A 60,948-nucleotide genomic window follows, 5' to 3' on the forward strand; every position below is an offset into this window, starting at 1 on the left:
TCCCCATTTATTTGCCATGAAGTGATGAGACTGAACACCATGATCTTTGTTTTCTGAATGTTGAGCTTTAGGCCAACTTTTTCACTTTCCTCTTTCACCTTCATCAAGAGGCTCTTCAGTTCTTCACTTTCTGCCATTAGGGTGGTGTCATTCATTGGTTTACTCAATAGTTAATCAAACCATAAAAACAATAACATCCGTAACTGCATAAAAGTATTTGGAAACAAGTATACTTCTGGGAAGGATCAAACTCACTAGATAGAAGAAGTGTTGATTTTTATGAAGAAGAACTGCAATAACCAAGAATATCTATCAGTAGGACTTATAGAGTGAATAGCAAACCTTTTTAAATCAAGAATCAAGGTGAAGTTGAGGTTGGTTATCTAAAAGAGCTTAACTTTCAAAATAAATAAACAAATTCAGCATAGAGTGTAGTAGGGAAAAAGTAACTCCAAAATGAATCAAGACCTTAAATGCCATCATAAATAGATATGCATGCAGGAAATTTCTTAACATTATATGTTTTTCTTAGCTTTTACCATCTTGATTACCTAGCTCAGAGCTTTGTACACAATATGTACTGTTGCTGCACTGCATTTAAGTAAGGTACCATCAAGAAAAGGGAACTTGAACAGAAGACAAGTGCCTTTAAGAGACTTAAATTATACTAAGTAACCTTGAGTGCTTTGTAAAGTTAAAAACAGCAGGTGCTATTTGTTATAACTCACTAATTTGTGAACTATTTTTATCCTCTCAGATTCTCATGTTATTAAAATAATAACTCCTCAAGTGAAAGAAGAAATGGCGTGAAATCCATAAATTCCACAACCTCTAATGCAATTAAAAGAACAAATCCTTTTCTAGAAGTGAATCCTAAAACTATCTAAATCATATTCTCTCCTGTTGATCTAACCTGATTAGATCCATAGCCCTGAAATTGCACTCAGTCTTTGGCTTACACTGGCAGAATACCATATCCACTTCTCACGAACAAAAGTGAGGCAAGAGAAAGCCACATGTTGTCTGTTTTGGAGTCAATGAGGCTGCAGGGGTATAATGAAAGATATTCCCTAAAATACTTTCTAAGAAGAGATCTGTTGGCAAAGGTTTTCTTTTATATTAAGACAAAATGTAAATCTTTGTAGCTTAAAAACGGGCAGTGCTTTGCATCTCATGTGAAGCCTCACTGTTATATGAAAAGAAAGTAAATACAGGTATGTCACTGACATATTGGAGAGAAGACGGGAGAAGGAACAGAGAAAAATGAACAAAGAACAAATCTAAATGACTTCAGGCTAGGTGAGGTTTTTAATTTAGTCAGGGTGTTATCTCATTAGCAAAGTGTCTTTATGCCCTAAAGGTGTCTTTATTCTTTTTTCCTTAGAAACAAATTACTCAACTAGTCTTCTTGTTTTACAGCTGCATCTTGCAGTAGTCAATTCATAAATTTCTTGAGGTTTGTAGCCTGAGGACAGGAGGGCAGAAGGATGAGCTCAAATTCATCATGGATAGTATTCCACAACAGATTAGACATTGCATGTCTAGGAATGTTGCTCTCTCAGTGCCTGGTGGAAAATTTTCTCATTTCAGTTAAATTTTTTCATCAAAATAACTTAAAAATATTTTATGTAGAGTTCATTTCAAGCATGATCTTGGAAGTAAATTACTGCTGATCATTTAAAGCCAAGTATATAGTCAGAAATCTTCTGTCCCTGTGAATGTCACTGTTTTGCAGTGCTGGTACAGTAATGATTAGAATATTTGTGAAGGAATATTTGTTGTAAAAGAATAGAATACTAGCTGTGTTAATGCTCTGCTAGTTTTTATATTTTTAATTGCATGTAAGGCTTCAGACATATTTAAATAGCACCACAGTGTTTTAAATATTTCTAGTGTTGGAATAGGCAGAGAACTTTCCTTTCTAATATCACACAGATTCCTTTGTGTACAATCCCACAGAATGTTGATCTCCAATTAAATGTCATAAAAGCTCTTGGCTGGGAGCATTGCAGTTTGCCAAAAATTTCCCCCTGAACTTGCAGCTGGTTGTACCACAAGACATACAAACCATCCAGTTACACAGAACTTTAAAAAATGGTTTTATATCAGAGATTGCCCTCTATTTTCTTTCCAAATAATAGCATTTCTCAGACTCCACTTCTCTGTACATTCTAAGCATAATTTATATGCAAATAACCTTATTATAAACCTCGATCCTCCGCAGATGAAGCTTAGAGAAGATTCTAAACGTATTTTTGGCTTGCTGACAACAAACATATTTAGGAAAGAAAGACTGCAACTTACAAAAGCCTTCTTTCAAAAGCTAAACTGATTTCAAGGCCTCTGAACTAATCAGATAGAATTAGCAGGGAGGAGTGGAAGATGACTAGGGAGGAATGTGTTAAGTGTTAAGAATATCATGGTGGTTTGCTTCCTCTCATGGCCTGACAGCCTTGATCAGCTAATTAGGAAACCTTTACCCAAACTAGTGTCAATTTGTTATTTAACCCCCATGGGAAATTTTCACAGCTAGAAGTCACTTGTGTGAGAACATGTAGAGATATTGCATTTGAAAACAGGAGAATCTAAAAAAGATAAAGGGAGGCCATTCTTCACAGATTATCTTTTTTTGCTATTTTATGCTATCTAAACGATGATCTTCAGAATGAGAAGAGGCATTTGTGTGCCCTGTGTCAACTTTTGATCACTTGACATATAATGTGAATCATATGGCTGATTAAATCCATCTCTTATGCTAAGCATGAAGCTTAATTATATCAAGATAGCCAAAGCCTCAGTGGCTGGTTGGGTCTGACTGACAGGAACAGCATTTACTGTCAGATTCCATCTAAGCCTGGCCCTTTCACGTCTTAGACCTTTCATTCATCAGACTGTGAATGTTAGACCCATCTCTTGAGATGGGATCTCTCAAATAATAATAGTGAAGCATTCTGTCTAGTGATGTACTTAGGCTTTTGCAAGTGTTTTGCAAGTGAACTATAATGGGTACCAGCACAGGAATTAAAGCAATAGCCTGCCTAGAAGCTTGATCTTTATTTCATTGAGAATCACAGTTTTTTAAGGTGGTGTTATTTCTCTGAATTGTGCATTATTTATTTATTTATTTTATTTCTGAGGAGGGAAAAAGGATTTTCACAAAATCTAAACATTTAGAGAACTCCAGCGTATTAGTTTCAGAAATAAAATACTAGATTCAAATATACTTAAATCTTGCAGATTTTATTTCCCTTAAATTTAAAAGGGAAATCTTTAGGCAAATAAATCTTAAAATTAATTTTTAATCTTTCAAGCTGCTAAAGATGAAGATAAATTGAAGAAAAAGAACAAAGATATTAGGTTGGTGCAAAAATAATTGCGGTTTTTACATTGTTGAAATTTGCCTTTGATAATGGAATACATTCTTAAATAAATATGGTTATGTTATACCTCATTTTAATGTACATTTATCATCTTATTTTTTTTGCTAAGGTTTATTACTTGTTTATTTTTTAATTTTAAACTATGTAAATGATGTTAGACAAAAGCAAATTTGAGCAATTTTCTTATTTCAGTTCAAAATGGGCCATAGAGCATCAGAGACTTGCAAGATCAATAATGCATTTGGCCTAGGAACTGCTGCTGAAAGTATAGTGCAGTGGTGGGTCAAGTTTTGAAAAGGAGACAAGAGCCTTGAAGATGAGGAGCATAGTGGCCAGCCATCAGAAGTTGAAAACGACCAATTGAGTCATCATTGAAACTGATGCTCTTAAATTACACAAGAAGTTGCTGAAGAACTCAACACTGATCATTCTGACTGACAGGAACAGCATTTACTGTCGGATTCCATCTGAGCCTGGCCCTTTCACGTCTTAGAACTTTCGTTCATCAGACAGTGTGAATGTTAGACCCATCTCTTGAGATGGGATCTCAAGATCCCATTTGAAGAAAATGGGACTTGCTTCCCATTTGGCATTTGAAGCAAATTGGAAAGGTGAAAAAGTTTGATAAATGGGTGCCTCAGGAGCTGACCTAAAATCAAAAAATCATCTTTTTGAAATGCCATCTTCTCTTATTCTATGCAACAACAATAAACTATTTCTTGATCAGATTGTGATGTGCAGTGAAAAGTGGGTACGACAACTGGCAATGACCGACTCACTGGTTGGATTGAGAAGAAGCTCCAAAGCACTTCCCAAAGCCAAACTTGCACCCGAAAAAGGTCATGGTCACTGTCTGGTGGTCCACTGATCCACTACAGATTTCTGAACCCCAACGAACCCAATATATCTAAGAAGTATACTCAACAAATCAATGATATGCACAGAAAACTGCAATGCCTGCAGATGGCATTGGTCAACAGAATGGGCCTAATTCTTTTCCATGACAACACCCAACTGCACATCACACAACCAATACTTCAATTGAACGAACTGGGCTACAAAGTTTTGCCTCATTCACCATATTCATCTGACTTGTCACCAACTGACTACCACTACTTTTAAGCATCTCAACAACTTTTTACAAGGAAAATTCTTCTACAACCAGCAGGAGGAAGAAAGTGTTTTCCAAGTGTTTGTTGAATCCCAAAGCATAGATTTTTTTATGCTACAGGAATAAACATATTTTTCAGCAAAAATGTATTGATTGTAATGGTTCCTATTTTGACTAATAAAGATGTGCTTGAGCCTAGTTATAATGATGTAATATAATGGTTTGAAACCAAAGTATGTTTACACCAACCTCATTATTCATGTTGCTAACTTATTATATACTAGATGAAGGAAACCAGAATATGTTGCCCCCAAATATGCCTTTTTATTGTAAAAATTCTTTTAAGCATAATGAGCAAGGAGTAAACACAGAAAAAGTCCCCCTTTTCTGTCTAAAGGCAAGAAATAAATTTTCCTTTTATCGGAGATATCCCCTATTATCCAGAGATGGCTCCAGAGGAATCTTCAAGCAAATTTTTTAAACTAACATATTTCTTCCTACTTAAGGAAGATAAGGACTACCTAACCCTAATTTCTCCATCCCTAGCCCAAACCCCTTTGTCTTGTTAATTATTCACAAATTTATTTATTTATTGTCTCCTCCAGTCACTTTTTGAACCATAAAGAAAGGTGAACACTGAAGAATTGATGCTTTTGAACTGTGGTATTGAAGAAGAGTCTTGAGAGCCCCTTGGATTGTAAAATCAATCCAGTCAATCCTAAAGGAAATCAGTCCTGAATATTCATTGGCAGGACTGATGATAAAGCTGAAGCTCCAATACTTTGGCCACCTGATGTGAAGAACTGACTCATTTGAAAAGACCGTGATGCTGGGAAAGATTGAAGGCAAGAGGAGAAGGGGATGACAGAAGATGAGATGGTTGGATGACATCACTGACTCAATGGACATTAGTTTAAGCAAGCTCTGAGAGATGGTGAAGGACAGGGAAGCCTGGTGTGCTGCAGTCCATGGGGTCACAAAGTGTTGGACAGGACTGAGTGACTGAGCAACTAGTCACTGCTTAAGGTTTTCATTCTCTTGTGAAGGCCTCCATGTACATGTAAAAACTCAATGAAATTTGTCTGCTTTTCTCATATTAATGCTTTTGTCAATTTAATTTTCAGACCCAGCCAGGAACCCTTAAGAAGGTTGAAAGAAACTTTTTCTTCCCCTACATAAATGCTGTTCAAAGTATTTTATATGTATTAAGTCATTTATTCCTCACAACAACCAAGTGAAGTAGGCTTGTTACCATCACCATTGTGCAAATTAGGAAATATAAGCTCATAAATTTTTAGTAATTTGCCCAAAGTCATAGGTAAGTAGGGGTTAGAAGTTCATCTCAAGTTTTCAAATGCCTCTATGGTAATATACTCAAGTTAATACAATAAATGTATATAATTATCATGATCATTCTTCCACATGTTCATTGTATTTCCAAGCTCTTTGAATCCACTTATTAGCCATTTATGGAGTTCTTTCAGTTACTGCTGTAAGCATGGAATATGTCAAAAAATAATCAATTTTAGTGGACACTCTAATGTTGAACACCATGCCCTTCATCTTATAGCCTGAGGTCATTAGTGGCTAGGGGATCTTTTCTAATAGCCCTTGGCATTTCTTTCATTCTGTTTGTTTGGAATGAACTTCAGAATCTAGGTGAGTGTTTATTTTCTCTGTAGGTGAGTCTGAAATTATCATATATCTAAAAATTTAAAGGCTGAGAAAATGTTAAAAATTTTTCATAAAATGTTCTTAATTCAGACTTTGATTTCACAGGTCTTTATCAAATAAGAAAAATCCATTTCTTATCAGTTTAAGAATTAGAAGGCAAAGAGGATTTGCTGGTTAATTAACAAGCTTAAATGAATAAAGATAAATTTTAAACACAAGAAGATTAAACAATTATTAATTTAGATTATTCTTTTCATTTGATAAGTCTTTGTGGAAACTATCATGTTGAGGTAGCCTGTTGGGCTACACCTTGAAGGCCTGCAAGACTTGTACTTGCACAGCCTCGAGTTCAAAGAAAAGCCTGGAGTCAGCAATAGAGATAAATGTTAATAGTTTAAAGGATGACAAGGGGGGATCTTACATGTCTGAAGCAAGACCCTACAGTGACACCCCACTATCTGCAGCAGACAGTGGGCAAGACAAGGTGACAGAAGGGGGAGCTTGGCAATTAGAGTGGGAATTGACATTAGATTTGCTCATCAGTTATCAGGGAAACCAGCAGGGGGGCATCCCCACACCCATCCCTTTGATAAGCACTGTGGAGAGTTTCTGATCTAAAGTTATAACAGTCATTATCTGGGGCCTGGGGCAAATATGTAGGAAGATCAGTCATGTGAATAGGGTGTAGGTAAAGCAGGCACTGATCAGCAGGGTATGGACAGAGAGCAAGAACATAGACATCTTGAGGGGCCTAACCATACAGTACCCCCTTACCCAAACAGGGCATTCATTCTAAAGAAAGAAAGGGCTAATGAACAAATAAGTATTAATAAATACAAAAAAGGTCAAATAATTACAAGGACATACAAAACCCAAATCAGAGGACTAGAAAGGATTACTGCTTTTTTTATCTAGAGTGATTGAGGAATGATTCTCTATCAAAGTGACATAACCAACCATAGAGAACATCCTCTGGATAGAAGGGTAGTGGCCTACTAAGCTGCTACTGGAGATGAGTGAAGAAATAACTTCAGAAAGAATGAAGAGAGGGAGCCAAAGCAAAAACAACACCCAGTTGTGGATGTGACTGGTGATGGAAGTAAAGTCTGATGATATAAAGAGCAATATTGCACAGGAACCTGGAATTTTAAGTCCATGAATCAAGGCAAATTGGAAGTGGTCAAACAGGATCTGGCAAGAGTGAATGTTGACATTTTAAGAATCAGCAAGCTAAAATGGATTGGAATGGGTGAATTTAACTCAGATGACCATTGTACCTACTACTGTGAGCAAGAATCCCTTAGAAGAAATGGATTAGACATCATAGTCAACAAAAGAGTCTGAAGTGCAGTACTTGGAAGCAATCACATGAGTAACAGAATGATCTCTGTTGGTTTCCAAGGCAAACCATTCAATATCATGGTAATCCAAGTCTATGTCCTTACCAGTAATGCTGAAGAAGTTGAAGTTGCAGAATCCTATGGAAAGCTACAAGGCTTTCTAGAACTAACACCCCTTTGCATTATAAGGGACTGGAATGCAAAAGTAAGAAGTCAAGAAATACCTGGAGTAACAGGCAAATTTGGCCTTGGAGTATAGAACGAAGCAGGGCAAAGGCTAATAGAGTTTTGCCAAGAGAACACACTGGTTATAGCAAACACCCTCTTCTAACAACAAAAGAGAAGACTCTACGCATGGACATCACAAGATGGTCAATACTGATATCAGAATGAGTATATTCTTTGTGGCCAAAAATGAAGAAGCTCTATATAGTCAGCAAAAACACGACAAGGAGCTGACTGTGGCTCAGATCATGAAATTCTTATTGCCAAATTCAGACTTAAATTGAAGAAAGTAGGGAAAACCACTACATCATTCAGGTATGACCTAAATCAAATCCTTTACAATTATACAGAGGAGGTGAGAAACAGATTCAAGGGATTAGATCTGATAGACAGGGAGCCTGAAGAATTATAGATGGAGGTTCATGAAATTGTACAGGAATGTCAAGACCATCTCCAAGAAAAAGATACAAAAAGGCAAAAATGGTTGTCTGAAGAGGCCTAACAAATACCTGTGAAAAGAAGAGAAGCAAAAAGCAAAGGAGAAAAGGAAAGATATACCCATTTGAATGCAGAGTTCCAAAGAATAGCAAGGAGAGATAAGAAAGCCTTCCTCAGTGATCAAAGCAAAGAAGTAGAGAAAAGCAATAGAATAGAAAAGACAAGAGATCTCTTCAAGAAAATCAGAGATACCAGGGGAACATTTCATACAAAGATGGGCATAATAAAGGACAGAAATGGTAATAGTATGGACCTAACAAAGAAGAAGATAGTAGAAACAGATGGCAAGAATACACAGAACTATACAAAAAAGATCTTCATGATCTAGATAACCATGATGGTGTATCACTCACCTAGAGCCAGACATCCTGGAATGTGATGTTAAGTGGACCTTCAGTTCAGTTCAGTTAAGTTCAGTTCAGTTGCTCAGTCGTGTCTGACTCTGCGATCCCATGAATCGCAGCCTGCCAGGACTCCCTGTCCATCACCAACTCCCGGAGTTTACTCAAACTCATGTGCATCGAGTCAGTGATGCCATCCAGCCATCTCATCCTCTGTCATCCCCTTCTCCTCCTGCCCCTAATCCCTCCCAGTATCAGGTCTTTTCCTATGAGTCAACTCTTCGCATGAAGTGGCCAAAGTATTGGAGTTTCAGCTTTAGTATCAGTCCTTTCAATAAACACCTAAGACTGATCTCCTTTAGAATGGACTGGTTGGACTTCCTTGCTGTCCAAGGGATTCTCAAAAGTCTTCTCCAACACCACAGTTCAAAAGCATCAATTCTTCAGAGCTGAGCTTTCTTCACAGTCCAACTCTCACATCCATAGGTGACTACTAGAGAAACCATAGCCTTGACTAGACAGACTTTGGTGGCAAAGTATTGTTTCTGCCCTTTAATATGCTATCTAAGTTGGTCATAACTTTCCTTCCAAGGAGTAAGTGTCTTTTAATTTCATGGCTGCAATCACAATCTGCAGTGATTTTGGAGCTCAAAAAAATAAAGTCTGACACTGTTTCCACTGTTTCCCCATCTATTTGCCATGAAGTGATGGGACCAGATGCCATGATTTTCATTTTCTGAATGTTGAGCTTTAAGCCAACTTGTTCACTCTCTTCTTTTACTTTTATCAAGCGGCTTTTTAGTTCCTCTTCACTTTCTGCCATAAGGGTGGTGTCATCTGCATATCTGAGGTTATTGATATTTCTCCTGGCAATCTTGATTCCAGCTTGTACTTCTTCCAGTCCAGCGTTTCTCATGATGTACTCTGCATATAAGTTAAATAAGCAGCTTGACAATATACAGTCTTGATTTACTCTTTTTCCAATTTGGAACCAATCTGTTGTTCCATGTTCAGTTCTAACTGTTGCTTCCTGACCTGCATATAGGTTTTTCAAGAGGCAGGTCAGGTGGTCTGGTTTGCCCATCTCTCTCAGAATTTTCCACAGTTTATTGTGATCCACTCAGTCAAAAGCTTTGCCATAACTAATAAAGCAGAAATAGATGTTTTTCTTCAAATCTCTTGCTTTTTCCATGATCCAGCAGATGTTGGCAATTTGATCTCTGGTTCCTCTGCCTTTCTAAAACCAACTTGAACATCTGGAAGTTCACGGTTCACATACTGCTGAAGCCTGGCTTGGAGAATTTTGAGCATTACTTTACTAGCATGTGAGATGAGTGCAATTGTGCAGTAGTTTGAGCATTCTTTGGCATTGCCTTTCTTTGGGATTGAAATGAAAATTGACCTTTTCCAGTCCTGTGGCCACTGCTGAGTTTTCCAAATGTGCTGGCATACTGATTGCAACACTTCCACAGCATCATCTTTCATGATTTGAAATAGCTCAACTGGAATTCCATCACCTCCACTAGCTTTGTTTGTAGTGATGCTTTCTAAGGCCCACTTGACTTCACATTCCAGGATGTCTTGCTCTAGGTGAGTGATCACACCATGCTGATTATCTGGGTCATGAAGAACTTTTTTGTAGTTCTTCTTGTGTATTCTCTTCTTAATATCTTCTGCTTCTGTTAGGTCCATACCATTTCAGTTTTTATTGAGCCCATTTTTGCATGAAATGTTCCCTTGGTATCTCTAATTTTCATGAAGTGATTTCTTGTCTTTCCCATTTTGTTGTTTTCCTCTATTTCTTTGCATTGATCTCTGAGGAAGGCTTTCTTATCTCTCCTTGCTATTCTTTGGAACACTGCATTCAAATGCTTATATCTTTCCTTTTCTCCTTTGCTAGTGGGCCTTAGGAAACATTACTATGAACAAATCTACTGGAGGTGATGGAATTCCAGTTGAGCTATTTCAAATCCTTAAAGATGATGCTGTGAAACTGTTGCACTCAACATGCCAGCAAATTTGGAAAGCTCAGCAGTGGCCACAGGACTGGAAAAGGTCAGTTTTCATTTCATTCCGTAAAAAAGTCAATACCAAAGAAAGCTCCATCTACCGCACAATGGCACTCATCTCACATGCTAGTAAAGCTCAAATTTTCCAAGTCAGGCTTTAACAGTACATGAAAGATGAACCTCCAGATAGTCAAGCTGGATTTAGCAAAGGCAGAGGAACCAGAGATCAAATTGCCCACATATGTTGGATCATCAAAAGAGCCAGAAAGTTCCAGAAAAACATCTATTTCTGCTTTACTGACTATGCTAAAACTTTTGACTGTATGGATTACAACAAACTGTGGAAAATTCATAAAGAGATACAAGTACCATACCACCTTACCTGCCTCCTGATAATTGTGTATGAAGGTCAAGAAGCAACAGTTAGAACTGTACATGGAACAATAGACTGGTTCCAAATAGGTAAAGGAGTATATCAAGGCTGTATATTGTCACCCTGCTTATTTAACTTATATGCAGAGCACAGCATGTGAATTGGTGGATTGGATGAAGCACAAGCTGGAATCCAGATTGTCAGGAGAAATATCAATAACCTCAGATATGCAGATGACACCACCCTTCTGGCAGAAAGTGAAGAAGAACTAAAAAGCCTCTTGATGAAAGTGGAAAAGGAGAGTGAAAAAGTTGACTTAAAGCTCAATATTCAGAAAACTAAGATCATGGCATCTGGTCCCATCACTTCATGGCAAATAGATGTGGAAACAATGGAAACAATGACAGACTTTATATTTTCCAGCTCCAAAATCACTGCAGATGGTGACTGCAGCCATGAAATTAAAAGAGGTTGCTCCTTGGAAGAAAAGCTATGACGAACCTCGATAGCATATTAAAAGTGCTAGTTGCTAAGTTGTGTCTGACTCTTTGCGACTCCACGGACTGCATCCCACCGGACTCCTCTGTCCATGAGATTTTCCAGGCAAGGATACTGGAGTGGGTTGCCATTTCCTTCTCCAGGGGATCTTCCCAACTCAGGGATCAATCCCATGTCTCCTGCACTGCAGGCAGATTCTTTACCTTGTAGTTTCACTGGTGGCTTCCCTGGTGGCTCAGAGGTTACAGTGTCTGCTTGTAATGTGGGAGACCTGGGTTCTGTCCCTGGGTCGGGAAGATCCCCTGGAGAAGGAAATGGCAGCCCACTCCAGTATTCTTGCCTGCAGAATCCCATGGACAGAGGAGCCTGCTGGGTTACAGTCCACGGGGTCGCAAAGAGTTGGACACGACTGAGCAAGCATATTAAAAAGCAGAGACATCACTTTGCCACCAAAGGTCCATCTAGTCAAAGCTTTGGTTTTTCCAGTACTCATGTATATATGTGAGAGTTGGATTATAAAGAAAACTAAGCCCATATTTTTGATGCTTTTAAACTGTGATGTTGGAGAAGACTCTTGAGAGTCCCTTGAACTTCAAGGAGATCAAACCAGTCAATCCTAACTGAAATCTTTCCTAAATATTAGTATTTTTTGGAAGGACTGATGCTGAAGCTAAAACTGCAGTACTTTGCCACCTGATGCAAAGAACTGACTCATTTGAAAAGACTCTGATCCTGGGAAAGATTGAAGACAGGGGTAGAAGGGAACAACAGAGGATGAGATGGTTGGATGGCATCACCGACTCAGTGGACATGAGTTCGAGTAAGTTCTGGCAGTTGGTGGTGGAAGGGAATCCTGGAATACTGCAAGCAATGTGGTTGCGAAGAGTAGGATATGACTAAGTGACTTAACTGAAGTGAACTGGCCTACTAAGCAGAGAACACTATGCATAAATGCCCTGAAACAAGGTCATGCTTGAGGAACTCAGGGAGATTCAAAGAAGTCAGCTGGGCTGAAGCAATGATAAGCGAGAAGGCAGTGGATATAGATTATTTTAGGTTGTAAGCAGAGGGATAGTTCATGCAAGCTTTGTAACAACCTTGAAATTTACTCTCAGTGAGATTGAAAGGATATGAAATGACAGAATCTGAACTACTTTCTGGTGTGTGAAAAATAGACAAAAGAGTACAAAGTTGGAAAGAGAAAGACCAGTTAGGAGTCTTTAGTTATGTGAAGCCAAATCCAAGGAAAGAATGGCTTAGGTGAAAAAGTCATTGGACTCTGGGTATATTTTGAACATAGATTTCAAAGATTTCTATTGATTCCATCAATAGAAAATACCAATGGAATCAATATAGAAAGCGAGAGAAAGGGGTTAAGGATGACCCCAGGTGCTTATCCTGAATGGGAGGAAAGAGTTGCAATTATTTGACATGAAGAAGAGTAGATGAGGGACAGATTTGGGGTATGAATTAAAAGTTCTGACTTGGATACATATCAATGTTTGGGGTGCCTGTTTAGACTTCAAATATAGGTATCTAATAATTGGTTGGACAGCAAGTCTTCAGGTGAGGGAAAAGGCCCAGGTGGAAACAATGATGGTAACATATGCATTTTAGTGTTGTTCAGATGCTAAGTTGTGTCCAAGTCTCTTCATCCCCATGGACTTCAGCATGCTGGACCCCCCTGTCCAAGTCATCTCCATTGAATTGGTGATGCTATCTAGCCATCTCAACCTCTGCCAATCATATTCATAGAGATCATAATTAAGATTATAAGATTGAATAAAATTACTATGAGAAGATAAGATGTCTGAGGAATGATCCCTAGGGCACTACAACATGTAGCAGTTTAAAAACAAACAAACAACAAAACAACAAAAGCCTACACAATTAAATAAAGTTAAAATCTGTGATGGTCTTGTAAAAAGAAAAGAAAAGGCAAAATCCCTGGATTTAGCAGTGAAAAGGTGCTGTTGTTCTTAACAAGAGATATTTGGGCGTAGTAGGGGCAGAAATGCCCAAATGAACAGGATTCAAGAGGGGAAAAGATGAAAAAGATGAATTAAGAAAAAGTGAATAGTCAAAAACGCTTGATGTTTTACTGTAAAGTAGAATGAAGAAAACTGATAATGAAACCAAGTCTCCCTGAAATCGAATTCCTCTGCCAAGCTTATGATTAACCTCTACCTAAAACATTATTCCCTTTCTTTTCCCACACCTGTTTCTCTCCAGATTGAGAAGTATTAAAGGAATGGGAATACTGAAATCAAGCAGTACCCTGGGAGGCTCTCACAGTACAAATGCCTTTCTTTTTCCCCTGTCTCTTGTTTGTTGGAGAAAGGCTTCAGCCTTCTAGACCTTCCCTGAATTACAAAGGGCTGTTGTTACATAAGTGAGGTAATGCAGAAACAAAGCAGGAACAGGCAAGAAACAATAGTGTAGAGATGGGGTCCTGGCTCCTCTTTAAGGCATATAGGTAACAATCTGATACATATCTCAGTTCTTTTACAGGAACAAAGGGCTCCATACATGTGGAGGAGGATAACTTCATGCTGAGCACAAGTGCTGGACCCCAGACTGGTCAGACAAAAAGGTTGCTACTTGAGATTCCTGGAACACCACCCTCTTATCTCACCACCAACCAATTAAAAGAAAATCTAGCTGTGGTGTTGAAGAAGACTCTTGAGAGTCGCTTGGACAACAAGGAGATCAAACAAGTCAATCGTAAAGGGAATTTACCCTGAATAGTCTAGTCAAGGCTATGGTTTTTCCAGTAGTCATGTACGGATGTGAGAGTCGGGCTGTGAAGAAGGCTGAGTACCGAAGAATTGATGCTTTTGAACTGTGGTGTTGGAGAAGACTCTTGAGAGTCCCTTGGACTGCAAGGAGATTCAACCAGTCCATTCTGAAGGAGATCAGCCCTGGGATTTCTTTGGAAGGAATGATGGTGAAGCTGAAACTCCAATACTTTGGCCACTTCATGTGAAGAGTTGACTCATTGGAAAAGACTCTGATGCTAGGAGGGGTGGGGGCAGGAGAAGAAAGGGATGACCGAGGATGAGATGGCTGGATGGCATCACTGACTCGATGGACACTAGTCTGAGTGAACTCCAGGAGTTGGTGATGGATAAGGAGGCCTGGTGTGCTGCGATTCATGGGGTCGCAAAGAGTCGGACACGACTGAGTGACTGAACTGAACTGAACTGAACCATTAGAAGGACTGATACTGAAGCTGAAAATGACCTTCAGTACTTTGGGCATTTGATGCAAAGAGCTGATTTATTGGATAAGATCCTGATACTGGGAAAAATTGAGCAGGAGAAGAAGAGGGTGCAGAGGACGAGATGATTGGATGGTGTCACAGACAATGAATATGAGTTTGAGCAAGTTCCAGGAGATGGTGAAGGACAGGGAAGTCTAATGTGCTGCAGTCCATGGAGTGGCAAAGAATCGGACACAATTTAGCATTTGAATAGCAACACACACCTTGCAGCCCTCCTTCCAAATTTGCCTTTAACTAGTATCACCAGAGATCAAATTGCCAACATCCGCTGGATCATGGAAAAAGTAAGAGAGTTCCAGAAAAACATCTATTTCTGCTTTATTGACTATGCCAAAGCCTTTGACTGTGTGGATCACAACAAACTGTGGAAAATTGTGAAAGAGATGGGAATGCCAGAGCACCTGACCTGCCTCTTGAGAAACCTACATGCAAGTCAGGAAGCAACAGTTAGAATTGGACATGGAACAACAGACTGGTTCCAAATAGGAAAAGGAGTACGTCAAGGCTGTATATTGTCACCCTGCTTATTTAACTTATATGCAGAGTACATCATGAGAAACGCTGGGCTGGAAGAAGCACAGGCTGGAAACAAGATTGCCGGGAGAAATATCAATAACTTCAGATATGCAGATGACACCACCCTTCTGGCAAAAAGTGAAGAGGAACTAAAAAGCCTCTTGATGAAAGTGAAAGTGAAGAGTGAAAAAGTTGGCTTAAAGCTCACCATTCAGAAAACAAAGATCATGGTATCTGGTCCCATCACTTCGTGGGAAATAGATAGGGAAACAGTAGAAACAGTGTCAGACTTTATTTTGGGGGTTCCAAAATTACTACAGATGGTGATTGCAGCCATGAAATTAAAAGACACTCACTCCTTGGAAGAAAGGTTATGACCAACCTAGATAGCATATTGAAACGCAGAGACATTACTTTCCCAACAAGTGTCCATCTAGTCAAGGCTATGGTTTTTCCAGTAGTCATGTACGGATGTGAGAGTTGGACTGTGAAGAAAGCTGAGCTCTGAAAATTGATGCTTTTGAACTGTGGTGTTGGAGAAGACTCTTGAGAGTCCCTTGGACTGCAAGGAGATCCAACCAGTCCATTCTGAAGGAGATCAGCCCTGGGATTTCTTTGGAAGGAATGATGCTAAAGCTGAATTCCAATACTTTATCCACCTCATGCAAAGAGTTGACTCATTGGAAAAGACTCTGATATGGGGAGGGACTGGGGCGAGGAGAAGGGGATGACAGAGGATGAGATGGCTGGATGGCATCACTGACTCAATGAACATGAGTTTGAGTAAACTCCGGGAGTTGGTGATGGACAAGGAGGCCTGGCGTGCTGCGATTCATGGGGTCACAGAGTCAGACACAACTGAGCGACTGAACTGAACTGAACTGAGTATCACTCCACTCTCAATAATTTCCTAAATGAAAATAAACCCAGAAATCTTTAAAAGGCAGTGTGATTGAGGATGAGAATCGGTGATTTACAGAAGCAAACTAAAGACAGAGGAAATGAGTGAAGGTGCAAGTTGACTGACTAAGGTGGAGATGTAAGAGGAGTTCATTCTTCTCTTAAATGTGAGAAGGAGGAGGATGCATTGGAGGTTGAGAAGAGGAAAACTCCATGAGTAAAAGAGGTAATAAACTGAGGAAACAGTAAGATTTCTGGAAAGAGTTCTGGACTGAAATATTGCCGGTGATCCAATAATACTGATTAGGCATCATGGCTTTGTGACTCTTTCCTTGCCAAGTTAGTTGCACTAGTTGGACTTATTCAGACTTTGTTTTGTTTCCCCAGGTGAGAATTGATGGAGGGGAAGCACTGCAAGTAATACAACTGCCAGTGGAGTATACAGTGGTTTGTTTCTGTGGCATAACCTTAAAACTGAAATTTTCAGGATGGAGTGACCATAACTCTAAAATGATGATACACACCATGCTTCCAGGCATCTGTGTCTGATAAACTGCCACTACTCTATGAGGTAACAGCATCCTCAAAGGAGAACCTCTTTTTAGTTGATGTAAGACAGTTCAGAAGGAATATTTCAGAAGATGGGAGCTTAGGGATTTTACTGAGACAGGACTATATGGGAAAGCAGAGGAGAGTGACATAAGGGACTGAAAGGGAGAATTATAGCAGACAGTTTTTCTTCCCTGAAGGAACAAGAGGAGAGACCAGAGAATGAGAGAGAATTGCATGAAGAGCCCACCTGAGAAAAGCTAAGACCTTTGGTCTAGAAAAATCCCACCCCATAGGGACGTCACAGTGAGGGAGACTGAAGGACCTCTCCAGTCTCCTGTGATTCCCATTGGCTATGTCCAGTCAGAAGCCAAGTACAAAAAAAGAGTTGGTGTAGCCTATGTTGGTCAGCTCTCTGGGGACATAGACTGAGTGGAGAATTCTGGAGAGTGATTTTGAAGGATTGGGAAATGGAGTCAGGTTGTAAGAAGCACAGACCTCTAATGGGGTGAGAGGAGAGCTTCCCAGATGGCACAGTGGTAAACAATCCACCTGCCAATACAAAAGATGCAGGGAACAAGGATTCAATACCTGGGTTGGGAAAATCCCTTGGAGAAGGATTGCCTGAAACATTCCATGGACAGAGGAATCTGGAGAGCTACAGTTCATGGGATCACAAAGAGTAGAACATGACAGAGTGACTAAGCAAGCACACACACCAGGTTCTGAGGGATGATCCAGGAGTCCTGGGACTTTATATATGGCCTTCGTGAAGAGGGAAAGGCATGTGATTTAATTAGTCCTAGTAGTCTCCTTGGTAAGCTGTGATAGGGTAGTTGTTTATATTGGATTTGAGGGAAAAAAGAGAAAAATTTTGAAGGAACATATGGGACTCTCTGGCCCATTGTTAAATCTATTACGCTTTGGATAATACTTTACAACATATTTAGCTCCATAAAATGTTTTTGACAAATTCTGAATGTAAAATTTCATTTAACACTTAACAAAGCAAATTTGTACTTAGCACTTTTTGTGAGCTGGGGTATGTTTCCTGTACATTACACATGAATTAATTTTTTGATATCTTATACAAAGCCCTATGAAGTATGCAATGTTATTATTCTGAAAAAAATGATGTAAAAAAAATTATAGAACCTGTCATGTTTGAACAGGCAGTTAATTGACAGATACAGAAACCAAATCCACCTTGTATTCGCTAACCAACTTAATGGATATGCAAGAAAATATAATGCAATCATATTAATTCTCAAAAATGAGAGGGATAATACTAATAAAGGAAAACTTCTGAGTTAAAAATTATTTTTAAAATGTCATTTCAAAACTGCATTTTAGGCCACTCTGGCCTTCTGAGATGGTCCCTACTCTATGTTTCTCTCTAAATAAATTCAGTTCTAAAAGCAAAAAAACCCTGCATTTTAAAATTAAAACATTAGTAATCTGTAAGTGATAGCTTTAATTTAATTAGTAAATTAATTACAACTTACAAACTCTGTGTACTAAAAAAAAAAATAGTGTAAGGCAGTGGTGTTGTACGCAAAATCCAGAAGTGGATTCTCTGCATTTAAATTCCAACTCTGAGGCCTTAGACACGCTCTCTAAAGTTTCTGAACTCTCATCTGAAATGGAAAAAAACTAATACTGGTCAACACTTGGTATTGCTATGGAGGCATACATGAGAAATATGATACTCTTTAAAGACTTTCTGAGATATAGTTATTGCTCAGTGCATACTGGGGAAAAAAAAATGAGTCCATATCTTCAAGAACTGACAGGAAATCTTAGTAATGTTAAAGAACAAAATTCAACTGAGTAAAAAGTAAAGATCTATTTGGTTTTATTCAACAATTCATGAACTGCACAGCACCCCAGCTACCAAAAAATAGAAGAGTCTGAGGAACTACACAAAATGGAAGACTTTTGCAGGCAGAAGGAAGAAGGTAAGGAAATTTTTGTAGCACAGAGTGGATTGTTTTAGGCTGGTCACCTTCTTTTGGGGAAAGGCTGTGGTCAGTCATGCAGATGACCTCACTACTGCTGACCAGGTTATTCCAGAATGACTGGTTGAAGGTCACAATGCTGTAAGAGGCTGGAAATGAAATTAGATCAGGTGTTAAGTCTTGGTTTACTAATGTGAGACTTGTTGGGGTTTGTTTTTTTTTTAATAATAATAATATCATAAGTATACTCACACATTGATAATTATTTCCTAGACCTACCATTTTGAACATAGAATTACTATTGAAGCAAAATAAGATTTTAATGAATTTGAAGCATATCACTATGTGAATAAGGGGGAGTCTGTGTTAATGAAACTTGTAAAATCACTTTAAGTTATGAAATATAACTAAATTAGATCATGACCTTTTTGGGGGGACCTGGAGTTATCATAAAACAGTGGTTAAAGAAGATCATCACCACAGTGACTTAGAGAAGAAAAAGATTTTTCATTTAAAAAGTGGCTTAGAGCCACTTACTAAAATTTTATGTTGCTATGAACTGCAGTACACCAGGCTTCCTTGTCTTTCACTATCTCCTTGAGTTTGCTCATATTCATGTTCACTGAGTCAGTGATGCTATCTAACCATCTCATCCTCTGCCACCCTCTTCTCCTTTTGCCTTCTATCTTTCTCAGAATCCAAGTCTTTTCCAATGAGTCAGCTCTTCACATCAGGTGGCCAAAGTATTTCCCAAATCTAGAGGCTTAGCCAGAAAAAAATAAATCAGCATTCTGAGGCAGTGAAATGATCAGGACATTGTTGAAGTACTAAGAGAACGTTAATTTTAGAAAAACTATTACTTAATAGAATATCACATATGAAATTTTCAGTTTCTATATTTTGGACATGAGTTTCAGTGAACTCCTGGAGTTGGTAATGGACAAGGAGGCCTGGTGTGCTATGATTCATGGGGTCACAAAGAGTCAGACACGACTGAGCGACTGAACTGAACTGAATTGATATTTACTGAACTTTTCATTGTATTCTTCCAACTTATTCCTTACATATATAGACCCTTTAACTCAATAATGTTACTTGGCATGATATGTCTATGACCCACCCATTTTCAGTGACTTGATCACAGGTTTCATACTCAATGGGTCCTCTAACTTATCTCCAGTCATTAAGACTGGCAATGTTTGAGCATTATTGCTCCCTGATGTTTCAAGCCCTTGATAGCTTTTTTTGTAATTGTGATTTGAGTCAACTTACAAATGTACAGAATAAATTATCAAAAGAACTCAGTGTACTAGGATAATGTCTTTTGTTTCAGAAGCCTCTCTTATTAACATTTTGCCTTTTGTATTAACATCTGATTTTGCCTTGCCATCTCAGTTCCCATTTTTATGTAAATAATGGCTGACCTCTGGCACTTCATGTATTATTAAAAATGCACACTTGGAAGGACATGTATTTACTAATTAGAATGACTCAGAGACTTTTCAGGAACAGTAAAGAACAATGTTCATGATAATTAACTTTCCCCACTTCTTGCTACTGCTTAAATTTTAAAATGTTATTCTTTGTTCACCTGAACTCTAACCACTTTTTAAAATAATATTTTAAAACACAGCACCAAAGACACTTGGCAAATAATTTAATAAAATGTAACTCAGTGGAGCTGCAAAATTCTGAAAGCTCAATAAATCTAATATAAATTTGACATTTTGCTGCTAAGTTTATATGCAGGAGAATTAAACATTTCTGTTATTGTGTGTAAGACAAACTTCATATTTGTCAATTATATCAATAGACTTTAATTTACAAAATTCATAAAGTCATTCTTTAGAACTCTCCAGTTCTAATTAATTTAAATCACATTCTGCTTTAAAAACATTTAAAAACCTAGTTTATAGTTATTCTGAGCCCCTCATAGAAAAATTGCTATTAGTCTATTTAGTTTTGTGTTTGAGCAGATAAGTAACATATTGGAATTTCACTACTATTTATGGATCATGCCCTGTGTTAATGAGAAAAAAAAACATGATACTCTAATATTAATAGCCATGAGTTTTTAATATAGATGTTTTGAGCATTTAGGTTTTTTTCTTCCATCTTCTCAAGTAAGCAGAACAAATATGGATAGATAATTCAATTCATTACAAGCACTCTTACAGTTTGACAGTCATGTGTGTATTTGTGTGTGCATGTTTCAAAAATATAAAAATTATTATTTTTCTTTCTTTAATATAAATTTATTTTAATTGGAGGCTAATTAGTTTATATTATTGTATTGGTTTTGCCATACATTGACTTGAATCCACCATGCGTGTGCATGTGTTCCCCATCCTGTACCCCCCTCCCACCTCCCTCCCCATCCTATCCCTCTGGGTCGCCCCAGTACACCATCCCCAAGCACTCTGTATCATGCATGGAACCTAGACTGGCAATTCTTTTCACATATGATAAAATTTAATAAAAATTATTTTTTCTTGATAAAAATGTAATATATTGTCATGTTAAAAAAAAAGAAAATAAAAATTTTAAGTTAAAGTTGCCTAAAAACTAACAATCCAAAAATAATTACTTTTAGTAAGTTCTTGCTTACTATCATAGACTTACTTCTTATATGGGAATGGGGATGGAATACTCTTCCTTCTCCCTACAAATGTGCTCAAACTTCCAAAATATCTTGTAATTTATTTAAGTTAACATTATATAGTCATTATTTCATAGATTTATAAAAATTATATGGTGAATATTTGATAATTTTATTTTATGTTTTATTTTATGTTTACCCCATATCCAAGGTCAGGAGCAGCACCGTGAGGAGATACCCCCACGTCCAAGGTCAGAAAAACCCCAGTAAGACGGTAGGCACTGGAGCAGCTATGAGGAGATACCCTGCGTCCAAGGGCAAAAGCAAAACCCCGCCAAGATGGTTCAGTTCAGTTCAGTTCAGTTGCTCAGCTGTGTCCGACTCTTTGCGACCCCATGAATCTCAGCACTCCAGGCCTCCCTGTCCATCACCAACTCCCAGAGTTCACTCAGACTCACGTCCATCGAGTCGTGATGCCATCCAGCCATCTCATCCTCTGTCGTCCCCTTCTCCTCCTGCCCCCAATCCCTCCCAGCATCAGAGTCTTTTGCAATGATTCAACTCTTCACATGAGGTGGCCAAAGTACTGGAGTTTCAGCTTTAGCATCATTCCTTCCAAAGAAATCCCAGGGCTGATCTCCTTTAGAATGGCCTGGTTGGATCTCCTTGCAGTCCAAGGGACTCTCAAGAGTCTTCTCCAACACCACAGTTCAAAAGCATCAATTCTTCAGTACTCAGCCTTCTTCACAGTCCAACTCTCACATCCATACATGACTACTGGAAAAACCATAGCCTTGACTAAACAAACCTTAGTCAGCAAAGTAATGTCTCTGCTTTTGAATATACTATCTAGGTTGGTCATAACTTTTCTTCCAAGCAGTAAGCGTCCTTTAATTTCATGGCTGCAGTCACCATCTGCAGTGATTTTGGAGCCCCCCAAAATAAAGTTGACACTGTTTCCACTGTTTCCCCATCTATTTGCCATGAAGTGATGGGACCAGATGCCATGATCTTCGTTTTCTGAATGTTGAGCTTTAAGCCAACTTTTTCACTCTCCTCTTTCACTTTCATCAAGAGGCTTTCTTGTTCCTCCTCACTTTCTGCCAGAAGGGTGGTGTCATCTGCATATCTGAGGTTATTGATATTTCTCTCAGCAATCTTGATTCCAGCTTGTGTTTCTTCCAGTCTAGCATTTCTCATGATGTACTCTGCATAGAAGTTAAATAAGCAGGGTGACAATATACAGCCTTGATGTATTCCTTTTCCTATTTGGAACCAGTCTGTTGTTCCATGTCCAGTAGGAGGGGCGAATTTGCTTTTAGAATCAAACCCCATTCCCACCAGAGATGCTCAGAGGGTTCAAACAAACCTTACGTGCACCAGGACCCAGGGACCCCATAAAGCCTGAGACAGAACTGTGTTTGAGCATCTCCTGTGGAGGTACGGGTCAGCAGTGGTCTGCTGCAGGGACAGGGGTTCTGGGTGTGGGTATGGCATAAGTCCCCTTGGAGGAGGTAGCCATTAACACCACTATAGAGCTGCCAGAACTTACACAGGACTTGGAAATAGACTCTTGGAGGGCACAACAGAAGCTTGTGCACCAGGACCCATGAAAAAGGAATAGTGACCCCACAGGAGACTTGAATGTGGGTGTCTGAGACTCTCCAGCAAAGGCATGGGTGGCCTGCTGCAGGGTTGGGGGCACGGATTGTGGCAGTACTTGCCTGAGATCTTTTGAGGGAGGTTACCATTATCTTCTGGCTTCCTTGGTGGCTTAGAGGATAAAGCATCCGCCTGCAATGCAGGAGACCCGGGTTCAATCCCTGAGTCACAAAGATCCCCTGGAGAAGGAAATGGCAACCCACTCCACTACTCTTGCCTGGAAAATCCCATGGATGAAGGAGCCTGGGAGGCTGCAGTCCATGGGGTCACAGAGAGTCAGACACAACTGTATGACTTCACTTTGATCATTATCTTCATTATGTCCACTATAGTCTGACATCAGGTAAACAGCAGGGAGGGAACACAGCTCCACCCGTCAACAGAAAATTGGATTAAAGATTTACTGAGCATGGCCCCATATCAAGAACAAGACCCAGTATCCCAATCTTCCTATCCCATCAGAAAGCTTTCATAAGCCTCTTATCCTTCTCCATCAGAGGGCAGACAGACTGAAAATCACCAACACAGAAAACTAACCAATCTACTTTCATGGACCACAGCCTTGTCTACCCAATGAAACTATGAGTCATGATGAGTAGGGCCACCCAAGATGGACTGGTCATGGTGGAGAGATCTGACAAAATGTGGTACCCTGAAGAAAGCAATGGCAGACCACTTCAGTATTCCTGCCTTGAGAACCCCATGAACAGTATGAAAAGGCAAAAAGATAGTACTCTGAAAGATGAAATCCCCAGGTCAGTAGCTGCCCAACATGGTACTGGAAATGAGTGGAGAAACAACTCCAAAAAGAATGAAGAGATGGAGCCAAACCAAAAACAACACCCAGCTGTGGATGTGACTGTTGATGAAAGCAAGGTCTGATGCTGTAGGGAACAATATTGCATCAGTTCAGCTCAGTTCAGTTCAGTTGCTCAGTTATGTCCAACTCTTTGTGACCCCACGAATCTCAGCACGCCAGGCCTCCCTGTCCATCACCAACTCCCAGAGTTCACTTAGACTCACGTCTATCCAGTCAGTGATGCCATCCAGCCATCTCATCCTCTGTCTTTCGTTTCTCCTCCTGCCCCAAATCCTTCCCAGCATTAGAGTCTTTTCCAATGAGTCAACTCATCTCATGGGGTGGCCAATGTACTGGGGTTTCAGTTTTAGCATCATTCCTTCCAAAGAACATCCAGGGTTTATCTCCTTCAGAAAGGACTGGTTGGATCTCCTTGCAGTCCAAGGCACTCTCAAGAGTCTTCTCCAACACCACAATTCAAAAGCATCAATACATTGCACTCAGCTTTTTTCACAGTCCAACTCTCACATCCATACATGAGCACTGGGAAAACCATAGCCTTGACTAGACAGACCTTAGTTGGCAAAGTAATGTCTCTGCTTTTGAATATGCTATCTAGGTTGGTCATAACTTTTCTTCCAAGGAGTAAGCGTCCTTTAATTTCATGGCTGCAGTAACCATCTGCAGTGATTTTGGAGTCCCCAAAAATAAAATCTGACAGTTTCCACTTTTTCCCCATCTATTTGCCATGAAGTGATGGGACAGGATGCCATGATCTTCATTTTCTGAATGTTGAGCTTTAAGCCAACTTTTTCACTCTCTTCTTTCACTTTCATCAAGAGGCTTTTAAGTTCCTCTTCACTTTCTGCCATAAGGGTGGTGTCATCTGCATATTTGAGGTTATTGATATTTCTCCCGGCAATCTTGATTCCAGCTTGTGCTTCTTCCAGTCCAGTGTTTCTCATGATGTACTCTGCATATAAGTTAAATAAGCAGGGTGAGAATATACTGCCTTGACTTACTCCTTTTCCTATTTGGAACCAGTCTGTTGTCCCATGTCCACTTTTAACTGCTGCTTCCTGACCTGCATACAGGTTTCTCAAGAGGAAGGTCAGGTGGTCTGGTATTCCCATCTCTTTCAGAGTTTTCCACAGTTTATTGTGATCCACACAGTCAAAGGCTATGGCATAGTCAATAAAGCAGAAATAGATGTTTTTCTGGAACTCTCTTACTTTTTCCATGATACAGTGGATGTTGGCAATTTGATCTCTGGTTCCTCTGCCTTTTCTAAAACCAGCTTGAACATCTGGAAGTTCACAGTTCATGTCTTGCTGAAGACTGGCTTGGAGAATTTTGAGCATTACTTTACTAGCGTGTGAGATGAGTGCAATTGTGCAGTAGTTTGAGCATTCTTTGGCATTGCCTTTCTTTGGAATTGGAATGAAAACTGACCTTTTCCAGTCCTGTGGCCACTGCTGAGTTTTCCAAATTTGCTTGCATATTGAGTGCAGCACTTTCACAGCATCATCTTTTGGGTTTGAAATAGCTCACCTGGAATTCCTCCTCTAGCTTTGTTCATAGTGATGCTTCCTAAGGCCCACTTGACTTCACATTCCAGGATGCCTGGCTCTAGGTGAGTGATCACACCATCGTGATTATCTGGGTTGTGAAGATCTTTTTTGTACAGTTCTTCTGTGTATTTTTGCCACCCCTTCTTAATATCTTCTGCTTCTGTTAGGTCCATACCATTTCTGTTCTTTATTGTGCCCATCTTTGCATGAAATGTTCCCTTGGTATCTCTAATTTTCTTGGAGAGATCTATAGTCTTCCCCATTCTGTTGTTTTCCTCTGTTTCTTTGCACTGATCTCTAAGGAAGGCTTTCTTATTTCTTCTTGCTATTCTTGGAACTCTGAATTCAGATGCTTACATCTTTCCTTTTCTCCTTTGCTTTTCACCTCTCTTATTTTCACAGCTGTTTGTAAGGGCTCCCCAGACAGCTATTTAGCTTTTTTGCATTTCTTTTCCATGGGGATGGTCTTGATCCCTGTCTCCTGTACAATGTCATGAACCGCAGTCCATAGTTCATCAGGCCCCCTATCTATCAGATCTAGGCCCTTAAATCTATTTCCCACTTCCACTGTATAATCATAACTGATTTGATTTAGGTCATACCTGAGTGGTCTAGTGGTTTTCCATACTTTCTTCAATTTAAGTCTGAATTTGGCGATATGGTGTTCATGATCTGAGCCACAGTCAGCTCCTGGTCTTGTTTTTGCTGACTATATAGAGCTTCTCTATCTTTGGCTGCAAAGAATACAATCAATCTGATTTCAGTGTTGACCATCTGGTGAGGTCCATTTGTAGAGTCTTCTCTTGTGTTGTTGGAAGAGGGTGTTTGCTATGACCAGTGCATTTTCTTGGCAAAACTCTATTAGTCTTTGCCCTGCTTCATTCCGCATTCCACGGCCAAATTTTCCTGTTACTCCAAGTGTTTCTTAACTTCCTACTTTTGCATTCCAGTCCCCTATAATGAAAAGGACATCTTTTTTGGGTGTTAGTTTTAGAAGGTCTTGTAGGTCTTTATAGAACCATTCAACTTCATCTTCTTCTGGGTTACTGGAATGTTATATTGCATAGGAACCTGGAATGTTAAGTCCATGAATCAAAGAAAACTGGAAGTGGTCAAATAGGAGATGGTAAGAGTGAATGTCTACATTTTAAGAATCAGAGAACAAACAGAACTGGAATGGGTAAATTTAACTGAGATGATCATTATATCTACTACTGTGGGCAAGAATCTCTTAGAATAAGTGGAGTAGCCAACATAGTCAACAAAAGAGTCTGAAATGCAGTACTTGGATGCAATCTCAAAAACGAAAGAATGACCTCTCTTCATTTCCAAGGCAAACCATTCAATATCACAGTAATCCTAGCTTATGCCCCAACCAGTAACACTGAAGAAGCTGAAGTTGAACAGTTCTATGAAGACCTACAAGACCTTTTAGAACTAAAACTCTAAAAAAAGATGTCCTTATCACTAAAGGGACTGGAATGCAAAAGTAGGAAGTCAAGAAACACCTGGAGTAACAGGCAAATTTAGTCTTGGAGTACAGAATGAAGCAGGGCAAAGGCTAATAGAGTCCTACCAAGAGAATGCACTGGTCAAAGCAAATAGCCTCTTAAAACAACACAAGAGTCTACACATGGACAGTACCAGATAGTCAACACCGAAATCAGACTGATTATATTCTTTGCAGCCAAAGATGGAGAAGCTCTATACAGTCAGCAGAAACAAGACCAGAAGCTGACTGTGGCTCAGATCTTGAACTCCTTACTGCCAAATTTAGACTGAAATTGAAGAAAGTAGGTAAAACTACTAGACCATTCTGGTATGACCTAAATCAAATCCCTAATGATTATACAGTGGAAGTGAGAAATAGATTTAAGGGACTAGATTGATAGACAGGGTGCCTGATGAACTATGGACAGAGATTTGTGACATTGTACAGGAGACAGGGAGCAAGATCATTCTGAAGAAAAAGAAATGCAAAAGAGCAAAATGGCTATCTGAGGAGGCCTTACAAAGAGCTGTAAAAAGAAGAGAAGCCAAAAGCATAGGAAAAAAGGGAAGGTATATATGTTTAAATGCAGAGTTCCAAAGACTAGCAAGGAGAGATAAGAAAGCCTTCCTCAGAGATCAGTAAAAGAAATAGAGGAAAACAATAGAATGGGAAAGACTAGAGATACCTTCAAGAAAATTAGAGATACCAAGGGAACATTTCATGCAGAGATGGGCACAATAAAGAATAGAAATGGTATGGACCTAACAGAAGCAGAAGATATTAAGAAGGGGTGGCAAGAATACACAGAAGAACTGTACAAAAAAGATCTTCACAACCCAGATAATCACGATGGTGTGATCGCTCACCTAGAGTCAGACATCCTGGAATGTGAAGTCAAGTGGGCCTTAGAAAGCATCACTATGAACAAAGCTAGAGGAGGTGATGGAATTCCAGGTGAGCTATTTCAAACCCAAAAGATGATGCTGTGAAAGTGCTGCACTCAATATGCAAGCAAATTTGGAAAACTCAGCAGTGGCCACAGGACTGGAAAAGGTCAGTTTTCATTCCAATTCCAAAGAAAGGCAATGCCAAAGAATGCTCAAACTACCACACAATTGCACTCATCTCACATGCTAGTAAAGTAATGCTCAAAATTCTCCAAGCCAGTCTTCAGCAAGACATGAACTGTGAACTTCCAGATGTTCAAGCTGGTTTTAGAAAAGGCAGAGGAACCAGAGATCAGATTGCCAACTGGATCATGGAAAAAGCAAGAGAGTTCCAGAAAAACATCTATTTCTGCTTTATTGACTATGCCATAGCCTTTGACTCTGTGGATCACAACAAACTGTGGAAAACTCTGAAAGAGATGGGAATACCAGACCACCTGACCTTCCTCTTGAGAAACCTGTATGCAGGTCAGGAAGCAACAGTTAGACTGGACCTGAAACTACAGACTGGTTTCAAATTGGAAAAGAAATATGTCGAGGTTGTATATTCTCTCCCTCTTTATTTAACTTGTATGCAGAGTATATCATGAGAAATACTGGACTGGAAGAAGCACAAGCTGGAATCAAGATTGCTGGGAGAGATATCAATAACCTCAGATACACAGATAACAACACATTTATGGCAGAAAATGAAGAATTAAAGAGCCTCTTGATGAAAGTGAAAGAAGAGAGTGAAAAAGTTGGCTTAAAGCTCAACACTCAGAAAATGAAGATCATGGCATCTGGTCCCATCACTTCATGGCAAATAGATGGGGAAACAGTGGAAATAGTGTCAGACTTTATTTTTTTAGGCTCCAAAATCACTGCAGATGGTGATTGCAGCCATGAAATTAAAGGACGCTTACTCCTTGGAAGAAAAGTTATGACCAACCTAGACACGATGTTAAAATGAAGAGACATTACTTTGCCAACAAAGGTCCATCTCGTTAAGGCTATGGTTTTTCCAGTGGTCATGTATGGATGTGAGAGTTGGCCTATAAAGAAAGCTGAGCAGCAAAGAATTGATGATTTTGAACTGTGGTGTTGGAGAAGACGCCTGTTGGACTGCAAGTAAATCCAACCAATCCAGTCTAAAGGATATCAGTCCTCAATATTCACTGGAAGGACTGATGTTGAAGCTGAACTTCCAATACTTTTGCCACCTGATGCGAAAAACTGACTCACTGGAAAAGATCCTGATGCTAGGAAAGATTGAAGGAAGGAGGAATAGGGGACGACAGAGGATGAGAAGGTTGGATGGCATCACCGAATTAACGGACATGAGTTTTAGTAAATTCCGGGAGTTGGTGATGGAACGGGAGGCCTAGCATGCTGTAGTCCATGGGGTCCCAAACAGTCAGACAAGACTGAGCGATTGAACTGAACTGAACTGATTTTATGTTGAATAAATTTATATTATTTATTTAACCAAATCCTTCCCAGCTGGCATTTTAGTTGATGTTGCTATTTTGACATCATAAATAATACTGTGAAAAATATTTTGTACATCTTTGTACATTTCCAATTACTTCTCTTTGCATAAATCACCAGAGATGAAATTTCTAGGTCAAAGTGCATGCACATTTTTAATTTTTATGCATATTGGCTTCTAAAAAAATTGAACAAATTTCCACCCTGGTCAATAGGATATGATAGTGATTATTTCCACACACCCTCAGCAATTAGAGTGGGTTAAAGTGTCAGTCAGCAGAAATGGTATATCTTTATTTAACTGGCTTTTTTATTATCATTATTATTGATAATTACTCACAAGTGTCTTTGCATATGTACCTTGTAGTAATGGTTTTTTTTTTTTTGCCATATACATTGAAGATTTCCCCCAATTCTTTCCTTCTCAACATTTTTATAGTGTATTTTTTTAGTGTTACACTTTGAGTGAATTTCATATTTTTATGAAATATTAGGTAAATTAACTAATTTTTGAAGTACAAATGAATGTGCTGTCCATTACTTTCACAGAGTGAATTTTGTGTTACTTCTATTATTTTTTATTACTTTAGCTTTTATTCAAATTTCAAGAGATCCTTCTTCTCAAGATAAGGTATCCTTGCATTTTTAAACACTATTCTTTAGAGCCAAGGAGAATATGCTCATCTGTCTGTAACCCAACTGCAGTATAAATTATTTTCTTTGGCTTCTCCACTCTTTATTTGCCAGCGCAAAGAACTTGTTTTACCACTCCAATTTTCATTTTTCTCATTTTCATTCCCAAGATTTGTGTATGTGTACAGATTGGACCTGGGCTTCCCAGGTGTCTCAGTGGTAAATATCCTCCTGCCAATGCAGAAGACACAGAGACTTGAGTTCAATCCCTGGGTGGGGAAGATGCCCTGGAGTAGAAAATGGCAATCCACTCCAGTATTCTTGCCAGAAAAATTCCATGAACAGAGGAGCCTGACAGGCTACAGTTCACAGGGTTGCAAAATTGTACATGACTTCCAGTAGTCATGTATGGATATGATAGTTGGCTCATAAGGTTGAATGCCAAAAACTGATGCTTTCAAACTCTGATGTTGGAGAACATTCTTGAGAGTCCCTTGCAAGGTGATCAAACCAGTCAATTCCAAAGGAAATCAACCTTGAATATTCATTGGAAGGACTGGTACTGAAGCTGAAGTTCCAATATTTGGCCACTTGATAAGAGCTGACTCATTGGAAAAGATCCTGATGCTGGGAAAGATTGAAGGCAGGAGGAGAAGGGGACAACACAGGATGAGATGGTTGGATGGCATCACCGACTCAATGGACATGAGTTTGAGCAAGCTCTGGGACTTATATGCAGAGTACATCATGAGAAACACTAGACTGGAAGAAACACAGGCTGGAATCAAGATTGCTGGGAGAAATATCAATAACCTCAGATATGCAGATGACACCAGCCTTATGGCAGAAAGTGAAGAGGAACTCAAAAGCCTCTTGATGAAAGTGAAATTGGAGAGTGAAAAAGTTGGCCTAAAGCTCAACATTCAGAAAATGAAGATCATGGCATCCGGTTCCATCACTTCATGGGAAATAGATGGGGAAACAGTGGAAACAGTGGAAACAGTGTCAGATTTTATTTTGGGGGCTCCAAAATCACTGCAGATGGTGACTGCAGCCATGAAATTTAAAGACACTTACTCCTTGGAAGGAAAGTTATGACCAACCTAGATAGTATATTCAAAAGCAGAGACATTATTTTGCCGACTAAGGTCATTCTAGTCAAGGGTATGGTTTTCCCTGTGGTCATATATGGATGTGAGAGTTGGACTGTGAAGAAGGCTGAGCACTGAAGAATTGATGCTTTTGAAATGTGTTGGAGAAGACTCTTGAGAGTGTCTTGGACTGCAAGGAGATCCAACCAGTCCATTCTGAAGGAGATCAACCCTGGGATTTCTTTGGAAGGAATGATGCTAAAGCTGAAACTCCAGTACTTTGGCCATCTCATGTGAATAGTTGACTCATTGGAAAAGACTCTGATGCTGGGAGGGACTGGAGGCAAGAGGAGAAGGGGACGACAGAGGATGAGAAGGCTGGATGGCATCACTGACTCGATGGACGTGAGTTTGAGTGAACTCCGGGAGTTGGTGATGGACAGGGAGGCCTGGCGTACTGGGATTCATGGGGTTACAAAGAGTCGGACACGACTGAGTGACTGAACTGAACTGAACTGAACTGGAAGATGGTGAAGGACAGGGCAGCCTGCTGTGCTTCAGTCTGTGAGGTCCCAAAGAGTTGGACACAAAGAAGTAACTGAACTGAACTGAGCAACTGAGTGCACAGCCGCACACACACACACACACACACACATACACACATACACACATGCTCACAGAGCTTGGGTATAGGAAGCTACAACCCATGTATTCACAGTTATATTCTGTATTTGTTGTGATAGAACGTTTTATTGAGAAATATTGTATGAGTATATATTGAGAAGTTACAGTCTTTATTTCTAGGAATATTTTATGATAGTCTGTCAGATTTTCTCCTTAAGTAAAAATAATTGAAGCAACCATAATATTATTATATCTGCATCAAGGTTTTAATGATTTATACTGAAATACAGATAAAGCATTTCCTTTTATACATGAGAGGTAAGTGCTGTGGTCTAAGGACAACAAAATTTTTTTTTAAATAAGAAGCATTATTTTAAATGTAATATAAAACTTTTTGAAATAGTCTTACTAAATGTAAATTTTAAAATAGTAATTCTGGGGGTAAAAAATACTTACTAAAAGTAAATTTTAAGAGGAATTGAATGAAGAAACAGGGAGATTTTCCCAGAAAGAGAAATTGCTGATTCTATATGAATAATGATGAAGAAAGCAGGAAATAAAACTATATAGTTTTGATTAGTAATATACATGTAATTTAATTGAAATCATATAATACTTGTATTTCTAATTTCTTCTGCATACAAATGAGAAAAATGATTTCGATTGAATCAGGCACAATAAAGTCTGATATATAGGGATTGTATGTAACCAGTAAAGAGAAAAACATGGAGTGTGAGACAGAAGAACCACCAGAAGATAATGGTAAAGTGATCTCCTAAGATGATGGAAGTGCAGTGAGCCCGGAGAGCAGCTAGGTTGAATGGAGCAGGAGGAAGGGAGGCTGCAAGCCAGAAGAAAATGGAAATGGACAGATTAACTGATAGACTTTATCCTTTGAAAAATACTATATATCTGAGGGAGCATGTGGGGAAAAAAAGGATTGCAAAAATATGGATGACTGAACATTTGAATAAAATAAAACAACCACTAACTTCTAGAAAATAGAAATATCAACCTGGCTATTATTTTCATTGTTCCTTATATTCTCTCCTGTTATATTTAAGAGTAACTCAAGAACTCTCTGTGAAGTGAAGTGTTAGTCGCTCAGGCATGCCTGACTCTTTGTGACCCCATGGACTGTGGCCCACCCAGCTTCTCTGTCCATGGGATTTTCCGGGCAGGAATGCTGGAGTGGGTAGCCATTCTTTCTCCAGGGGATCTTCCTGATCCAAGGATTGAACTTGGTCTCCTGCACTGCAGACAGATTCTTTACTGACTAAGCTATGAGGGAAGCCTCTAGGTGAAACTTGACCCACATGCTTAGGAAACCATCCCTTTAAAAGCAATTTCTCAATTAAAAAGTCTAAAATTATTAAGTGGTAAAAATTTGACCTTATTAAAAATAGATTATTCTATTGAATTAAATAAAAAGGACAGAGGGGTTCCTTAAAAGGATTTCCTTTTTGAATTATTGTCCATTTAAAAATCCAGCTCTCTTATTAATTAATACAGTCTTCGTTTGTTCTTTGCTCCTGGTGGCTCAGAAGTTAAAGCGTCTGCCTGCAATACGGGAGACCTGGGTTCGATCCCTGGGTTGAGAAGATCCCCTGGAGAAGGAAATGGCAACCCACTCCAGTATTCTTGCCTGGAGAATCTCATGGAGGGAGGATCCTGGTAGGCTACAGTCCATGGGGTCGCAAAGAGTCAGACACGACAGAGCTACTTCACTTAACTTCCTTACCTATGACTAAGGTTTTGGCAAAGAGCCACTCAACTTAGGGAATATTCACTCTGGTTGTAGAATAAAAATGATAATTTTCAATAAATGTGTATATATTAACCATCTCCAAGATGAGGGTTGATATTATTCAAAATTGGACTGAAGAATTTAAGTTATACTGGATCACGAAGGCAGTTTATATGCCTTGGGAGAAGATATAAATAGTAACACAATAAAGTTGAGAGTCTTATTTGCCCAAATAAATGAATCAGGACAGCTTCTTGGCATAAATGGGAGAGGGAAAGTACTATGTGTTAATTTGTGCCATAGCTAGAGCCCAAGATGATTTAGATTTGCCCTATCCAATATGTTAGCCACTAGCCACATGTGGTTACTGAGCACTTGAAATGAGGCTAGCCCTAACTGAGATGTACTGTCCTGTATTGTACACACAAGGGCTTCCCAGGTGATTCGGTGGGTGAGGAGTCTGCCTGCAATGCAGGAGACACAGGAGACATGAGTTCCATCCCTGGATCAGGAAGTTCTTGGAGGAGGGCATGGCAATCCACTCCAGTGTTCTTGCCTTGAGAATTCCATGGACAGAGGAAGCCTGATGGGCTGCAGTCCATGGGGTCACAGAGAGTTCAACATGACTGAAGAGACTTAGCATGCACTTATGCACGTACTAAGTCAAAATACATGCAGGATTTTGAAGACTTAGTATGAAAAATGCAAAAGAGAATGTAAAATATCTCAATTTTATTTTGATTCTATGTTGAAATGATATTTTGAATATATTGGCTTAAATAAACTATATTATTAAAATTTAAAAAAGAAAAGAAATACAATTCTATATATAGTACACTACTTGGTTCTTCAGAGAACATTTTTTAGAGATAATAATAAGAAAACTCTAATTGCTGGTTTAAATTTAATAGCTTTAAAATTATATCAGAAAGATGAGAAAGGGTGAAAGAGTATAGACATGCGTTTGTTCTCACCCATCATGACTGTTAAACAGAAAAATCTACAATTGGAGAGACAAAAATAGCAGTGAAGCACAATAATTAGGAGCTGAAATAGCAAAAGAAACATCTGGAAAGACTGAAAACAAGTGCCTGTGAGGAGCAGGTGAAAGGAATGGGTCAGATCATGACCCTTTCTCATATGAAACTTTCTGTAATATACAATTTTAAAGAATCTGTGTATATGCTTTACACTGACAAAAATATTAACTTAAAATAGTTTAAAGAAAAAATTTCAAGCATTACCTCAGTACCTGAAATATCACAAGTTTACTGTTACTCAAACATTGAAGTTTATCCCTATCATTAAGGGCAGCAGCTCTTTTCAGGAAGAGATTGCACTAGAACTATTATAAGGGTAAATTCAAGTATTTGTAAGAAAGCATTCCACTGACATCAAAAATTAGCAAACACATGTATCATATTATGTAGAAAATTAACATTTTCTAATTTTTTTTTTCTGTCACCCTTTAAACTCCAGTTCTCACACTGGCAGCTTGTTAGTTCATTTTCCCCTTCCCCATTATAATTTTAAGCTAGTTTTGATCTTAAGGCAGTTTTGAAGACAATCTGATTTTAATTCTCTAGAAAAACTAATTATGGAAAAGACTGCATGGCTTCAAAAAGATTTTGCACAGCTCCCAAATCCACAAACAAGCTTTGTTTTCTTTGGCACCAGCAGTTACTATTATCTTTCTTTTTTATTTTGACTCTCTTTTTCCTTTTTCTTTTTAAACTGCATTTATCAATGTCAAGGTACTCTTGCTTGCTCTATTAAGCCTAATGATAAGACATTTAAGAACAATCATACTTTACAATCCAGGGAAGCACATCAGTCAAGGAGTTGTGTTTAGAAAGAGAAAATGATGTAATTGGACTTTAGAGTCTTTACCTCTGAAAAATTAAAAGTAAGTCACCTTTTTTCTTTCTGTTTGTGTTTTTTTTTTAAATGTTAATTTGAGAAACAGCAATTTCATCTTATAAAGTAGCATTAAAATGCATTTTGCAGAAATTGGCAAAGCAGAAGAAATTGGTAAAATTCTTTGTGGAAAGAAACAAACAAGAGAGATCAGAGTGAAATATAATAAAGCTTTGCTGATGATAATCGGAAATCAAAATATCCAATGTTTTATCTTAATAGAGTAGCTGTATTTGTGAAGATTTTTTTAAAGTTTTCTAAGCCAATAAGACAGAAAAATTGAAAATTAGTAAATGTAACTCAAACATCAACTGAAAATAGGAATAATGTGTTTTAAAAAATTAAGAGGTTGTTTAGATATAAAGGAGGTCATCTTAAATTTCTAATGCTGTTACAGTATGTACAGCATAGTTGAGTAGAGGGAGGGATAATATGACCTCTTAAAGCCCTTTAAATCTTATGATTCCACAGCAGTTGAACAGACAGTTGAGCTAATGCAATAGCTGTATATAACGGAGCCATTGGCTTTTGTGATCATTGAACTTAATATTTTTCCTATATAAATAAGATTTCTTGATTAATGCATCAAAGCATAGCAGTATGATGTCTTTAAATGAAACCAAATTATGCAATATATTCTAAATCATTTATAAGTTGGCAGTATTAACCTAAATCTTATCATGCATTCAGTTCAGTTCAGTTTAGTCGCTCAATAATGTCTGACTCTTCGCGACACCATGAATTGCAGCAGGCCAGGCCTCCCTGTCTAACATCAACTCCTGGGGTTCACCCAAACTCATGTCCATCGAGTCAGTGATGCCATCCAGCCATCTCATCCTCTGTCGTCCCCTTCTCCTCCTGCCCCCAATCCCTCCCAGCATTAGAGTCATTTCCAATGAGTCAACTCTTCGCATGAGGTGGCCAAAGTATTGGAGTCTCAGCTTTAGAAGCAGCCCTTCCAAAGAACACCCAGGAATGAGCTCCTTTAGAATGGACTGGTTGGATCTCCTTGCAGTCCAGGGAATCTCAAGAGTCTTCTCCAAAATCACAGTTCAAAAGCATAAATTCTTCGGGGCTCAGCTTTCTTCACAGTCTAACTCTCACATCTCTACATGACCGCAGGAAAAACCATAACCTTGACTAGACAAACCTTTGTTGGCAAAGTAATGTCTCTGATTTTCAATATGCTATCTAGGTTGGTCATAACTTTTCTTCCAAGGAGTAAGCGTCTTTAAATTTCATGGCTGCAATCACTATCTGCAGGGATTTTTGAGCCCCCCAAAATAAAATCTGACACTATTTCCACTGTTTCCCCTTCTATTTCCCATGAAGTGATGGGACCAGATACCATGACTTTCGTTTTCTGAATGTTGAGCTTTAAGCCAACTTTTTCACTCTCCACTTTCACTTTCATCAAGAGGTTTTTAGTTCCTCTTCACTTTCTGCTAGAAGGGTGGTGTCATCTCCATTTCTGAGGTTATTTATATCTCTCCCAGCAATCTTGATTCCAGCTTGTGCTTCTTTCAGCCCAGTGTTTCTCATGATGTACTCTGTATAGAAGTTAAATAAGCAGGGTGACAACATACAGCCTTGACGTACTCCTTCTCCTATTTGGAACCAGTCTGTTGTTCCATGTCCAGTTCTGACTGTTGCTTCCTGCCCTGCATACAGGTTTCTCAAGAGGAAGGTCACGTTGTCTGGTATTCCCATCTCTTTCAGAATTTTCCACAGTTTATTGTGATCCACACAGACAAAAGCTTTGGGATAGTCAATAAAGCAGAAATAGGTGTTTTTCTGGAACTCTCCTTGCAGATCCAGTGGATGTTGGCAATTTGATTTCTGATTCCTCTGTCTTTTCTCAAACCAGCTTGAACATCTGGAAGTTCATGGTTCACGTATTGCTGAAGCCTGGCTTGGAGAATTTTGAACATTACTTTAGTAGTGTGTGAGGTGAGTGCAATTGTGCAGTAGTTTGAGCATTCTTTGGCGTTGCCTTTCTTTGGGATTGGAATGAAAACCGACCTTTTCCAGTCCTATGGCCACTGCTGAGTTTTCCAAATTTGCTGGCATATTGAATGCAGCACTTTCACAGCATCATCTTCCAGGATTTGAAATATCTCACCTGGAATTCCATCACCTCCACTAGCTTTGTTCATAGTGATGCTCTCTAAGGCCCACTTGACTTCACATTCCAATATGTCTGTCTCTAGGTGAGTGATCACACCATAGTGATTATCTTGTTCTTGAAGATCTTTTTTGTTCAGTTCTTCTGTGTATTCTTGCCACCTCTTCTTACTATCTTCTGCTTTTGTTAGTTCCATGCCATTTCTGTTCTTTATCAAGCCCATCTTTGCATGAAGTGTCCCCTTGGTATCACTAATTTTCTTGAAGAGATCTCTAGTCTTTCCCATTCTGTTGTTAACCTCTATTTCTTTGCATTGATCACTGAGGAAGGCTTTCTTATCTCTTCTTGCTATTTTTTGGAACTCCGCATTCAGATGCTTATATCTTTCCTTTTCTCCTTTACTTTTCACATTTCTTCTTTTCACAGCTCTTTGTAAGGCCTCCCCAGGCAGCCATTTTGCTTTTTTTGCATTTCTTTTCCATGGGGATGGTCTTAATCCCTGTCTCCTGTACAATCATACTCAATACTAATTTCTGAGTGTCTCTGGGAATATTTAAGATTACTTTCTTTACAGAAACTGAGGTACAAACTTTCTTTACAGAAACTGAGGTACAAATTTCTCTCAGTATGAGTGTTAGGTTTAACAATTTTTAAATAATCATTACTATAAGCATCACCTTGTCATTTTAAGCTAATGGAAATGAATTTTTTCAAAAAGAACATGTGTGCTATTCAAGACCTTTAAGTATTGGTTCAGTTCTGACTTCTGTGTGAGTGATTAATCAACTTGCATTTGGTTCTTGGTCCACTTCTCTCAGTTTCTTAATTCCAAATGTTTAATAAATATTTTGATACATAATGACCTTAAGAAATTTATTGTAATTACTTTTGAATATAGCCTTTCTATTCTCTATTCTTACATTTAACACAACTTTAAAACTCTTCAAGTATTTCAAAAATCTCCTTACCTTTAAAATCTCCATGTTCTTATCTATTTTGCCAATCCACTGTAATTTTATTGTTAAAGAACAATTCTGATTATTTTACTTCTGATCACTAGACTTTGAATAAAGCAGGTTAAATTCCATAATATAAGTGGGCCTCACTGAACTAGTTGAAGGACTTAACAGAACAAAGACAGATCAGTGAAAACATTTTTGCCAATAGATGCTTTTTGACTTAAACCTCAGCTCTTTCTTGAGTCTTTAGGTTGCTGTACAAGGTGCTCTGCCAACTAGGTCATATAATGAAACAGATCCATTGCTCTTAAAATGTTAGGGATGTTGTTTGGTGATGGTCTCTAGGTGAAGCACAATTCAGGCCCTTAGGATTCTGGAGCAAAGTCCTGCCATGCTCAGTGGATAACTACTGAGAAGCAACCTTGGACAGCTACTGGGCCTTTGGAGAGAGTGTGTATGCATGCTCAGTCCTATCCAACTCTTTTTGACCCCATGGACTGTAGCCCACAGACTTCTCTGTCCATGGGATTTCCCAGGCAAGAATACTGGAGTGAGCTGCCATTTCCTTCTCCAGGGGATCTTCCCTGCCCAGGGATCAAATTCATGTCTCCTGTATTACAGACAGATTCCTTATCACTGAGCCACCTGGGAGGCCCTGGCCACAGTAGAGACTGATCACTTGACCACAGGCCACCAAGTTACCATGTGATCTGAGCTGCCTGTCATGAACTAGGTGTTATCTGACCCATCAAACTATGAAGTTGGGCCTGTACAGCAGCACTCCATGATTAAATAGAAGTGGTATATATATTTGAACTGAGCAGGCCTTGAGGGTACAAGATAATTACATGAAGAATTGGTCCAGTAGTCTATGATTTCCAATCCTACTACACTACTCTCTCTCTTCAGGCACACCTATGGACTCATGAAGAGTTCCTCATGATCAGCTGACACAGGAAAAGAAGACTCATATCAGGTATATAGATGGTTCTCCTGTATTACATGCCAATGCAATCTGAAAGTGGATAGCTGCAGTGCTATAGCTTCTTTCTAGCATAAAATACAAATAAATAAAATTGTTCAAGGGTGGACTTGTTATTTGATCATTTGATATTGATCAATTATTTGATCAATAATTTTATGTATCAATGTGGCTAGCCACAGTGCCCAGATATTTATATTTGGTCAAATGTTATTTTAGATGTTTCTGTGAAGGTGTCTTAACCTGAGATTAAAATTTAAATCTTAGATGTGGGGTATCTCTTCACGGCTGCTCCAGCAAAGTGCAGCCGCTGCTCCTCACCTTGGATGAGGGGTATTTCCTCATGGCAGCCCCTCCCGACTCTGAACGCGGAGTAGCTCCGCTCGGCCCTCCTGCACTAACCCCACATCCAAGGTAAGAGAAACCCAAGTAAGACAGTAGATGTTGAGAGAGGGCATCAGAGGGCAGACACACTGGAACCATATTCAAAGAAAACTAGTCAATCTGATCACACAGACCACAGACTTGTCTAATTCAGTGAAACTAAGTGATGCCATGTGAGGCCACCCAAGATGGGCAAATCATGGTGGAGAGGTCTGACAGAATGTGGTCCACTGGAGAAGGGAATGGCAAACCACTTCAGTATTCTTGCCTTGAGAACCCCATGAACAGTATGAAAAGGCAAAATGATAGGTTACTGAAAGAGGAACTTCTCAGATCTGTAGCTACCCAATATGCTACTGGAGATCAGTGGAGAAATAACTCCAGAAAGAATGAAGGGATGAAGCCAAAGCAAAAACAACACCCAGTTGTGGATATGACTGGTGATAGAAGCAAGATCTGATGCTGTAAAGAGCAATATTGCATAGGAACCTGGAATGTCAGGTCCATGACTCAAGGCAAATTGGAAGTGGTCAAACAGAATATTGACATTCTAGCAATCAGTGAACTAAAATGGACTGGAATGGGTGAATTTAACACATGTGACCATTATATCTACTACTGTGGACAAGAATCCCTTAGAAGAAAAGGAGTAGCGATCCTGGTCAACAAGAGTCCTAAATGCTGTACTTGGATGCAATCTCAAAAATGACAGAATGATCTCTGTTTGTTTCCAATGCAAACCATTCAATATCACGGTAATCCAAGTCTATGCCCCAACCAGTAACACTGAAGAAGCTGAAGGTGAACGGTTCTATGAAGACCTACAAGACCTTTTAGAACAAACACCCAAAAAAGATGTCCTTTTCATTATAGGGGACTGGAATGCAAAAGTAGGAAGTCAAGAAACACCTGGTGTAATAGGCAAATTTGGCCTTGAAATACAGAATGAAGCTGGGCAAAGGCTAATAGAGTTATGCCAAGAGAATGCACTAGTCACAGCAAAAACCCTCTTCCAACAACACAAGAGAAGACTCTACACACGGACCTCACCAGATGGTCAACACTGAAATCAGATTGATTATATTCTTTGCAGCCAAAGATGATGAAGCTCTATACAGTCAGCAAAAACAAGACTGGGAGCTGACTGTGGCTCAGATCTTGAACTCCTTATTGACAAATTGAGACTGCAATTGAAAAAGTATGGAAAACCGCTAGACCATTCAGGTATGGCCTAAATCAAATTCCTTATGATTATACAGTGGAAGTGAGAAATAGATTTAAGGGACTAGATCTGATATAGAGTGCCTGATGAAATATGGATGGAGGTTTGTGATATTGTACAGGAGACAGGGATCAAGACCACCTCATGGAAAAGAAATGGAAAAAGCAAAATGGCTGTCTGGGGAGGCCTTACAAATAGCTGTGAAAAGAAGAGAAGTGAAAAGCAAGGGAGAAAAGGGAAGATATAAGCATCTGAATGCAGAGTTCCAAATAATAGCAAGAAGAGATAAGAAAGCCTTCCTCAGTGATCAATGCAAAGAAATAGAGGAAAACAACAAAATAGGAAAGACTAGCGACCATTTCAAGAAAATTAGAGATACCAAGGGAATATTTCATGCAAAGATGGGCTCAATAAAGCACATAAATGGTATGTGACAGAAGCAGAAGATAGTAAGAAGAGGTGGCAAGAATGCACAGAAGAACTATATGAAAAAGATTTTCACTGCCAAGAAAATCATGATGGTGTGATCACTCTCCTAGAGACAGACATCCTGGAATGTGAAGTCAAGTGGGCCTTAGAAAGCATCTCTACGAACAAAGCTAGTGGAGGTGATGGAATTCCAGGTGAGCTATTTCAAATCCTGGAAGATGATGCTGTGAAAGTGCTGCACTCAATATGCCCGCAAATTTGGAAAACTCAGCAGTGCCCACAGGACTGGAAAAGGTCAGTTTTCATTCCAATCCCAGAGAAAGGCAATGCCAAAGAATGCTCAAACTACTGCACAATTGCGCTCATCTCACATGCTAGTGATATGCTCAAAATTCTCCAAGCCAGGCTTCAGCAATAAGTGAACCATGAACTTCCAGATGTTCAAACTGGTTTTAGAAAAGGCAGAGGAACCAGAGATCAAATTACCAACATCCACTGGATCATTGAAAAAGCAAGAGAGTTCCGGAAAAACATCTATTTCTACTTTATTGACTATGCCATAGCCTTTGACTGTGTGGATCACAATAAACTGTGGAAAATTCTGAAAGAGGTGGGAATACCAGACCACCTGACCTTCCTCTTGAGAAACCTGTATGAAGGTCACGAAGCAACAGTTAGAACTTGACATGGAACAGACTAGTTCCAAATTGGAAAATGAGTATGTCAAGGCTGTATATTGTCACCCTGCTTATTTAACTTATATACAGAGTACATCATGAGAAATGCTGGGCTGGAAGAAGCACATGCTGGAATCAAGATTGCTGGAAGAAATGTCCAACCTTCTGGCAACTTAGATAGCATATTAAATGACCAACCTGGATAGCATATTAAAAAGCAGAGACATTAATTTGCCAACAAAATTCCTTCTAGTCAAGGCTATGGTTTTTCCAGTGATCATGTATGGATGTGAGAGTTGGACTGTGGAGAAAGCTGAGAGCCAAAGAATTGATGCTTTTGAACTGTGGTTTTGGAGAAGACTCTTGAGAGTCCCTTGGACTGCAAAAAGATCCAACCAGTCCATTCTAAAGGAGATCAGTTCTGGGTGTCATTGGAAGGAATGATGCTAAAACTGAAACTCCAAACTTTGGCCACCTCATGCAAAGAGATGACTCATTGGAAAAGACTCTGATGCTGGGAGGGATTGAGGGTAGGAGGAGAAGGGGATGACAGAAAATGAGAAGGCTGGATGGCATCACCAAATCAATGGAGATGAGTTTGAGTGAACTCCAGGAGTTGGTGATGGACAGGGAGGCCTGGCGTGCTGTGATTCATGGGGTCACAAATGTCGGCCACAACTGAGTGACTGAATTGAACTGAACCTTTAAATCATTTTAAAATATATACAGGGGGGTGTTCCTAAAATGGCAGGGGAATAGGAGGGGGAGACCACTTTCTCCCCCACAAGTTCATCAAAAGAACATTTCAACGCTGAGCAAATTCTACAAAACAACTTCTGAATGCTGGCAGAGGATATCAGGCACCCAGAAAAGCAGATCATTGTCTTCAAAAACAGGTAGGAAAAATATAAAAGATGAAAAAAGAGACAAAGGAGGTAGGGAAGGAGCTCCATCCCGGAAAGGGAGTCCCATCCCAGGAAGGGAGTCCTAAAAAGAGAGAAGTTTCCAAACACCAGGTAACACTCTCTCTGGCAAGTCTGTGGCGAGCCTTGGAAGCACAGAGGGCAACATAACAGGGAAGAAAAATAAATAAATAATTAAAACCAACAGATTATGAGCCCAGTGGTAACTCCCCCAGTGGAGAAGCAGTGCAAACGCCTGCATCCACCACTAGCAAGTGGGGGCTGGGCAGGGAGTCGTGGGTTGCAGTGATTTTTAAGATTCGTGCTGGAATGCCCCAAATGTAACCAGAGCAAACTAACTTGGGCTAGCACACCAGACTGTGGGATAGCTACCACACAAAAAGCTCTAACATAAGACACTGCCAGGACTGTGCACAGAGCAAAGGATGGAACAGAAAGAGCCGACTGCAGACCATCCCCCACCGGTGACAGGCAGCCAGAGCCGTAAAGGCTGGAAGGGGGCAATGGTAGCTCTGGAGAGACTTTACCTACCAAACTTCAAGCAGGCTGCTTTGCTAACTAAAACTTCTTGGGGTTCTGGACAGTCACCATCTGCCTGACAAGGAGCACCAGCGGTACACCCAGAAAACTGAGCAGCAGGGAAAGGCAATAAGTTGAGCAACCACGCTCGCCAAACACCTGAGCTACTCAGTCCTGGGAAGGGCACAAAAAGCAGGCCCAATCGAATCTGCATCTCTGAGGGCTACCCAAGAGCTGAACCTGAGCGGCTTAGACCGGGGAGGTGCATGCAGCCTAGGGCCGGCCTCAGACGGTCCCCGGCAGAGCAACGTAGAGCCTGAGCAGTGTGCACTGTGTACATGGGCATGCCTAGTGTGGCTGAGACACTGCCAGCACATGCCAGTGTCATTTGTTTGCAGCATCCCTCCCTCCCCACGACTGAACAAGTTAGCCTAAAAAAAAAAAAAAAAATGTGTCCACCACCGCCCCCCCTTGTGTCAGGGAGGAAATAAGACACTGAAGAGACCAGCAAACAGAAGAAGCTAAACAGAGGGAATCACCTTGGAAGTGATCCCGCACTGCCCACAACACCAGAGAAAGTCCCAGAAATATCTTTACTATTTTTACGACCATTCTCTTTTTTTGTTGTTGTTGTTGATGTTGTTGTTTGATTACTTTTTCTTCTTTTTGTTTTATTCTCCTTTTTTTTAAACTTTTTAAAATTTTTAAGTCTTCTATTTCTCCTTTAATTTTAATTTTTATAACCTACTATCACTTTTCAAAAAAAAAGACCTTATTTTTAAAGGTAATGCCATATATAAATATATTTTTGTGGTTGTTGTTGTTGTTGTTTAATAATTCTCATGACTTTTTAAATTGTTCTTCTTTTCTTTAATACTGTATTTTTGAAAATCCAACCTCTACTCTAGATTTTTAATCTTTGCTTTTTGGTATTTGTTGTCTATTTTGTACATTTAAAAACCCAGTCTTCAGTACCCAATTTTACCTGAGAGTGAGATTACTGGCTTGACCACTCTCTCCTCCTTTGGACTCTCCTTTTTCTCCACCAGGTTGTCTCTGTCTCCTCCCTTCCCCTTTTCTTCTCTACCCAGCTCTGTGAATCTCTGTGTGTTTCAGATGGTGGAGAACACTTAGAGAACTGGTTACTGGCTGGATCTGTCTCTGTCCTTTTCATTTCCCTCTTTTATCCTCCTGGCCACCTCTGTCTACTTCTTCCCTCTTCTCTTCCCTGTATAAGTCTGTGAACATCTCTGAGCAGTCCAGACTGAGAAGCATACATAAGGAAGTGATTACTGGCTAGCTTGTTCTCTCCTCTTTTGATCCCACCTCATCTCATTCCAGTCACCTCTAACTACCCCCTCCTTCTTCTCTTCTCCATGTAACTCAGTGAACCTCTCTGGTTGTCCCTCAATGTGGAAATTTTTCATCTTTAACCTAGATGTTTTATCATCAGTGCTGTATAGACAGAGAAGTCTTGAGGCTACTGTAAAATTAAAGCTGAAAACCAGAAGCAGGAGGCTTAAGTCCAAATCCTGAGAACATCATAGAACTCTTGAATCCAGAGAACATTAATAGATAGGAGCTCATCAAATGCCTCCATACCTACACTGAATCCAAGCACCACCCAAGGGCCAACAAGTTCCAGAGCAAGACATACCATGCAAATTCTCCAGCAACACAGGAACACACCCCTGAGCTTCAATATACAGGCAGCTCAAGTTACTCCAAAACCATAGATGTCTTATAACTCATTACTGGACACTTCCTTGCACTCCAGAGAGAAGAAATCCAGCTCTACCCACCAGAACTCCAACACAAGCTTCCCTAACCAAGAAACCATGACAAACCACTGATACAACCCCACCCACAGCAAGGAAACTCCATAATAAAGAGAACTCCACAAATTCCCAGAATACAGAAAGACCACCCCCAAAGAGCAATATGACCAAGATGAAGAGACAGAGGAATACCCAGCAGGTAAAGGAACAGGAGAGTTGCCCACCAAACCAAACAAAAGAGGAAGAGATAGGGAATCTACCTGAGAAAGAATTCTGAATAATGATAGTGAAAATGATCCAAAATCTTGAAAACAAAATGGAATCACAGATAAATAGCCTGGAGACAAGGATTGAGAAGATGCAAGAAAGGTTTAACAAGGACCTAGAAGAAATACAAAAGAGTCAATATATAATGAATAATGCAATAAATGAGATCAGAAACACTCTGGAGGCAACAAGTAGTAGAATATTGGAGGCAGAAGATAGGATTAATGAAACAGAAGATAGAATGGTAGAAATAAATGAATCAGAGAGGAAACAAGAAAAATGAATTAAAAGAAATGAGGACAATCTCAGAGACCTCCAGGACAATATGAAACGCTCCAACATTCGAATTATAGGAGTCCCAGAAGAAAAAGACAAAAAGAAAGACCATGAGAAAATACTTGAGGAGATAATAGTTGAAAACTTCCTTAAAATGGGGAAGGAAATAATCACCCAAGTCCAAGAAACCCAGAGAGTTCCAAAAAGCATAAACCCAAGATGAAACACCCCAAGACACATATTAATCAAATTAACAAAGATCAAACACAAAGAACAAATATTAAAAGCAGCAAGGGAAAAAAACAAATAACACACAAGGGGATTCCCATAAGGATAACTGCAGATCTTTCAATAGAAAGGCTTCAGGCCAGGAGGGAATGGCAAGACATACTTAAAGTGATGAAAGAAAATAACCTACAGCCCAGATTACTGTACCCAGCAAGAATCTCATTCAAATATGAGGGAGAAATCAAAAGCTTTACAAACAAGCAAAAGCTGAAAGAATTCAGCACCAACAAACCAGCTCTCCAACAAATGCTAAAGGATATTCTCTAGACAGGAAACACAAAAAGGGCATATAAACCCGAACCCAAAACAATAAAGTAAATGGCAATGGGATCATACTTATCAATAATTACCTTAAACGTAAATGGGTTGAATGCCCCAACCAAAAGACAAAGACTGGCTGAATGGATATGAAAACAAAACCCCTATATATGCTGCCTACAAGAGACCCACCTCAAAACAAGGGACATATACAGACTTAAAGTGAAGGGTTGGAAAAAGATGTACCATGCAAATAGAGACCAAAAGAAAGCAGGAGTAGCAATACTCATATCTGATAAAATAGACTTTAAAACAAAGGCTGTGAAAAGAGACAAAGAAGGCCACTACATAATGATTTAAAGGATCAATCCAAGAAGAAGATATAACAATTATAAATATATATGCACCCAACATAGCAGCACTGCAATATGTAAGACAAATGCTAACAAGTATGAAAGGGGAAATTAACAATAACACAATAATATTGGGAGACTTTAATACCCCACTCGCATCTATGGACAGATCAACTAAACATAAAATTAACAAAGAAACACAAACTTTAACTGATACAATAGACCAGTTAGACCTAATTGATATCTATAGGACATTTCACCCCAAAACAATGAATTTCACCTTTTTCTCAAGTGCTCACGGAACCTTCTCTAGGATAGATCACATCCTGGGCCATAAATCTAGCTTTGGTAAATTCAAAAAAATTGAAATCATTCCAAGCATATTTTCTGACCATAATGCATTAAGATTAGATCTCAATTACAGGAGAAAAACTATTAAAAATTCCAACATATGGAGGCTGAACAACACGCTGCTGAATAACCAACAAATCACAGAAGAAATCAAAAAAGAAATAAAAATGTGCATAGAAACAAATGAAAATGAAAACACAACAATCCAAAACCTGTGGGACACTATAAAAGCAGTGCTAAGAGGAAAGTTCATAGCAATACAGGCATACCTCAAGAAATAAGAAAAAAGTCAAATAAGTAACCTAACTCTACAGCTAAAGCAACTAGAAAAGGAAGAAATGTAGAACCCAGGGTTAGTAGAAGGAAAGAAATCTTAAAAATTAGGGAAGAAATCAATGCAAAAGAAACAAAAGAGACCATAGCAAAAGTCAACAAAGCCAAAAGCTGGTTCTTTGAAAGGATAAATAAAATTGACAAACCATTAGCCAGACTCATCAAGAAACAAAGGGAGAAAAATCAAATCAATAAAATTAGAAATGAAAATGGAGCGATCACAACAGACAACACAGAAATACAAAGGATCATAAGAGACTACTATCAGCAATTATATGCCAATAAAATGGACAACGTGGAAGAAATGGACAAATTCTTAGTAAAGTACAACACTCCAAAACTGAACCGGGAAGAAATAGAAAACCTTAACAGACCCATCACAAGCATGGAAATTGAAACTGTAATCAGAAATCTTCCAGCAAACAAAAGCCCAGGTCCAGACGGCTTCACAGCTGAATTCTACCAAAAATTTTGAGAAGAGCTAACACCTATCCTATTCAAACTCTTCCAGAAAATTGCTGAGGAAAGTAAACTTCCAAACTCATTCTATGAGGCCACCATCACCCCAATACCAAAACCTGACAAAGATGCCACAAAAAAAGAAAACTACAGGCCAATATCACTGATGAACATAGATGCAAAAATCCTTAACAAAATTCCAGCAATCAGAATCCAACAACACAATCAAAAGATCATACACCATGACCAAGTGGGCTTTATCCCAGGGATGCAAGGATTCTTCAATATCTGCAAATCAATCAGTGTAATTCACCACATTAACAAATTGAAAAATAAAAGCCATATGATTATCTCAATAGATGCAGAGAAAGCCTTTGACAAAATTCAACATCCATTTATGATAAAAACTCTCCAGAAAGTAGGAATAGAAGGAACATACCTCAACATAATAAAAGCTATATATGACAAACCCATACCAAACATTATTCTCAATGGTGAAAAATGGAAAGCATTTCCCCTAAAGTCAGGGACAAGACAAGAGTGTCCACTTTCACTGCTACTATTCAACATAGTTCTGGAAGTTTTGGCCACAGCAATCAGAGCAGAAAAAGAAATAAAAGGAATCCAAATTGGAAAAGAAGTAAAACTCTCACTGTTTGCAGATGACATGATCCTTTACATAGAAGACCCTAAAGACGCCACCAGAAAATTACTAGAGCTAATCAATGAATATAGTAAAGTTGCAGGATATAAAATCAACACACAGAAATCCCTTGCATTCCTATACACTAATAATGAGAAAGTAGAAAAAGAAATTAAGGAAATAATTCCATTCACCATAGCAACAAAAAGATTAAAATACTTAGGAATATACCTACCTAAAGAAACTAAAGACCTATATATAGAAAACTATAAAACACTGATGAAATAAATCAAAGAGGACACTAGTAGATGGAGAAATATACCATGTTCATGGATTGGAAGAATCAATATAGTGAAAATGAGTATACTACTCAAAGCAATCTACAGATTCAATGCAATCCCTATCAAGCTACCAGCGGTATTTTTCACAGAGCTGGAACAAATAATTTCAAGATTTGTATGGAAATGCAAAAAACCTCGAATAGCCAAAGCAATCTTGAGAAAGAAGAATGGAACTGGAGAAATAAACCTGCCTGAGTTCAGGCTCTACTACAAAGCCACAGTCATCAAGACAGTATGGTACTGGCACAAAGACAGAAATATAGATCAATGGAACAAAATAGAAAGCCCAGAGATAAATCCACACACCTATGGACACCTTATCTTTGACAAAGAAGGCAAGAATATACAATAGATTAAAGACAATCTCTTTAACAAGTGGTGCTGGGAAAACTGGTCAACCACTTGTAAAAGAATGAAACTAGATCACTTTCTCATGCCATGCACAAAAATAAACTCAAAATGGATTAAAGATCTAAATGTAAGACCAGAAACTAAAAAACTCCTAGAGGAGAACATAGGCAAAACACCCTCCAACATACATCACAGCAGGATCCTCTATGATCCACCTCCCAGAATACTGGAAATAAAAGCAAAAATGAACAAATGGGATCTAATTAAAATTAAAGGCTTCTGCACAACAAAGGAAATGATAAGCAAGGTGAAAAGACAGCCTTCTGAATGGGAGAAAATAATAGCAAATGAAGCAACTGACAAACAACTAATCTCAAAAATATACAAGCAACTTATGCAGCTCAAGTCCAGAAAAATAAATGACCCAATCAAAAAATGGGTTAAAGAACTAAATAGACATTTCTCCAAAGAAGACATACGGATGGCTAACAAACACATGAAAAGATGCTCAACATCACTCATTATCAGAGAAATGCAAATCAAGACAATAAGGTACCATTTCACACCAGTCAGAATGGCTGCGATCCATAAGTCTACAAGCAATAAATGCTGGAGAGGGTGTGGAGAAAAGGGAACCCTCTTACACTGTTGGTGGGAATGCAAACTAGTACAGCCACTATGGAGAACAGTGTGGAGATTCCTTAAAAAATTGCAAATAGAACTACCTTATGACCCAGCAATCCCACTGCTGGGCATACACACTGAGGAAACCAGAATTGAAAGAGACACGTGTACCCCAATGTTCATCGCAGCACTGTTTATAATAGCCAGGACATGGAAACAACCTAGATGTCCATCAGCAGATGAATGGATAAGAAAGCTGTGGTACATATACACGATGGAGTATTAATCAGCCATTAAAAAGAATTCATTTGAATCAGTTCTAATGAGGTGGATGAAACTGGAGCCGATTATACAGAGTGAAGTAAGCCCGAAAGACAAACACCAATACAGTATACTAACACGTATATATGGAATTTAGAAAGATGGTAATGATAACCCTCTGTACGAGACAGCAAAAGAGACCCAGATGTATAGAACGGACTTTTAGACTCTGTGGGAGAGAGAGAGGGTGGGATGATTTGGGAGAATGGCATTGAAACATGTATACTATCAGGTAAGAAACAAACCGCCAGTCTATGTTCAATACAGGATATAGGATGCTTGGGGCTGGTGCACAAGGATGATCCAGAGAGATGATATGGGGTGGGAGGTGGGGGAGGGGTTCAGGACTGGGAACTCATGTACACCCGTGGCTGATTCTTGTCAATGTATGGCAAAACCAATACAGTATTGTAAAGCAAAATAAAGTAACAATAAAAATTAAAAAAATATATATACAGACATACACACATATTATGAAATATATTTTGATAATATTTACTCTGTGCTTCTAACTTCTGTGCATTACTAAAAGAAGACACTTTGACTTCATTTTGGTCTTGACTATAAAATACAAATTATTTCTCAAGGACAATTTAAAAAGATATGTACTTCTAGTTTTAAGACAGAGTCAGTCTAAATACCTGTGTGCTATTTCAAGTGCTTGATGAAACACCAAGCATCCCCAAGAAAGCCCATAGAAAACATAGGTTTTGCTAATATGCAATTGAATTCAAAACAGATCTTAAAACAAGAAAGGGAACTATCTATGAATCAAAAGAAGGTTTAGAAAAAGAAGCAGAAACTATAGTGCTTATTATCCCTGAAAATGCCAACTATTACCCTCAACTGTCCCAAACTTCATGTTTTGCTAGTGTTTCTACAGCCCAGGAGCAATGTAAACAGGCCCAGAAGATAACTGTGATGCAGAACTTGATTTTCAACTTGGAAAAAACAGACCTCAAAAAATAAGCACAAATAATCAACAAACAGTAAAGTATAACTCAAGGAGATGATTAATAAATAAATTCGATCATAGCTTTAAAGTTAACATGTATGGGACATTTTTAAGTACTTAAAAAAAATGTTTTTATCTTTTTTTCCATGCTTGGTGGCATGTGGGATCTTAGTACCCTAACCAGGGTTTCAGCATGTACCTGCTGTAGTGGAAGTATGAAGACTTAATCACTGAATGAGATTGATTATATATACTACAATGTATAAAATGGGCTTCCCTGGTAGCTCACGTGGTAAAAGAATCCACCTGCAATGCAGGAGATACCAGTTTGATTCCTGGGTCAGGAAGATCCCGTGAAGGAGGGCATGGCAACCCACTCCAGTATTCTTGCCTGGAGAATTCCCGTGGACAGAGAAGCCTGGCAGGCTGCAGTCCATGGGGTCACAAGGAGTCAGACATGACTGAGCAATGAGGCACAGCACATGTATAAAATAGATAACTAATGAAAACCTTGAGAACCTACTCTATAGCACAGGGAACTCTACTCAGTGCTTTGTGGTGTCCTAAATGGGAAGGAAGTGCAAAAAAGAGGAGATACCTGTATGCAGTTGATTCACTTTGCGGTACAGCAGAAACTATACACAACATTGTAAAGCAATTATATTTCAATAAAATGCTATAAAAATGTGTGGGAGTCTCAGAAATAATGAAGAGACTTTCATTCATATGGGAAAAAAAAAACAGAAGAGACTACAGTGAATATGTTGTTATTTTTAGACCTAAGAAAGGAAAAATATCATTTCTAATGAAGACTGCTGTGCCCAGAAAACAAATGAAGATGCTAGAAGATCAATATGAAGAACTATCCCATTTAAGAATAAATGCTACCACAATTAAATTACTCCAGTTAAACATTTTGAAGAAAGAAAAACAAAAAACTTGAGAGATGAAAAAACAGCTTGAGAAGTTCTGGGATTCATTTAATATGAAATTTAGTAAGAAGAAATGAAAAAAACAGAAGAAATGGAGTAAATAGAGAAAATCAATGGTTGAAAATAACAGCTGTTACTTTGTCAGAAATACAGATAAAAATAATTATCAGATTCACAACTTAGAACCATACTTAGTATTAGAGCCATGGAGACAGATAAGCCAGCTTCCATCAAGCATCATTTCTTTAATTAGAAAGGAATGCTTGTGAAATTCAGACCTGCATGGAATAATTATTCTGTGTATTTTCATCTACCATCAACTTCCTTCTCCAGGTTTTGTTCTCACTTTTAATATGTGTATGTAAAATCTATACTCCATATCCAACCCATTTTCCTTTGCTTGTAAGCAATCAATAAATAATTGACTCATTAACAAATACCAAAGTAAATATAACAATCGGGGAGTCTATTAAAGGAAATAGAAGGCATTTTAGATGTAAAATGACTATGAGGCTGAAGTGAAGACTTAAACGTTCCAAGAAACAGCAGAAATCCCATTGTTTTATCTCAAAATCTGAATTATACATAAGAGTTTTACATTGGGCCAGTACTAATGTAACTAGATATAGACAATTGTAATAACATAGTTTGTCATGAAATACTGAAAACTGTGTCTAAACCAGTATTTCTAAAATATTATAGAAATAAATGACTTTAATTGTTTGTCACATAAGCATTACTTTTTTATTTTCTTTGTATTTATTCTGTTTATGCAAAGCAGCTTGCTTACCTAAATTTCATTATCAGTTCAGTTCAGTTCAGTCATTCAGTTGTGTCCAACTCTTTGCTACTCCATGAATCACAGCACACCAGGCCTCCCTGTCTATCACCAACTCCCTAAGTTTACCCAAACTCATGTGCATCGAGTCGGTGATGCCATCCAGCCATCACATCCTCTTTCATCCCCTTCTCCGCCTGTCCCCAATCCCTCCCAATATCAGGGTCTTTTCCAATGAGTCAACACTTAGTATGAGGTGGCCAAAGTATTGGAGTTTCAGCCTCAGCATCAGGCCTCCCAATGAACACCCAGGACTGGTCTCCTTTAGGATGGTCTGGTTGTATCTCCTTGTAGTCCAAGGGACTCTCAAGAGTTTTCTCCAGCACCACAGTTCATTATAGAATGATATAATACCAAGGTTGAAAGAGTGCTTAAAAGGATTTTAACCACCAATTCTTTTCCTTTTTCAGTAAATAGACTTAGGTTTTCCTTTTAATAACTATATTGCTTATGCAAGTATTAGGTCTTTTATGAATAACAGAAACCAGAAGTGGGATGGTACTGAATACTCTATCTTGATAGACTTCCCAATCCTTCTTCTACCGATAAGAGATGGTGATGTAAACAATATGCATTTTTTTCCTCTCTCTGTTCTCTCTCTCGCTCTCTCTCTTTTTTTTTTTTTTTTTTTTTTGGCTCTAAGACTGGGGTGGGCTTCCCTGGTGGCTCAGTGGTAAAGAATGCTCCTGCAATGCAGAAGATTCGGGTTCAATCCCAGGTTAGGGAAGATACCCTGGAGAAGGAAATTGCAAGCCACTCCAGTATTCTTGCTGGGGAAATCCCATGTACAGAGGAGCCTGGCAGGCTATAGTCCATGGGGTCACAAAGAGTTGGATATGACTTAGAGACTAAACAAAAAAGAGTGAGGAAGCAGAGATAGTTTATTCTTTCAAAGTAATATTCAGATTCTTTATTAATGAGGTAAATACTAAACTTGAACTTCTAATTGTCATGGTATGCTATTCCAAGACTAAACATGAATATAAAAAACTGGAAGCTTTGGAATAGTCTTTTATTCTTTCATGCATTCTTTAATACATTAGAGTCCACTATCTATGGCATAGGGACGTAAAGATGAATAACTCTCCTGTCTTTGTCTCTATAATGTGAATCAGATTTGAACATATACATGTATATTAATATATATATTGGAGTTCCAAAGGAGGTTCTCATAGAAATATAAATAAAAGTTTATAGTAAGTAGAGTCTGTAGTCAGGGCTTCACAGTGCATACACTTGGTAAAAGGCTTATCAGATGGAAAAAGAGGGACAGAGGTGGACCTTGCATTCCAGCCAGAAGAGTGTTTATATAAGCAAAGCAGAGGCAAAAAAAGATAACGTGAGTTCCAAAAATTCCAAATGTCTACCATATGCCTTGTTGTTGTTGTTCAATAGCTCAGTCATGTTAGACTCTTTGCCACCTCATGGACATTAAGCTTCCCTGTCCATCACCAACTTCCTGAACTTGCTTAAACTCATATCCATTGAGTCAGTGATGCCATGCAACCATTTGGTCCTCTGTTGTCCCCTTCTCCTCCTGCCTTCAGTCTTTCCCAGTATCAGGGTCTTTTCTAATGAGTCAGCTCTTTGCATCAAATAGCCAGAGTATTGGAGTTTCAGCTTCAACATCAGTACTCCCAGTGAATATTCAGGATTGATTTCTTTTATGCCTAGAGAACAGAATTTATGTTTGATTGTGACATGTTTGGGTGGTGCCCTCATCATTTTAGGCCTTGTTTGCCAGGGACTGGATTTTATTTTAGAGACATATTAGAAACTATTATACATAGTCAAGCAGCAAGATCATCTAGCGTATCTTTTAGTAAAATCAATATGGCAGTAGTATTGAGCCATAGTTTTTAATTATTACTAATTATTTTTGTTTGAGAATTTTTTTTCATATTATAATAGATTGTGATAACATTGCAGTGTCTCAGCATTCAGAACTCATTTCATGAAGGATGAAGTTGAAGTCATTGGAGACAGAAGGTGTGAATGTCTTTAAAGCAGTGATTCTCAAACTTTAATGTGCATATGGATCACCTGGGCATCTTGTTAAATGGAAATCATGATTCTTAGGTCTGGGGAAGAGTCGTCGAAGATGCAGCATTTCTCACAAGCTTTAGCATAAAGTACTGAGTGAGAGTATATTGCTCTCTGTACATCCAAGTTAAAAAGCCCAGTCCCTGTTTATAATCACTTCTCCAATTCTGGAGAGGAATTTTGGTATCTCTCAGGCCAAGAGTATAGTAAAAATCCTGTGCAATCTAAAGAAAAAAGCCAAAGTCTGAATCTTATAGAATAGCATCTAATACTGCTACCAATTTTATGTAAATCTTAAAATTTTCAAGTAATTTGTGCCTGAACTTTTTCAAAGTGATGACCCAGCATTCAAACACATTATGTGTGTGCTCCTGGGAGAAATTTTGAGTGGCTTCAGAGTTCAAAATGCTTAGGATACTTTTTTTTAAATCTGTATGCATTTTACTTTTGCACCTGTATTGTATAGCTTTAATGAGAATTTCAGGATAATCTTTCTAAATCCCTAGTATCTTTCTTACTTTTATCTCTCAGGATGAGCCAAAAGAAATATCTAACTATTGCTATTTACATTGATATGTAAATTTGGTCATACATATTTTATAGAGACATGTAAATGACTCAGCTAAAGCAGATTCACCTGTTTATCCCCCGGATCTATGTGTGTACCCCTCTTAGCAGCACAACAATTGCAGACACCTGCTTAGCATAAGCAGCTTATTAACATGCAGTAAGGAGGAGAATGCCTTTGTGAGCAATTTTCCTACAGTATTAATAATCCTGGTGGAGAAACAATACAACACAGATATGGACCCTTTCACCAGTGAACCGTCTGGGCTTTTTCAGTGTGAATTAATACAAAGGGCTTAATGGTTTCAGGGAGGTTAATGCCCAGTGAAAGGGTTCACATTACTAGAAAAGGCAAAAAGGGAAGTAGAATGAAAGGTTTCTCTTTGACTTGAAAAGAAAATCCATGGAAAAGAGTATAGAGTTCTCAGCTGGAATGAAGATGAATGACATAATTTTTGAAAAACTGAAATAATAATTATTCTCTTTTTTATTATAAAACTTTTTCAGATTTCTCTTACTGGATTCAGATCAGAAAAGTATTAAAAGAAATAGATTTTAAAAAACACCTGATTTCTGAGTAAAACTAGGTCTTATTATCTGTACTGTTTGTGATTTAAATTAATGTTTTCAAGATTTGAAGATATCAAAACAAATATGATGACAAGAGTTATTATGGACTTTTCTATATATCCATAAATAATGTTTGCTTATTTTTAATGTAATAATGTAGTAACGCTTGTCATTAATTTTAATGTAAAGTAAGTATTTTTAATGTAAAGTAAGTATTCAGTTCAGTTCAGTTCAGTTGCTCAGTCATGTCCAACTCTTTGTGACTCCATGGACTGCAGCATGCCAGGCCTCTGTGTCCATCACCAACTTCTTGAATTTACTCAAACTCATGTCCATTGCATCTGTGATGCCATTCAGTCATCTTATTCTCTGTCATCCCCTTCTCCTACCTTCAGTCTTTCCCAGTGTCAGGGTGTTTTCAAATGAGTCAGTTCTTCGCATCAGGTGGCCAAAGTATTGCAGTTTCAGCTTCAGCATCAGTCCTTCCAATAGATATTCAGGACTGATATCCTTTAGGATGGACTGGTTGGATCTCCTTGCAGCCCAAGAGACTCTCAAGAGTCTTCTCCAACACCACAGTTCAAAAGCATCAATTCCTTGGTACTCAGCTTTCTTTAGAGTCCAACTCTCACACCCATACATGACTATGGGGAAAACCATAGTTTTGACTAGATGGACCTTTGTTGGCAAAATAATGTCTCTGCTTTTTAATATGCTGTCTAGGTGGGTCATAGCTTTTCTTCCAAGGAGCAAGCATCTTTTAATTTCATGGCTACAGTCACCATCTGCAGTGATTTTGGAGCCCCCCAAAATGAAGTCTATCACTGTTTCCACTGTTTCCCCATCTATTTGCCAGAAAGTGATGGGACCAGATAACTTTACATTAAAAATTAGTAACACTGTCCACTAAAATTGAGGGGTTTTGTTATATTTTAATTATAATGTCAATTTTTAATATATATTTCTGTTAGCATGTATTTAAACAGAAGTAGAGGGATCATCAAGAAAGTTCCAGTTCAGAAATCTGAACTGAATTTCTGATTTCTGTGTGTGTGTGCTCAGTCATGTCAGACTCTTTGCAACCCCCTGGACTGTAGCCCACCAGGCTTCTCTGTCCATGGGATTTCCCAGGCAAGAACACTGGAGTAGGTTGCTATTTCCTCCTCCAGGGGATCTTCCAGACTCAGAGATCAAACCCCTGTCTCCTGGGCCCCCTGTTTGCAGTTGGATTCTTTACCACTGAGCCACTAGGGAAGTCTCATTTGGGCTTTAAAATCAGGAAACCCCAGATCTGATTACCTTGTAATCTTCCATAATAAGGCTCTCTATGCTTCCTCCTTGTGGAACATATTCGTATTAGAAAAAAATGTGAAAAACTTTGAAGTGAATAAATGATTACTAGGTACTCTCTCTGTGGAATGCTAGGTGTTGCTAGTGGGCACTTGGGGGACAACCTGCTTCTTTGGGATTGTATACCTTTCACTGTCTTTACTGATCTGGTATACAACTTTGTACAAAAGGAAGTTAACTTGGAAGATTCAAGTCCTTTTTGTTCACACAGATAATTATGTCTGGTGGAGATGCAATTGATTTCCACCCCAACCCCCCAAGTGTAAGATAGAATTCCAAATATCATCTTTTAATTTATTTTTTATACTTAGCAATCTTGTATGTATTAGTAAGTTTATTTTGGTATTCCTGGTTGCTTCTGTACATTTCTATTCTTACACATCTTTTAAACCAGTTTTAGCATCTTACTGTGTCCTTATCAATTACCGAGTAAAATAAAATCTTTGACCGATGGCTATTTTGCATTTATATGTGAATCATGCTTTTACCCTTATCACTTGTTAATTTAAAGGTTGAACCTTTTATCCTTGGGCATGGATTACCCTCCAGATGTTTAGAACATAGAGGTCTGGTTGAGAATTCACTATATATTTCCTCCTTGTAAACATTCAAGTTCACTTGAGAATTTCACTCAGGTGAATAAAATTATTTTACTAGGAATATCATTGTGTTATTAAGTAAAATAGTTCTTTCAAAAGGTATGTAAGAAAGTCAGCTTGGCAAATTGAACTGATCTCATTTTTTTCACACTAGCCATTAAATGCTACATGAGCTTCCCTGATGGCTCAGATGGTAAAGCGTCTGCCTGCTATGCAGGAGTCCTGGGTTTGATCCCTGAGTCGGGAAGATCTTCTGGAGAAGGAAATGGCAACCTATTCCAGTACTCTTGCTTGGAAAATTCCATGGATGGAGGGGACTGGTAGGCTATAGTCCATGGGGTTGCAAAGAGTCGAATACAACTGAGCAACTTCACTTTCTTTCACTTTATTCTTTTTATGATCAGAAAATTCTATGTCAACATTAACCTTTTTATTATATGACAGAATTTTGTGGTGTATATGCCACATAATTATTCACTTATTCTATATAATAATAATCTCTCTGAATTTAAAATATGCTATATGCCTGTTTATTTTTCTTTTCAGTTGACAGCAATCATCATGTGCTTCATTGAAATAAATTAATGTATTGAGAAAAACTTTGCAAACTTTGTGTGCTGGAAATGGATTCCATTTTTCACACTGATATAATGATACAGTAAAGAGGAAGAAATTTACTATTCAGACAAGAAAGGGAATGACTTTGATGCAAAGACCTTGAGAAGGTGAAAAAGAGTGAACTCTAGAGTACAGAGAGGGATTGGATTTATATAGGAACCTAAACTTCCAGATGTACAAGCTGGTTTTAGAAAAGTCAGAGGAACCAGAGATCAAATTGCCAACATCTGCTGGATCATCAAAAAAGCAAGACAGTTCCAGAAAAACATCTATTTCTGCTTTATTGACTATGCCAAAGTCGTTGACTGTGTGGATCACAATAAACTGTGGAAAATTCTGAAAGAGATGGGAATACCAGACCACCTGACCTGCCTCTTGAGAAACATATATGCAGGTCAAGAAGCAACACTTAGAACTGGGCATGGAACAACAAAGTGGTTCCAAATAGGAAAAGGAGTACCTCGAGGCTATGTATTGTCACCCTGTTTATTTAACTTACATGCAGAGTACATCATGAGAAATGCTGGGCTGAAAGAAGCACAAGCTGGAATCAAGATTGCTGGGAGAAATATCAATAACCTCAGATATGCAGATGACACCACCCTTATGGAAGAAAGTGAAGAGGGACTAAAAAGCCTCTTGATGAAAGTGAAAGTGGAGAGTGAAAAAGTTGGCTTAAAGCTCAACATTCAGAAAACGAAAATCATGGCATCCGGTCCCATCACTTCATGGGAAATAGATTGGGAAACAGTGGAAACAGTGTCAAGACTTTATTTTTTTTGGCTCCAGAATCACTGCAGATGGTGACTGCAGCCATGAAATTAAAAGACGCTTACTCCTTGGAAGAAAAGTTATGACCAACCTAGATAGTATATTCGAAAGCAGAGACATTACTTTGCTGACTAAGGTCATTCTAGTCAAGGCTATGGTTTTTCCTGTGGCCATGTATGGATGTGAGAGTTGGACTCTGAAGAAGGCTGAGAGCCAAAGAATTGATGCTTTTGAACTGTGCTTTTGGAGAAGACTCTTGAGAGTGTCTTGGACTGCAAGGAGATCCAACCAGTCCATTCTGAAGAAGATCAGCCCTGGGATTTCTTTGGAAGGAATGATGCTAAAGCTGAAACTCCAGTACTTTGGCCACCTCATGCAAAGGTTGACTCATTGGAGAAGACTCTAATGCTGGGAGGGATTGGAGGCAGGAGGAGAAGGGTACGACAGAGGATGAGATGGCTGGATGGCAACACCGACTGATGGATGTGAGTCTGGGTGAACTCTGGGAGTTGGTGATGGACAGGGAGGCTTGGCATGCTGCTATTCATGGGGTTACAAAGAGTCGGACATGACTGGGCAACTGAACTGAACTGAACTGGAACACCATAGTTAATGAAATGAATGGAATAAAGAAAGTTTAGGTCAGTAAATATGTTAGTGGTAAGTCCTTAATAACTATATCTCTTTTCTTTCTGCAATATGAGGTAAGGGCATCCAATCAGATTTAGACCTATTGCCGTTCAGTTACTAAGTCATGTCTGCCTCTCCATGACCCAACCCCATGGACCATAGCACACCAGGCTTCCCTGTCATTCAGTATCTTCTTGAATTTGCTCAAACTCATGTTCATTTAATTGGTGATTCTATCCAACCATCTAATCTTCTGTTTCCCCCTTCTCCTCCTGCCCTCAATCTTTCCCAGCATCAGGGTCTTTTCCAATGTGTTGGCTCTTTGAATCAGGTGACCAAAATATTGGAGCTTCAGCTTCAGTATCAATTATTCAAATGATTGTTCAAGTTTGAATTCCTTCTTTAGGACTGATGATTTTATCTCTTTGCCGTCCAAGGGACTCTCAAAAATCTTCTCCAGCATCACATTTTGAAAGTTTCGATTCTTCTGTTCCAGCTCTTATATCTGTATATGACTGCTGGAAACACCGCAGCTTAGACTATATAGACATTTCTGGCAAAGTGATATCTCTGTTTTTGAATCCACCATGTAGGTTTATCATAGCCTTCCTTCCAAGGAACAAGTGTTTTTAATTTCATGGCTGCAGTCACTGTCTGCAGTGATTTTTGAGACCAAGAAAAGAAAATCTCTCACTGTTTCCACTTCTTACTCTTCTATTTGTCTTGATGTGCTGGGACCAGATGCCATGATCTTAGTCTTAGAATGTTGAGTTTTAAGCCAACTTTTCCACTCTCCCCTTCACCCTCGTCAAGAGGCCCTTTAGTTGCTCTTCACTTTCTGCCATTGGAGTGGTATCATCTGCATATCTGAGGTTGATAGTTCCTTCTGCAACCTTGATTCCAGTTTGTGATTCATCCAGCCTGGCATTTCACATGATGTACTCTGCATAGAAGTTAAATAAGGAAGGTGACAATATACACCTTGAAACACTCCTTTCTCAATTT

At 38.8% G+C, this 60,948-nt stretch overlaps 1 pseudogene; it reads left to right on the top strand.

The window, feature by feature from the left end:
* The first annotated feature begins 39,937 nt into the window (after positions 1-39,937).
* Positions 39,938-57,882, top strand: LOC138442977 (craniofacial development protein 2-like; annotated as a pseudogene).
* Positions 57,883-60,948: the final 3,066 nt, after the last annotated feature.

This window comes from Ovis canadensis, chromosome 6 (assembly GCF_042477335.2).
Source record: "Ovis canadensis isolate MfBH-ARS-UI-01 breed Bighorn chromosome 6, ARS-UI_OviCan_v2, whole genome shotgun sequence".
NCBI lineage: Eukaryota > Metazoa > Chordata > Mammalia > Artiodactyla > Bovidae > Ovis > Ovis canadensis.